Here is a 70,996-nt window from a genome sequence, read left to right on the forward strand (position 1 = left end):
GTACTGAATTCTCTGTGACGGACATACATTAAAATGAATTACCAATTAACCTTCATATGTATGTGAAATGATCTAGTATAAATGTAACTGCAGGGCATGCTGCGGAACAGACTCTTAATGAGATTTTACAGCGAATAAATAAGTCCTCTTTCAGTGAAATACAGTCCATTTAATTGCATTACTTATCAGCATGTCAAGTATTGGTAGCTGGATGTGTAAGTATCGAAGAATGTGTCCGCTATGGAAGAAATACCAGAGTTATACCCTTAACAGCTTTCAAATCCTCACTAATCATAGGGATCCTTTGTAATGCAAAGAAAGTGAGAAAGAGCGGAGAAAGGGGTTGTTAAAAGAAGCAGGAGAGAGATAGCACGTTTGCTGTGTGGAAAGAAAAGATTTGCAGCGAAGTTCATGTCGGTCAGGGATGTGCTGAATACGGTGTTGTCGTGGTTTACGTTTTCATTCTTTTTTGATCCAAAGCGGTATGCAAATGGTGCTTTAAGAAAGTTCAGCAAAAGTGTCTAACGAGTCTTTTCAGAGTCAAGGGATGGTCTGCGTTTCCTAGCTGCAGGGCAGAGTCACCGCATCTTAAAGGAAGGGAAGTCAGCATCATGGGTCGGAAAGGGTGTCCTTCTGGTCCAACATCCTCATGTCTGTTCCTGAATGGAGGACATTATTCATCTGAAACTGCCGAGTGCATGCAGAGGATCCTTGCAAAACGTTGCTTTGATCTTGAGTCCTCGTGAGCCGTGTCTTAAACGTTGTTTCGGTCAGAGTTTTGAAGCAGAGCAAACCAGAAGGGGGTAAAGGCTGTCTGATATCACTGCAACAAACAATACTGGACAGGAACACACAGCGACACAGCGACACTAAGCTGTGTGTGAAGGCTGCAGGCTCAGTGCGTAGGCCTCACTCTAACCACACACACCATATACACACTCAGACCCTTATTGAAGCAACCTTATTGAAAATAGTGGGATTTGATTTTGTCTATTGGACTGTAAAATGTACTCTTTTAGTTTGTGAGGCCACAGTGTCCTATGTACTTCTCCCTGTACTCTTTATAGAGGTCTTTCACAGATGTACGGTTTATGCATCCTTTTTTATGCCCCTAAGATAGACCATTTTCGATCATTGTGTGATGGACAATAAAGATTTCATGTATTGAATTGAATACCAAAGAAAAAGGATAGACCCAGCTCTGACGGACCCTGATCTGTACTGGCCTCGGGCCACCCTATAGTCACAACTCAGAGAGGTAGTGTTCTCCGTGTGGGATCCTTCACAAACGTCCGCCGCGGGGAAACGGCTTGAAGATATGGGTAAGTCCCCCAAACACATCAGGGAGAACAGTCTGTCCCTGCAAGCGCTGCAGACTCGAGGAGACGGTTGGACGGAGCCCTTGTTTACCGTGAGAGCCTTTTAACAGGAGCGCAGGGTTACGTCACCTCGTAACGCGTCCGACGTTCCAGGGTAGTTTTTGAACCCGCTGCGCATGCGTTTTCAAATCAAATCAAATCAAATTTATTTGTATAGCCCTTTTTACACGCAAGCATGTCACAGAGGGCTTCACATGCGCCCATAGAACTGCCCCTCAACCAACCTAAACCCTCAAGGAAGACAAGGAAAAACTCCCAGAAAAACTCCCACCGGGAGAAAAAATGGAAGAAACCTTGGGAGGAGCAATTCAGAGAGGGATCCCCTCCTCCAGAGACGGTTGGTAAGAGAGAGGAGCAGAACACAAGCTAAACATAGTCATACAGTGTCAATGGGTTTTGAAACACCAAAATCCATTGTTCGGCTTTATAGACGTTGGATGGGACCGGGAAACTCGCTGTTGGCCGTCATGGAGACTGGATTCCGGGTGACGACCTGGTTCAGCGTTGGCAGACCGACGACCAAGCAGGTCCTGACAGCTCAAACCCCCCACACCACAGGGAATGTGTGGGGGGGGGACAGAGAGGAGAGCAGGGATTAGAGAATGCCAGGAGCAGCTAACAGTTACAGTCAAAATAGAATGAGATCCCCACCGGTCAAGTGTGGACTAGTGCAGCAATTTAACAGAGCAAAAAGGGTATTTGATGCAGCCCCACACACCAAAACAACGACAGCCCCCCTCAGTTGGAACATGAAATCTGTTCCAGGGGAAAGAACTCTAAAGTAGGTTATACTTATACGAATAAGGATGAAAACAGCCAGTCCCCCGTTGTCTCCAACTAGTAATAAAAACTATAACAGTAACAATATACAGCAACGGAACTATAATAATAATAATACTAACAATATACAGTAACAGGTTTACTTTATTTGTAACATCTAGCTGGGCAATGTGAACATAAGCTATAATTAAAATTTAAAAGTTACATGTGATACACACATAGGCAAGCACACATCCCAGGTTTACATAGAAAGTACACACATACTTCCCTTTAACAATCATAGAATTGACTAAACAAGAACGTTTTTAATCTAGTTTTAAATGTCGAGACAGTATCAGCTTCCTTAATTGAGATGGGTAATTTGTTCCAAAGAAGAGGTGCTCTATATGAGAACGCCCTACCTCCAGCAGTTTTTTTCTTAACTTTGGGTATTACCAGATAGCCGGCATTTTGAGATCTTAGAGACCTTGCGGGGCAATAGGGTGCAAGGAGACCGGAGAGGTACAGTGGTGCCAATCCATGCAGAGATTTGTAAGTTAGTAGTAGAACTTTGAAATCAGCTCTGGCTTGGATAGGGAGCCAGTGTAAAGAGATAAGAGTCGATGTTATATGATCAAACTTTCTAGTTTTAGTCAATAGTCTAGCAGCAGCATTTTGCACCCGCTGTAAGTTTTTTAGGTAGGTAATTGGGAGGCCAGAGAACAACACATTGCAGTAGTCCAATCGGGACGTAACAAAAGCATGTATTAGTTTTTCAGCATCATCCTTTGAGAGGAATTTTCGTATTTTGGCAATATTACGTAGATGGAAAAATGCTGTTCTGGTGATTTGCTTAATATGGTACTCAAATGAAAGGTCTGGGTCCATTGTGACTCCCAGATTTTTTACCAGCTGGCTTTGAGATACTTTGACGCCGTCTAAGTCTAAGGTTAGATGGGATAAATTATTTCGGTGTTTTTTCGGACCAAAAATTTGAACCTCGGTTTTATCCGAATTAAGAAGAAGGAAATTTGCAGTCATCCAAGTTTTCAACCCGGAAACACAGGTTTCCATAGCATGTGGAAATTCTCCCGGCTTTATAGACATGTATAGCTGAGTATCATCTGCATAGCAGTGAAAATCTACCCCAAAACTTCTAATTATGTTTCCTAAAGGCAACATATAGAGTGAAAATAACAGAGGGCCTAAAACTGAACCCTGTGGTACTCCGTATTTTACAATGGAGCTCCTGGATGAGCAACCATCATAGTGGACATATTGTGATCTATCAGATAGATACGATCTGAACCACTAAAGTGAAGTACCAGAAATCCCAACATAGTTCTCCATACGTTCCAGGAGAATCTCATGATCTACAGTGTCAAAAGCTGCACTTAGGTCTAGAAGAACAAGGACAGAGCTAAAGCCCGCGTCAGAGGCTAATAATAGATCATTGACTACCTTGGCTAATGCAGTTTCAGTGCTGTGGTGAAGACGAAATCCAGACTGGAGAGGTTCATAGAGCTGATTTGAGGAGAGGTGCTCAGTGAGCTGTTTTGCCACAGCTTTTTCCAAAATTTTGGAGAGAGATGGCAAATTTGAAATGGGCCTGTAATTGCTAAGACAACCTGGATCCAGGTTTGGTTTTTTAAGAAGGGGCTTGATAATAGCTTGTTTGAAATCGTCAGGGACTTGTCCAGTTACAAGAGATTCATTAATAATACTAAGCATGGGCGGTCCAATAATATGGAGAAGTTCCCTACAAAGTTTGGCAGGGAGGGGATCGAGAAGGCAGCTAGTGGGTTTCGAGGAATCTATCAGCTTGATGAATGCTTCCATAGAAATAGGGTTAAAGTGAGTGAGAGTCTCAACATGCAGAATGCTGGGTACAGAGGGAAAATCAGTGTTGATGGCCACTCCTCCAGGACTAGTCTGTAGTTTGTCCCTTATTGCATAGATTTTTTGGTCAAAGAAATCTAAGAAATCATTGGGAGAGAGATCTGAACTAACACAGAGTGTACTTTTCTTAGTGAGTTTTGCAACAGTATCAAATAGGAACTTAGTGTTGTGTTTGTTCTTACTAATCAACTTAGAGAAATATTCTGATCTGGACCTGATGAGGACTTGCTTGTACTCTATTTGGCTGTCCTTCCAGGCCAGGCGGAAAACCTCCAATTTCCAATTTTTTTCCAGTTTTCCTGGATGTACTGTAACGTCTGTGCGTTGTGACTGTTCGGTATGTGTGTGTTCCGCATGTGTGTGTTCTGCGTCTGTTGGGTACATCGCGTGTGTGTTCTATGCGTGTGCGTTCCGTACGTCAGTGTTCTGTGTGTGTGCGTCTGGAATGTGTGTGTGAGCGTTCTGCATGTGTTTGTTCTGAATGTGTCTCATGTTAGTCATCCCATTGCAAAGAGAAGAACGAGCTAATGTGCTTCACGTCAGGCTCTCATATCTGCCAGTTTAGATGGCATGACTTAATGCTAAGTATTATGCAGTGCCTGCATACCTCTGTGTTCAGTTTCAACTGTGAGGTGAAGTTCAGCCACATCGACATGCTGACGGTTTGTTTTGAGACTGTGTGTAGGTGGGGGGCAGCCTGTATCCAACCGATGCTGCCACAGTTACCATGGGATTACTGATGTACTTCCTGAAAATAAACCGTTGTTGCAGCTCATAATAACCCTCAGAGCGCCTAGGGGAAGACCTGCTGGAGGCTCGAGGCCTTTTCTCTGGATGTGGGAGTTTGGTTAGTTTGACAAATGGACCTTTCTTGTTAGTCGTGAAAATGAAACGATCATCTTAGCGGAAGCCACTCAAGCTAAACACGGAGCTGGGTTTATGTATTCTTCTAATATCATGAATACATTTGTGTTCAAGTTTGTTCGATTTGGAGTGATAGGATCAATCAATTAAACCAAACTTTGGTGGTATTTGCGTATTTATGTGAGGGTGTGATACACTACGCAGGAAGCTACAAAACACAAAAAAACTGGAGCACTCATTAGACACCATGAGCAACGGTGGAGCCCTGCTTTACTATTGATTAAACTTCCTGCAGATTATTCACTTTGTCAGTATCTAACCAGGGTCATACAGACAAATAAAGTTATCACAGATTACAGGTTACTGCTTAACAGATGATAATATTGATTATATTTAGTCTTAGTAAGAGTATTACGTTACAATTGAACCAAGTATAAATATCTATATTTTGGTCAGACATGAGGCATACATCTCATCTTCAGGAAGAACACAGCCCCATCACCCTGAGTGACTCCCCAGTCAACACTGTGGAGTCCTTCCGCTTCCTGGGCACCATCCTCTCCCAGGACCTCAAGTGGGAACTGAACATCAGCTCCCTCACCAAAAAAGCACAACAGAGGATGTAATTCCTACGGCAGCTGAAGAAATTCAACCTGCCAAAGACAGTGATGGTGCACTTCTACACAGCCATCATTGAGTCCATCCTCACTTCTTCTATCACCATCTGCTACGCTGCTGCCTCTGCCAAGGACAAGAGCAGGCTGCAGCGTATCATCCGCACAGCGGAGAAGGTGATCGGCTGCAATCTGCCTTCCCTGGAGGATCTACACACCTCGAAGTCCCTGAGGCGAGCGAGGAAGACTGTGGCCGACCCCTCCCACCCTGGACACTCCCTGTTCCAGCTACTCCCCTCCGGCAGAAGGCAGCGGCTACTTATATTTTATATTTTATTTTTTGTTCTAAATCCCTTTAGTATTAGCTAGACTTTGCTGCTTTTGTATAGTTAGTCCACATATTTAAGTTTCAAGATTCCGTTATGTTTAATGTATGCACCTTCCTGCCAAAGTAAATTCCTTGTCTGTGCAAACTTTCATGGGGAATAAAACCCCTTTCTTCTCTGAAGGGGTCTACAGTAACTGTTCCCATGTTTAAAATACATCAAAACAAACTATGAAAACAAGACGAAAAAAAAACTCATCAGCTTATCAGATGAATTTAATCTTGATTTTATTACAACGATAGCCTGTCATCTTTGTTCAGATTCAGATGTGTCACACAACTGAGAGACCCATATCGTTTTCTAAAGACAGTGTGTTTTTTGTCAGATATATGTTGTTCCATGTCAGTTGTTCCGTGATATGCAAATAACCCAAAAAACTGTTTTTTGAAAGACAATGCTGATCTCTGAGGTCAATTGTATCACATTTCAGGTGCAGGTACCATTCCAAGCAAAGGTATGCCGTGATGGTACATGTTGCAGTGACGATTCCGTTCCTCTTCATTCTGGGAAAGTTCACGGAAGAATCATTTAAACAAAACTCTGAAGAAAATGGTAGGGACTGGACTATCTAGAACAGTGGTCTTCAACCCTCATACTCGAGCCCACTATACTGTGTTTTAGATGTTTCCCTGCTCCAACACACTTGATTTAAAAAAATTGTTGTTATCCAGCTTCTGCAGAACTTCAAAACAACATTAAAGATCCTGTAAAGCAAATTCCACAATTTGCTTCTCAGTACGTAATATACGTGTGAAATTACTTCCTGAAAGCATTGTATAAAGCGCGAAAACATTGTCACACTGAAATGTGGAGTTAGACCGTAGAACAGTTTCTCTTCCGCGTTCAGATCAGGTTTTAATAGGCGGAGCCCAAAAAATACCTATCTACGTCACTTTGACCTATCTACGTCAGATTACAGACAGTTGCATTCTGTTACTCAGCTGGTACGATGCAAAGACAAAGTCATTAATACATAAAACCCTCAGAGACAGGGGTCGGCCATTCCTACAGGCGACATAGGCAGCTGCCTAGGGCGGCATGAAGAGGGGGGAGGCATGTTTCCAAGTGCATCCAGAACCCTTCTGCTCTACCAGCAGCGTCATATGTCCATGTTTTGGTTGGGGGGGCGGCACCCCGATCTGTGCTCCGGGGGGGGGGGGGGGGGGGGGGTGGGGGTGATCAATCTTGCCTAAGGTGCCAAATGTGCTAGGACCGGTACTGCTCAGAGACCGCAGGTAGGTCTGTTCTGAATCTGCGATTGATTTAGCTCGTGTTGCTGAGGGGGCAGAGATTCAGCTCCTTCAGGCGACACGCCCCCCTAGTCTCAAGCAGAGAAGACCTCTGATTTTCTCATGATTTCAAAGCCTAATTTAACATGCTTGTCTGAGTTATTTTTTTCCATTCGAACTTGGATGGGTAATTAATAACACATTCTTCTGTGGTGTGATGAACTTAAAACAAATTATCAATTCCACTTTACAGGATCTTTAACATTTGAATCAGGTGTGTTAGAGTATGGAAACGTCTAATATACATGATCAGACCACACTACAACTCCCATCTGCCACTTTGTCTACACGCCATCTCCACCATCTGTCTACACACCATCTCAATGAAACAACTGATGCTCATCAGCCAAATGTCATCAAATGTATGACCAGTCTGAGTCTAGTCAGTAGCTTACTATAAATAGAATGATCTATGCCAGCCACTTGTACGTCTTTCACCCAACTTCCTCCCCTTTCTTGTCCTCTACTCTTGACCTCCCCTACTGCTTCCCAGGCACGTTGAGGTCAAAGGGGTTGGAGACCCTAAATCCCATCCACCTGGATCACTCTCACATCATTCATTCATTCCTGTTCATCATTTGGAGTGAAACCCCCCCAAAACATTTTCAGTTGATGGTGTGGTCTTGTGTATATGAATATTTCCAGGAGATTGTATAGCATGGTATAGCACCTGCTGGGAAGACCAAATCATGATGCCCCTTACCTTGTGTGCCAATTTTACGCGCAGACAGTTAATGTAGAAATCGCTGTCCTCTGCGTTCTTGCAAACAACACAGTTGAAACGTTTCTGCATGAGAGATGATGACAGGCAGGCACACAGGTTAATAGACAGAAATGTATGGCTTTAGGCTTATATATTTAAGAGTTAGGGTATGAGTTATTTAAAATCTTTTCTGAGATGCAGCACAAGATATCTGTTAGGATGATGTCAATTGGTGGCCGCAAAGCTGAACGACAATTACAAATGGTTGACTTGGTTTATTAGAACGAGCTTGGAATCATCTAACCAGTTAATATATATTTTTTGGACTCACCCCTCGGAACAGGCAATCTGGACGGTGTTCATATTTTAACGTTTGTGTGATCTTAGAACAGCTTGTTTCCTTCAAATACATTTTAAAGTTGGTGTACACTTCACTTATCTGTGTGAAAAAAAGTAGAAAAAATGAGTTTTGACAGAAATGTATGATTCTTCCACTAACAGACCTTCCACAAACTACATTCGACTCAACATTAATGATTTCAAATACGTTTTAAGGCTTTGAGGTGGGAGCTTAGACGTGTCTCAGAATAGTCATAAAATGAAGCATTACTTACATCTCTTGGAAAAAGTGTTTTTTCGAAATTTATGTGTCTAGTATTTTCCTTTTTGTTGATATGGTCGATTGCCCTGTCAACAATGGTCTTCTGTGTGCTGGTCAGTGAGTTGTATTCGTGTTGACCCTTCGTGTAGGGGAGCATGGAGACTGCAGACAGCAGTAGAACACTCAGAAAACTCTTCATCTTTCTCTCAGAGGTTTGTCACAGCAACTGTGAGCTTTGGTACACCAACCCTCACCTGTCTCATCAAACCAGAGGCTTTAATAATCCAAACTCTAAGGTCATTCAACTAGTGCTGTGTGGACATGTCAACTAAAGTGACGAGTTACAAAGTTAATGACCCACAGGATATGAATTCAATCCACAACCAATACTGTCTATTTCCCTGTTCAAGGACATTTTTTGTTGACTTTGCATCTTTGTTTTTGTATGTTTAGTCTAAACACAGCTATATGAATAAAGTCCAGTTGGACTGAAGCAAACACAGTTACGTTAACCGCATTGGTGTAGACTTCAAGTGTCCGAGAGCGCATTTTCATTTTCCACTCATTCACCGCACTCACCTGTCTCAAAATAAACAGAGGTTTAAACCTTCGGACTGCATCGGCCATTCAACTTAGGTGACCAGTCCTTGGCTCCAAAGTTCAGAAGGACAGGAGTACACCGATTCTCCGACTGCACAATGGTAACAAACCAGACAGGAAGATCCTTTTTCTTCTCTTTCTCCGGCTGTCTGCCTTTATTTCCTTGATTTAACTGACTTCCTTCCTTTTTTCCTAATAGTCTTTTTTCCCTTCCTTTTGATTGGACTGTACTTGATTGTTGGTTGCTGTCTGCTGAGGTGTCACTGATGATCATGTCCCTCTACAGGAAACCTTTTTTTTTTAACCAGCCAAAAAAGTGAAGTGTACGATCAAGAGTGACACACCAGCGATTGAATAATGATATGCTTTTATGGAAGCGGGGCTGGTAGCAGAGCCAAGCCCGAATTAGCGGTGGAGACTGGTAGCAGAGCCGAGCCTGGGGTCCAGGCATTGAACCCGGGGTGTAGCGGAGAGTTCTAGTGGGTCACGGCCGAGCAGCAGCTCAAGCAGATCCCTGGGAAGCCTGGATAGACGACAGGGAGAAGCAGAAAGGAAAGGGAAGGGTGGGAGGGTGACAATAACATGCTAGCACGAGGACCGGAGGAACAGAAGAGACTTCATACAGAACTCGTAACGGAAAACGGGGAGTTCGGTTCGGTCGCATTCCTCCGTGCTTTTACTGGGCTGATGCGTATGAGTTGATCGGAGTGAAGGAGGAGTCTTGGTGTGCCATCTTCCTCCCGAACGTAAGTTAATCTAACTGAATTTTGTATGTGTGTGTGTGATCCAATAGTTTTATAGCAACCATTAGAGCAGAAATGACATGCCTCCTCCTTCCTCACCCATCCTCCACCCACTCCAATCCTCCTTCTTCAGCTCAACTCGACTCTTCCTGGTCCACCCGACTCACACTTGGTGACTGCATGTGCAAACTCTGCAGCTGGGATCTAATCTCAGTCAGCCCACCGCCTTCTGGGAAATCACAGAGCAGAACATGAACCGCTGTAGCCCCTCCCCCCTCACAACCCCCCAGCCACTCTTGGACCTTTGTGGGTTTCTCATCTGATCTCTGTTGTTTCATTCCAAGTTAAAACCGCAACTCCCAGAGATCAGTGCGGGAAAGACTCTCCCCGGACCGATGTTCAACTCCTCACAACCCACACTCAAAGTTCCCCACCCTCCAACGCCCAGTGACTTTCTAACTTTAAAACCATTTTTGCCAGCCCTCTATCTCCCAGAATGCCTTTTGTGGTGTTATCTGGGGGCGTTAAAAAGCGGTTAACCCTGAACAGCGTCCCTCAGCGATGATTCTGCCCGCAACTCGTGTTCCAGTGAGCACAACAACAGGTGAAGCGGAGCGTGGCGATGCCATTGGTCTGCCATGGTCCACAAACAAACCGTCACAGGGTTGCAGAGGGGTGAGAGGAGCAGGGAGTGTGTGCCATGTGTGTGTGTGTGTGTGCGCCAAAATGGAGATGGAAAAATTAGATCTTTGTGAAATGTTCCTGGAACACACACATCACATGCATACAAACTTTACGTATGAACAAATCCACATTGTTTTCCACACAGTGTAGACATCTCTAACAGTCGTGTCTTACAGACTGGCAGATCCTTCATCTTCCTGTGTTCACACACACACATTTACATTACATTTACATTTAGTCATTTGGCAGACGCTCTTATCCAGAGCGACTTACAGTAAGTACAGGAACATTCCCCGAGGCAAGTGCCTTGCCCAAGGACACAACATCATTTGGCTCGGCCGGGAATCGAACTGGCGACCTTCAGATCACAAGCCCGATTCCCTAACCGCTCAGCCCCCTGACTCCCACACACACAGTTGTCTTAGCCTCGGGAGCACATTCCAAAGTAGTAGAAGGACGCAAAATAAATCCAAGTCCTGGAACACCAGAGAGAGTCCTTGAAGCGGAACGGAGGAGAGAGGAGCAGACCGCGGGTTCTGAGCTCCGCCTGAGAGGATGAGGACGAGGCTCATCCTGATCCCGGCTCTGGAGAGGCCGGGGCGGGCGGGGGGGGGGGGAACACTGGAGGACACACACACATTACACGACAAAGCAAGCCGAATCCTGTCCCAGTGTCTGGAAACCCATCTGCTCTGGAATGTTGGACCCTTGAATCTGCAAAGAGAGAGAGAGAGAGAGAGAGAGAGAGAGAGAGAGAGAGAGAGAGAGAGAGACACAAAGAGAGAGAGAGAGAGAGAGAGAGAGAGAGAGAGAGAGAGAGAAAGAGAGAGAGAAGGAGGGAGGGAGGGAGGGAGAGGGAGAGAGAGTAATAAAGAAAAATGATGGCTGTGTGTCCTCTTGTATCTCCCAGTGCCACATGGCTGTGATGCGCCGACACCCTTATCACAGCCAGCCCTGTGCCTGGCCCATGGCCCTGGAAGAAGCGGGTGATTTTCCAACACATTCTGACTCTCCTCCCAGACTCTGCTCTGCCTGGACTGACTCAACCTCTGTGCTGTGCGTGTGTGTGTGTCTGTGTGTGTGTGCATGTGTCCACTCGCGTGTGTGTGTGTAAGTGAGCGAGTGGGATGATATACAAGTGTGAACACATGAAGGTCTGGATGAGAATGGGTGTGGGGGCGTTTATTTAAGGACATGTGGGTGTGTTGGTCCCAAATAAAGGGGCAGTGATTATGTGGACTCAATGTTTGTTTTTGCAAGCCAGCAAAAAGCAGTTTACATTAGGGCTGTGAAATGATAAAAAATTGTAATCAAATTAATCACAGGTTTCTGTGGATTAATCACGATTAATTACATATTACCGATTTTCCGAATTGTTGTCATTAGTGTGCGTCTTTGATTTTGCGGTACTTTGATGCTCAAGTCACTCGTTGCCACTCGCAAAACTTTGGTGAACCCCTCGTCCTCAACAATATCAATCGGTCTACAGCTTTTTGCAATACATTTGGCAACTGTGCTAGTCACCTTGTCACAGGCAGACTTAGTGAGGGCCCTACGTTGTTCAGTGAGGGCGGTTTGGCGCATTCTACTTGAACTCCCCTCGCCGACCAACGCATGCTTCACGTTGAGGTGGTATAGGTTACTTTAGGCTGGTATTGCTTCGGTGAAACGATAACATTCAGTCATTTAGCATTCAGTCATTTAGCAGACGCTCTTATCCAGAGCGATAACGTCTTCCCGCAGAGTGTGAATATCACTTTGGTTTTATTGGATGTTGCATCTTAGTTTTTTTGGAACACAAACTTCTCATCCACAAGTTGCAGATGGGTGGAATTGTGTGTATATTACGTTAAATGCGTTAAACAAAAATAACGAATTAATCCTGTAATTTAATCATAACGCGTTAACGCGTTATTTTTCACAGCCCTAGTTTACATACAGGTTCACCCTTCTCTGTCATGCAGAATGGACACCTACTACAAGACCATTGGGCAGTGCACCTGAAGTTTCAGTGTAGCCTGGTTCCTAGCCTGGTCGTAGCCTGGGCTTAACCTGGTTCTGGCCTGATCTTAGCCTGGTTTAAACCTGGTCCTGGCCTGATCCTAACCAGGCTCCTTCTCCTCCACTGCAGAATGTTTGTATACAGCTCCATGCACAGTCCTGTTGTGTTTGTTTTGCCAGTGTCACTGTGGTAGGTAGGCCACTTCAAAGTACAGCTCAGAATGTCCACTTGACACTTGCTAAGTGAGTCTTCAAAGTGGTGCTGACGCAGTTGCTAAGGAGACATTTTCATGGAGAACCATCAGTCTCTGAAGCATGCAGAAAAAAACAACTCGTCTCATCGGTATGCAGAATAAACCAACTGCCCTCATTAGTATACAGAATAAACCAACTAGCCAGTGAAGCTTTAACTTCAGTTGATACATTTTTCATTTTACAATTATGGAACGCTTGTATCAGTATAACATACAGAGTAACCAACCAGGCACCTGATTCCATACACTGTATGTGTCTGAGTGTGCGATTGACTTTACGTGTGTGTGCGTGTGTGTGTGTGTGCGTGCATGTCCGTGTGAATGTGACCTTGTGTGAGTGTGTGTGTGTTCTCGTGCCACTTACCCACACACTCCTGTCAAGGTTAACTGGGAGCGCGGCCATGCCGAAGCCCGTCTGACTAACAGGCATTCAAGTTTGGCTTCTCACACACTTCACAGCGGCTGACTGGAGGAGCGGAGCTGTTGTTATCTCCATCAGCGAGGAACAAGTAGAGGACAGGAGGCGACGTCAAAGCCCTACCGACAAAGGCCCCCCCCCTGCCTCCCTCCTCCTCCACCCCCCTCCCCGTCTCCAGTGGATACGGAAATGAAATCATGTGAAGAGGACAGGAAGGAGTCCGTGTTTGGTCGTCTTCCTGTCACCTTGTCTTATCTGCCCGCCGCAGACTGAAACAGCCGGGAGACCGTGAGAGGAGGCCGCTCGGCCGGATACAAAAGGCCGGCTGCTTTAGAGGAGAGGGAGGAGACAGGGAAAAGAGAGGAGAGGAGAGACAGAGGAGAGACAGAGGAGAGGAGAGAAAGAGGAGGGAGGGAAACGAGAGGAGAGAAAGGAGGGACGACCGACGCCCTCTAGTTCCAGTCAGTCGAGGGAGAGAACGGAGAGAGAGAGAGAGAGAGAGAGAGAGAGAGGGAGGGAGGGAGGGAGGGAGGGAGAGAGAGAGAGAGAGAGAGAAAGAGAGAGAGAGAGAGAGAGAGAGGGGCGGGCAGAGAGATAGAGGAGGGGAGAGAGAGATGTCTGAGGGGAGAGGGGAGAGGAACTGCAGGACAACCTGTGCCACGTGAGTAGCAAGGGAGGAAACTGGCGGCGCGTTGACTGTGTCGTGGTAGTTTTTGCAGACAATCAATTGTTCAAGCTGAAGTTGGGTGAAGTATAGAGTTAATGTTTATTTGACGTAGATTTAAGCATAATAACGTTACCAACATAACATCATCAGCACACAAACATAAGACAATAACACAAAGACAATTCCATACAGCTCCATCTAGCATTCTAGAATGGAACCGAGAGAATCCAGCCCACCAGCACTACTCAGCTGATGGCCCTGAACCCCCCAGAACATTCTTCAACAGACCATTTTATAGATACAACAGTTCTCAAAAGCCATTGGTCCATCCTACAGACCTGAAGCTATAACAATTCTCTTCTGTCATTGGTTAAATCCTTAGAACAATACAGTTGAATCCACATTTTCTTCAGACCAACTGTCTCTTCCCCCCAGGTGACAAGAACCCTATCAGGTCACCCAGACTTCATGTCTCTTAGACTTCATGTCTCCTAGTTAGGTGTTATAAAACTACAGGTGGCATCTCTACCAAATGGAGTTGAATTAACATACATAGTATCAAGCTTCTTCCTGAAACACATTCATTGTACATATAGGCCCAAAACTTCTTTCACAACTGACAGAACCCTAATAAAGCCGTTTCAGCGCGTCCTGTAAGAAGGTGAGGTCACTGGGTATAAACCACCAGTACTGTCGTCAAATCGTTTTGAGTGATGACCATCATTTGGATTCTTCTTGCCTGCGTGTACGTTACATTAACACAGGCATACAAAACTTCACTCCAAACTGGACCTTTTGGACTCAAACTGTCGACCCAACACACACTCCCTATTCCATCCAGGCGCTGTCATACCACTGCCGCTCTCGACCCCACCCTCAAAAGCTGCTTTTCCCGGTTCGTGGTCTGTTGTGATGACAGAGCCGGCTGTTTGGCTAGCGCGGTGTGAACAGGTGATTTACACCTCCGCGGAGGAGCATTGATCCCTTTACATGCCCAGATGCAAGACGCAGGGCCCAGAGAGATCCTGACGAATGTGGCGTGGAATGGAGGATGACAGACGGAGCGGAGGAGAGACGAGCAGGGGGGAGAGACGAGCCAAGGAGAGATACCGTCGAACCGACCAATGACGTTGGAGTTGGTCTGTCGGCGGCGTTTCGCAGGACAGCGACTGGGAAGGACATCAATCTCTCCCCCCTCCCTCCGCCGTCATCAGCTCCCTCTTGCACTGCTCCCTCTCTCTCCCTCGCTTCTTCCGCCTCCCTCGCTTCCCTCCTCCATCTCCTGTTCCATCTCTCTGTGCCAACTGTCCCCCTCTCTCTTCCTTGGGGCCCTCTTTTCCACTTTTTCTCTCCCAGTTGCCATCATCCTCACAAGGATCCTTTGCGAGTCCTTAGGCCTATCTCTCTTTTGCTTGGCTCCATTTGAACCCCCTCCTCTCCTCCAAATCTCTCTCTTTCCTTTACCCTCCCTTCCTCCCACTCTCTGTCTACGTCCCCCCCCCCCCTCTCCCACTCTTTCCTCCCTCCCTCCGTTGCCTGAGTCAGTGCGTGAGTGATGATAACGGGCTACGCTTCCTGATGTCAACAAGACGCATAAAATCGGATTGGGTATTGTCTGATCACTATTTTCGCATTATTAACATGTGAATAAACAGCAGCGACAATGAACCACTCTGCAATTCTGTTGTCTCCCTCCCTCCCTCCCATTTCCTCCGAGACGCCACGCACACAAAGGGCCAGAGAGGAGGTCTATATTTCCCCTCTGACAGCGTGACACGAGCGTACGTGAAGGCTGTGGGGCTCTCGCTGAGCCCTGCCTCCTATCTGGGACTCGAACTGCCTCTGCCTCTTTACCTGTTTGTCTCTCACTGCCTCTGCCCCCTCTGGACTTCAACCCCCACCACCCACCCCCCTCCCCCGCCCCCCTCCCCACACCCCCCTCATTTCGCTCTCTCAGTTTCCCTTTCGTCCATTCACCGTCGTAGTCTGTCAGGAGGGAAGGACAGGTTGGGGGCTTGTGTGTGTATGTGTGTGTGTGGGGGGGGGGTGGCTTGTCCCACTTTGGTCTGAATGGGGTGCGGCAATCCAAGCAGCTTGGGCCCTCTCCCTGGTGCCAGCAAGGAGGGGGGCTGGCCTCCGGAGAGGGGAGGGGGGGGGGCGGTCAGATGTGTGGCCAGGGCAGCAGGCTCGTACTCTGGGCAGGAAGCCTCACAGCATCCCCTGGTGGGCTCCAGACTCCACCGTGGACGGGAGGGACGTCCAGCTTGGGAGAAGTGAGCCGGGACCCTCCGATTGGCCGGCGAATGGAAGCAAGGAAGCGTATTGTGTGAAGTGGGGGCCCTTGGCCTGACGCCAGAGCAGGGGGCTGCCAGCGAGAGGGCACATCTGTCCTGCAGCTGATAGCACCACACACACGCCAGTCAGCATGCTCGGCGTGGTCCGGAGGGACTGGCTACTGTCATGGAAACACAGGCGGCAGTGACGATGGGGTGGGCGGAGTCGGGGAGGCATTACGGGGCACTGTTGAGAAATGTCCCTCATAACAAGTGCAGGACCATTCTATTCCCTGGATCTTCATCTCTAGTCAGTCTCGTCGGGCAGGAATCCGAGCTAAAGACGGAATTGAGAATCCCCGCCGGATGAATGAATAAGGACGGAAGAAGTCATGGAGTCACGTCGAAGCGTTAGAAAGCGCCGATGGTGATGAGGAGCATGCCCTGTCTCCCCACTGTCTTCTGCTTCAACCCAGCGGGAACCCAATTAGGCCTGACGCTTCGGATAGGAAGAGGTTGGGTTGAGAAGCTCAGCTCGTTCCTGAGCTCCAGGTGCCATCTTGACGCGACATGGTCGTCACACATCTTCTCTGCGCGATGGGACACAACAGAGACAACCAGAGAGCTTTGTTGTCCTGGATAGTCCAGTCCCTGATGAAACGACACAATCCTCTTGGTTCATTCCACATCCGCCCCAAAAAAAGACACAAAAAGGCATTAGAATTCCATGACAGTCGTTTTTCGGTACAAAGTGCTGTCACACTCTTGAAAGAGAATCATTTCCGTGCATGAGGACTTCAAAGGCTCTCTGGTTGGCTGGTAATCCTTTCAACAAGAACAGGGGGGTGGGGAATGCCGGGTGATGGAGAAGGAACCTGGTCAACATCAGTCATCCAGACCATGCTACTACAGTCATCCAGAGATAGTCATCCAGAGATCCAGTCCTTCAGGACATGCTAATCTTGTCATGCAGATAGATACATTCATACAGACTATACTTTTAGTATTGTACTTAGTACGTATAGGACAGTGTGTTTGTTACTGCCTTGGGTGTCGGCGCTAAAGCGAACCACCAAGGAAAGGCTTTTCAAACACGCCTATGTTTGTGTTTTCACATCTCAAGCTGTGCGACTGGCTCGTAGCTATTTCCATCTCTAGGGCACTCTGGGGAGAGCTTAGCGACTCCCCCACTCTGGAAGTTATTAGAGTCGTTGTTGTGTATAGATCTGCAGGTTGAAGACGGCCGCAGTCTGACGCTTGTGTTCGACAGAGATGTACCAAAGTTCTGCATGGTCAATTATGGGTATGCAGAGAACGATATGTAGGCGTCAAAATAGAGAACGCTTCGTGGAATAGCAGTTCATTAGAGTTAGCGTTGAAGTGTTCTTTGGAAAGTCGGATGGAAACAATTGCGTCATAGGTGATTTAATTTATCATCCATTTTGCTAGTTCAGAATGTGTGTTCACATTGTAGAAGGTGTCTCCAAGTCCAAAAGCATGATAGCATAACGCTTCAAACGAAGAAAGGGCTGAACAGAGAGAAGCTCCGGACTAGCTCAGGCAGCACGTCTGCTGCAAAACATCCAACCATTAATCTTTATAAACGTGAACGAGAAACCCGGTCTAAATCCAACATTCAGCTCTTTCTAACCTGCAAGACAAACTGTGAACAATTAGCTTTCAAGGCTAAATGTTTATTCATAGTCCATTTGGGTGATTAGCTCTCCCTTTAAGAGCTGAGGGCGAGAGAAGAGATGGAAGAGTGATGACTCAGGAGTTTGTTCCCAATTGTCTGCCAGGGTTTTATTCGTTCTCCAGCTCTCCTGTGGGTGTCTCGCCCAGGATTGGGTGGAGGTGTTTTCACCTCCACCCAAGCTATGTGCTAGCTATGTGTTAGCTACAATGCTAACTCAGGCACTGTCTACCTGAACACGGAGAGGGGCCTGTGTCTCCCAATGTCCTTGTGAAAGACACCCGTCTCCTCCTGGCATACTTATGTCTGTTATCTAAGTTAGTTATGGGCCTTTTCTTCTTCGTCTGGATCAAAGAGCTGGGAAGGGCGAGACCAGTCCTCGTTCGATGTACACATACTTCTTCCAGACAAAGCTTAGCCTCAATAGCTTAATGCTCACAGCCAGCCAGAACCATTTATTATAATCAAACACATTTCATCTCCCCCCCCCCCCCCCAGAGCTGTAAATTCATTAAGCCCATATCGGAGGCATCTATGATTAATTTCCTGCTTGAGATGGAAAGTTATTGATTCAGCAGTGCGAGATGCTATCGGAGATACACATGAGCAACTACAGCTGAGCTCAGACTGGCCATGTCCTCTCCCTGGATAACTAACGACTGTTTTACCGGACGTGCAGAAATGTATAAATACACGTGTTTTTCCCAGGCTATGGTCTGCATCTCTCTCTGCATCAACAGCCGTCTCGGGAGGGATGGGACTCCCCGCCAAACTGCTCCTCCGGCCCGTCTGTTTTCCCGCCTCGTATCGATGATCGCGGTTAGACCCGTGATTAATATCTTCCCTGACACCCCACTCTCCCTCCACCCCCGACCTGGGCCCACTTCACTGCTTCACACAGCCTGGGACCCTCTTTGTTAGCAGGAGTCATGGCCACAGAGGGGACACGGAGGGCTGAGGGGGAGCGTGTGTGACTGTGGGGGGGTGGGTGTGGAGGGGTAGGGGTGGGGGGGGGTGGGGTGGGGGTGGTGGTCATTGGAAGCGCTCTGCCAGGAGAGCAGCCTCCCCCAGGGTAGAACTCAGTCACATTCGGGGATCCTGCGTATCCGAGGTACGCGGGATAATCAAGAGTTAGTGGGTCATAGTCTGTTTTGGAAGGGCTCATTTTTTGGGGAGATGATTTACAGGTCAGATCGTCTGTGAGACCAAACTGCTTTGGGGAGAATTGTCCTGCCGCTCTTAGGAAGATGACACAGTAACATTCACATTGAGTCATGTCCTCAACGTGCTGGAGTGGTTTGGGGCATGCTTAGTCATTTTGCCACGAAACGCATGCGTTTTTTGGAGTGTGAAATCGTTCGAATGAATACCCTCTCCTATGTTATTTCTGCTATATAATCATTCGATAATAGGCTTAAAGCTGGAGGCGGTGATGCTAATTTCACATCAATTAATGTCATTCAGGGAGAGCCTAGTAATTGATTTGCTGTTATGCGAATACGGCAGACCATATTGCTGTCATTTCAGTTCAATTAGACATCATAATTAAAGATCCTCTCATAAATCCTAATCAGGAAGCACACGTGTAAAAAGGAAGAGTGACAAAATTAGAGACGTGGAGCTTTTCCTGAAACAGCCACCGTGCTCCTTGAAAGAACAAATCGAGTTGAAATGCAACGAGTCAAATGAAGATGGATGACCTGAAAGAGCGTTCGGAGGAAGAACCAAATGGCATGAATGGTGCTCAAATGGAGCTGCAATTCCTGTAAAGTTTCCAGGGAGGGGCTCAGTGAATATGGCCTGTGCCACTCTGCTGCCCCCCTTTAAACGTCAGCCTCACGGGGTGACCCTGGTCCCCCACAGCCCAGCCACGCTGTGCATTTCTCCAAACAACCGGCCATTAGCACGAACTCTTGACAATCAACTTGTCAGAACTGGCACATCATCGCTACTATTTCCTTGACTTGAGGCATGCTGAAAACACTTGGTTGTTTGTCTTCTCTAGACAGCAGCATCAGTATGAAACGTCTTGAATTGTAACAGGTTTCTATTCAAAAAACGGATTCTGTTTGGAAAAGAAACCCACAGAGTGTCGAGGCCTCTCAGGAATCAGGTCTCGGAGGGAGCTGAGGTATTAAGTAAGGGTGGTGTGAAGGACAGAGGCCTCCTCCACCCCTCCTCTCCTCTACCCCTCCTCCCCTACATCCCTCTACCCTCCATCCCTCCCCCCCTCCTCCCTCCACCCCTCCACCCTCCTCTCCTCTACCCCTCCAGCCCTCCAGCCCTCCTCCCCTCCACCCCCCGACCCTCCTCCCCTCCACCCCTCCTACCCTCTACCCCTCCTCCCCTCCACCCCTCCACCCCTCCTCCCCTACATCCCTCTACCCTCCATCCCTCCTCCCTCCACCCCTCCACCCTCCTCTCCTCTACCCCTCCAGCCCTCCTCCCCTCCACCCCTCCTACCCTCTACCCCTCCTCCCCTCCTCCCCTCCATCCCTCCTCCCTCCACCCCTCCACCCTCCTCTCCTCTACCCCTCCAGCCCTCCACCCCTCCTCTCCTCTACCCCTCCTCCCCTCCTCCCCTACATCCCTCTACCCTCCATCCCTCCCCCCCTCCTCCCTCCACCCCTCCACCCTCCTCTCCTCTACCCCTCCAGCCCTCCTCCCCTCCACCCCCCGACCCTCCTCCCCTCCACCCCTCCTACCCTCTACCCCTCCTCCCCTCCACCCCTCCACCCCTCCTCCCCTACATCCCTCTACCCTCCATCCCTCCTCCCTCCACCCCTCCACCCTCCTCTCCTCTACCCCTCCAGCCCTCCAGCCCTCCTCCCCTCCACCCCCCGACCCTCCTCCCCTCCACCCCTCCTACCCTCCTCCCCTCCTCCCCTACATCCCTCCATCCCTCCTCCCTCCACCCCTCCACCCTCCTCTCCTCTACCCCTCCAGCCCTCCACCCCTCCTCCCCTCTACCCTCCACCCCCCGACCCTCCTCCCCTCTACCCCTCCTCCCTCCACCCTCCTCCCCTCTACCCCTCCTCCCTCCACCCTCCTCTCCTTTACCCCTCCAGCCCTCCACCCCTCCTCCCCTCTACCCTCCACCCCCCGACCCTCCTCCCCTCTACCCTCTACCCCTCCTCCCCTCCTCCCCTACATCCCTCCATCCCTCCTCCCTCCACCCCTCCACCCTCCTCTCCTCTACCCCTCCAGCCCTCCACCCCTCCTCCCCTCTACCCTCCTCCCCTCCTCCCCTCTACCCTCCACCCTCCTCCCCTCTACCCCCCGACCCTCCTCCCCTCTACCCCTCCTCCCTCCACCCTCCTCACAGCCCAGCCAGCCCCTGATAGATGGACGCGGCGGGCGGAGAGATGGAAAGCATGACAGATGGTCGTCTCTTAACGACAGCTGCTTGGACGGCTCCCACCTGCGGTCCCTTCTGACCCAGCGGACTCCTCGTCCCCCTCGCGTGACGACCCTCTTTCCTCCTCGTTGGTCCCCCCCCTGGGCCGCGCAGTCGCGGAGCTGCTATCTGGAACAGGGGTGCAGTTAGCGGAGGGGTGGTGAGGGTGCGAGCCCCGGGGCGCTCTCCACTGAGCCGGCTTTACGGATGAGCCGCCCTCTCCTCTGCCACCGCTATCTGATCGATAGCCAGCGTCGTTCGGTCTCGACGAACGCGCATTCGAGAGGAGGAGCGTGAAGGTGAGTTCCGGTGACAAAAAACACGGCCTTCGTCACATCATTTCATTTTTGCGTTCTCCCATTGAGACGTCATTGAAGACGGCGACCGTTGACTACTTCGTCGCCCGGGGGAGAACCGACAGGATCACAGAGCGCAGTACACACAGACAGGAGATGGCGGCGTCGATTGGGAGGGAGTCTTGTACAGCAGGCTGTTTCAACGTCAGAGGCAGAGACCCTGAAGGGCAGCCTCAGCACCTGGGAAAGAAATGAGTGCCTCCAAACGGTGGACTGACTGAGGGATGGTGAATTACTGCAGGGCAGTCTACCTTGAAATCAGGCTTCCCTTTAGCACACACGGACAGGGTGCCTCTTCCATCAAAACCCGCTGACCTCCAACTCTGCATAAGGGAAGAAGGAGATGGATGTCGGTCCACGCGTTTCATGGTTGCGGAAATAATATGTGTTAAACGGTGCGTGGCTTTATTTTGCGTGCGGCGTTGGATGCCAGGCATTTGTCTACTCGTGTTCCTACGCTCACACACGGCGCGACAGACACAGCTGAGACAGAGGGTGTGGACGCACGTGTTTACTGCCACCGCCGGACATCCCTCCGGTCAGGCATGGAGTTTATAACCGGTATGTGTTGCTCATCCTGAATAAGGGTGGTGAAAGATGCTGGTGTTACGTTGACAAATGTGTTCCAATGTCAGACACAAGGGCAGGACTTTCTGTCGGGTTTCCGACCATGAGCCCAGGAGAAGGAGTTGGGATGACCGAGCGATCAAACAGAGCTCCTTCAGATATCAGCAATCTTTGAATAATTGAAGCTTCCTGGGGAAGCCCTGGTAGAACTCTGGATATCCGTGTATCTCATGTAGGCTGAAGCTTTACCACAGAGGCCTGGGTTCGAATCTAACTTTGGCCCCTTGTTGCAAGTCTTCCCCTCTCTTTCTCCCTGCCTTTCATGTCACACGTCACTTACAAACGGTCTAATAAAGCATGGGGAATGCAAATTGAGAAAAAAGGATTTTCCTCTTGAAGAAGGGTCTTTTGAGCAGAGATGCAGTCTCATTCCAGCTGGGGCAGGACCCTGAAGAGACCTGAACAATGCCTGCACAGAACACGGAAGCTGAAGGTCAACATCAAATGTTAAAGAGAAGGAACTCAACATTCCAGCCTATCTGTCTCTATTCATTCTGTCTGATCACTTAATGAGTAGAAAGGTTCTGTAGTCTGTTACCAAAGTCCTTTGAGGATATCACTGTTTTGTTGAGAAAATATAGGAGAACCCGGAGGTCAGATAGTAGGAAGGACACTCGATTGCTTCTGTGGACTCAGCAGACTTTCTCTCCTTCCCCCCGTCATGGAACTGAACGACAGTAGGAACAGCAGATCTAAGACATCAACACCGGTAATCTCTCAATATAATGAAACTACTAAGATTGTTTAGTCACAGTCACTTCTGGCGGACTGGCGTACGGAATCGCAATAGGCAAGGTGAACGTATCCAGGGTGGATCACAGCAGAATCAATTCCAAACTTGCCACCCATCTCAGATGTTGTGTTTTGCTCCAGTGGCGTCCACAAACTCCTCCACTCTAAATGCTAATTTAATTGGACGTGTTTGAACCCAAGGAAGAACCTGGAGATGAGAGGACTGGGGAAGAAGGATGGAGAAAAGAGGTTTTGTTTACTAACTTATTGCTTTTTCATTGTCGCGAGTACTTTGAGCAATTAAACATGAAAGATATGTTAATATCAGACATGACTGCGACTGCTGCGATGCTGGAACTCCGCACATGACTTCATGGTGATTACCGACGAGTGTTTGTTTTTTGGGGCTCCTGAATGCTTGCGGCTGCAGGGCAGCTTTGGAACTCTGTGAAAAGTTCAACTTGGAATTCAGATCAATATGCAGTTTCATTTTCCAGCTAAAATGAAATAAGTGGTGCACGACTTTCTTTTACTTTTCAAAGAGATAGAGTGGACTTGTGGATTCAGAAACAAATTGGACTTTCATAGTTCGTCAAATCTCATATAAAAGATGGAGAGGATTATGGAGACATTAAAGCAGATTACTGCACAAATTGTTCATCCATTGTCTCAGATGTCAATAATTGCCTTCTTAAAAGTTTAGTTGGGGTGATGGAATGTCACATATGCATTGGAGAAAATTATAAAAGGAGAAAATCACTTCATTGATTTTTCTTCTTCGACGGAGGGAACAGGGCATAGATTTTCTACGTTGACAACAGCTGAAAAAAAGCCAGTTTGAAGGCAGCCGCGGTCGTCGTCCCAATTTTAATCGAAAATGGAGACCAGCAGAGTCAATCCAGGTTTATCTACTGATGTCCTTCTCAGTGACACTGCGGCTGGCTTCGGCCAACCAGAAGATGAACACCAGGACGACAGCAACAACATGGATATTATGAACACTAATACGACGTGCATGCATTTACTCAAGTCTGAAGCAATGAACGTCAAGTACGATATATGGTGCAGGAAAATGAAAACTGGCAGGGATCTTCCAATGTCTTTAATGATAGAGATGGGACTGCATCTCTAATGAATTCACCATGATGTCATTCATCATTGTCAAGATCAAGATATAGCAACTTAAAGTTGATGAAAATGCCAAAAGAAAAAATCTTTAAAGAAGATATTAGAAGATACATCAATGCTCTCTTTCTCATTATCTCTTTACACGACAAGCTTTACACGTGTGAACATGAGTTCACTTTCAATATGATACAGGGACTGTATCTGAGCTACTCTTTCATACTATTATAATCATTCCAAGGTATCTATACAGTACTGTAAAATCTCAAAATGTATTATGCTGAGACGTGAATGTGTATGAACATGATGAAATAGGACATAGGTCCCAAAGGGAATCTAATTGTCTAGTCCGCCTCTGGTAACGATGACCCCAGCTGAGCCTTTGAAAGACAGCCTGGAAGAATCTCCTTTCACGCTCCCTGCTCTCTGAGCCTCTCTTGTCGCCTTGTACTAAAAGTAAAAGCTTTTGCTGTGTCTTCCGCGCACACGGAAAGCACTGAGTGTCTTTATTCAGACTGAGAGCAGGTTGAGAGAGGAAAAGCTAACGTGCCACTGACTCATGGGCATGTCACTCTGGGAGCAGGCTTGGGGTGACGTTGGGCTCCTCTACATGTCACTCTGGGAGCAGGCCTGGGGTGACGTTGGGCTCCTCTACATGTCACTCTGGGAGCAGGCCTGGAGTGACGTTGGGCTCCTCTACATGTCACTCTGGGAGCAGGCCTGGGGTGACGTTGGGCTCGTCGACGTTCTGCTTCCCCTCTCTCCCGTACTGACGGGAGCATCATGGCAACCATCACCCAGAGGTGAGCAGACTCACTCTCCTGCATTCCCTCTTATTGTAGGCAAAAAAAAGAAAGAAAAAAAACGATTCAAGCCCTTTTCCCCCCGAAAAGAAATATAGGATTTCCTCTACCCAAAACAGCGATCCATGTTTCAAAGCCTGGTTTTTGGTTCCTGCCTGGTTGTCCAGTTGTGTTCCAGCTGCCATGCCTCCTCCCTGAGTCTCAGGGTAAACAAACAGGAGATGAAGGACGGGCTGGAAGACGCCTTTGTTGAAGCCGCTGCCGAAGAAAGTGCCATCCTCAATTAAATCTCGCGCCACCGTGGGGAAATTCCATTTGACATTAAGAAAGCTGCTCAGCGTCTCCATCAGCGCACACACCGCGCCGTGACTCACAGCCAGGCCCACAATGCATTGGGGCAGAGTCAGAGCGCTACCCCCTCCCCCCCCCCCCCACTTAAAAAGCAGTATCGTGTCCGGAGGCGACAGTAGGAACCCAGATTCACTAGATTTATCCAGCTGGAATATGTGCTCAGTCGATCCAGTCAGAGCTGCATGTTGGGCAGAGAAAAAAAGATATGAGGGTGGAGGGCACATACATTTTTCTGTCAAGGCGCTTTCTAGTCTCAATCTAGTATTTTTATCACATTTGTCCTTATTTAACATGTAAGCGTTCAAGTTGGTTTGTATCACTCTCGATACTAACATATTAATTTAGCAGTAGAGTACAGGGGGGTTTTGAACCTGCAACCTCTAGAAGTTGCAGTTAAGTGCTCCACTGAGCTATACCCTCCTTTCTTGCAATTTATTGGAGCATGTGACCATGTGAGCTGGAAATCGAATCGAAGCCAGTCATTATGAGAACAATTATCATGAAAATGAGCTGATGTGTGCTGTCAGAAAGCTAGCGGGAGGCCGTTTCCTTTGAGGCAGAATGACTGAGTCTGTGTGTTGTCTATCTCCTTGGGAAGAACTCTACCATCCATGTAGCACTGCAGGCCGATCAGAACATCACCTTGTGAGGACGGTGTGAGCTTCAAAGATCCAATGACGGTTAGAGGTCACAGCCACTTTTGTTGAGACCATGTTATACAAAGCTGTCCTGTTAGCAGAGTTGGGGGAAGGGACATTGATTTTTCAACCCAATTACCCAGGTAAACAAAACCAACTGTCACACCATTCCCTTCTTCCACGGCCCCCATCGATCTCTGCCACACAGCAACACGTGTCGGGCCTGTTCCATGCCTCTCTGACTGCAGAAGACGATGGCTGGAACCAAATCTGGTCCCATCCGCTCCGTGTCCGACTCCTCTCCATCATCCATCCTCCATCCCTCCATCCTCCATCTCCAGCCCTCCATCTCCACCCTTCACAAGGTTGCCCCCCCCCCCCCCCCCCCCCCCCCCCCCCGACCCCCATCATCTCATCGTTGAAAACATCCGCCCCGTGTTAGATTCGGTTGGCGCTGTTTTACGACCGAGCCACTGGTTGAAATTTGAAAGTGGATTCGTGTTTACGATCCTTTAGATGTGGTCTGAACGGTTACGGTCGCGTAACCCCAGAGCAACCTTGCCCAAAGGTGGCCTCTTGTGGCTCTATGGTTTTCAATAGGTAAGCAGGACATAAGGGGACATTTTGGGGGTTCTGGATGAGGTATTGATTCCTTTAGAGAACCATTGTACCATATAATAGACCCTGTGTTGTCCATAAGAACCACTCTTACTGTAAATGGATACATCCAGATACAAAAAGAACACAGATGTATTTTAAAGCCTCCACTTTCTTCCATGAAGATTGAAACCTCTCACCCTAATAGATGACATTTTGACAGTGAAGGTGGTGCTATTTAGAGACTTTTGAAACGCTGCTTGGGCCCCTTTTAAACCTCAATTTTCACGCTCAACTTCTCAAACTTTGCGTTATTATTTGTAACAGCTTTTTTTTCACTGACACTCCAGTGGACATGACAGCCAAAGTACATATCAGACACTTTCCCTACAAAATTGACAATCAAAAGCGCTCATTCTTTCTGTCTGTTCATTCACCTGAGAGGAAATTTCACAGGGGGTGACGGGAAAAAAACAAAACAACAAAAGCTTGTGAGTGGCTCTCACTTAGATGGAGAAAGTCTGAAGGAGCTTTCAGAAATGACAAGGACAAGATAAAAACCAAAGTGAGGCCTCTCTCGGCAACGTCAAGTTAAAACAGAATGTCATGCCGTTGCGTGACCTTAGTTCAACCAACTGCCAGCTATCTTGGAATCCTTTGTCTTGACGGCCCTTAGGTGTTCTCACTGATGCATTTTTTAAGTAGGAAAAACAATATAACTGCTTTCTGCAGTTTTCTAATCGATAAATGAGTCTAGACACAAATCCAGGAGCAGAATTTTAATACCTTGCCAGTCAGGAGCTCTCTGGTTTAAATGGTGGAATCAACTCCCCACCTCCATCAGAGACACGGACTGTCTCTCCACCTTCAAGAGAAGGCTCAAGACGCACTTGTTCCGGGAGTACAATGGTACTTAGGAATGGTTTGCTGAACCCAACGCTAGTTTCCTCAAGGTTCACAATGACTCTTGCTTAGACTGTTGCTCTTGTTGGTTAGTGGTAGCTGATTTTAACTGTTGTATTCTTTTTTTTTTAGTTAATCCTATTTTTATTGCTTTCCTACCGGTACACCTGCACTTAGAGATTAATGTTGTGTAATTTTAACTTGTTTAACTACATGCTCTTATGGTTTCTTCCCTTTAGCACTATTTTTTGGTTGTTCACAATATGTACTTCTTGTTTTTGACTACCCGCAATGATGTGGGGCTATCTTGTTGTTATTATCAGTGACCTATGCACTTTGTGAAGCTCTCTCTTGGAAGTCGCTTTGGATAAAAGCGTCTGCTAAATGAATAAATGTAATGTAAATGTAATGTAAATGATATAAAACCATCTTTTGTCAGTTGAACCCATAAGGCCTGACGCAGACTGACTGTTCTAACTACAGGCTGCCATTGGACTAACCACACCTCTAAACTGGGACCAGGGTCTTGGAAACCTCTGCTATTGGACCAGGAAAACTTTGTTTAGGACCAGGAAACCTCTGCTATAGGACCAGGAGAATTCTGTTTAACACCAGGAGAACTCCTGTCTAGGATCCATATAATTGATCTAGAGGACCAGGAAACAATTTCTCTTCTCCAGAATGTTGTTTTAGGATTAGTATTTGCATAATAATAAATTATATCAGGATTTGGCCTGGTCCTGTTACTGAAATCCTAGAAGACAACAGCCACATGAGCTAAAGGGAAGAGTGACTGTAATATATTCTAGCATGTTTCTTTAAAGATCACACATCATGACAAAATGGTGCATAAATGTCCTAGCTGTCAAATAAAGCGTGTGTGTATATGTGTTTGAGTGCGCATGCAAGTGTTTTTGTGTGTGTGTGTGTGTGTGCCTCCAGAGAAAGATAGAACGAAGGAGAGAGCCAGCTTACCTCAGGCTGAAGTCTTCTTTCTAATCCTTTCTGGAGGGGAGAATCCACTCATCTAGTTTAAGGGCAGAGCTGTCAATCACTGACAGGTCAAGGGCAAGTAGCTTCAGACTGTTCCCTCTGGGCTGGGGGAAGGAGGACAAGAGTGGTACTAGAAACTGGGCCCAGAACACAACTGGCCACAGGGCATGTCTGCCCTCAACCTCTTGTTGTAGGCCTACACTGGCAGGACAGCAGAGTGCTAACAAGAAGGAAGCCTCTGAATAGAAGTTTACAGAACTATGTCAAACCACAGAGAGATGTTGGAAAGTGCTGTTCAGAAAGAAGTTCTATAGGTACAGTATGAGGCATCTACCAATCTGATTAGGGTTGGGCATTAAAACCTTCATGCTGGTGGGTTTTTTCTACCTCCAAATAGACTTTCCACTCAGTAGTCTTGAGTTTGCGAGGACGTACATTCGTTGTATACAGTTTAGCTGTTTCAAGGCCTTGTGTCCTGCACCAGCCTCTGCTCAGAAGCAAAGTCGGCTAAACACGCGCTCTGTTCTGTTGAAATTCACAAAGAGGGAGCCAACCAATTCGTATTTCTGTGGCAATACTTCAAAGTTTTAGTCCTTATTTCTTTCTGTGAAAATGTTCAGGCTTTTTACACATTACAATGCCTCTGTCTAAACCATTGGAATTAGCTGAGCCTCTGTTTCACAGGCACAGCTGAGCCAGCCGCGTCTTCCTCAATGACTCATCGCTGACACAACGCGTCGAAGGTCGCTCCTCAAAAGCCGTTCTGTGCAGAGAGAAATATCAAAGAATTCTTCCTCGGCGTTATTGCATGAAGAATTCCTCGGCGTTTCCAACACACAGGAAGAGCTGAAAATGTTTCTTGTATCCGTGCTCTTTCATCTCTTTCTTCCCTCACCCTTTCCATGGTTCTTGACGTGTCATGCCAAAAAGAGACTTTCTGCCAAAATTCTGATTTCCATCCACGGAAAAAAAGCTCTAGAAATTAGCCAAGCATGCATATTTAAAAAATTCACTAAAAATCTACTTTTCATCTTACATTCAACTTTTTTTCAGATTTGTGTACTAAACATTCTCAAGAGTCTTCATATGAACGTGTGATTGTATCGCCAAGTTCATACACATCTTTAGTTTAGTTTATTATAATGGATATGCTGACCAAACCATAACCAGTACATCCTGGGTGTTTTGGGAGGGTCATGTGTACCGCTGTGTGCCCCCCCCTTCCCTGATTAACTCCACCCAAGACCCCACACACATCGATCAAGACTAACACACACCATACACACACTACCACACACACACATACACACAATAAGCCACATAGATCAATTCACACACGGTCACACGCATTGGGATAAACACGCTCAGTGGCACATCAAAGAACACAGGTGGATAAAGACACACACAGGCACAGGCAGCCACACACACAGGCACACGGAGGCACAATCGTAGACGTGTCGTGCAGGACGCGGACACGTCCGCCGCGGCTTCGTCCTTCGCCAATCAGGGGGATGAGACGGATCTCTTTTCAAATTGACAACATGCCCTACGCTCCCGTTCTCATCACCGCTAATGTGATTGGCTCGTCTCACACGTTCCACACCGTGGCATCGTGGGATTGGAACAGGGGAGCGGCGTGATGAAATGCATCCGACTCGTACGCCACGCATACACATCCCCCCCCCCCATTCGTTTTTGTCGAAATCTATAGGTCTGCCCGCCGGCTTTGAAGCCAGGTAACCCTGCATCCGCGCCCAGTCTCTTCGCACCCCTGGGGATTATGCACGTTGAATAATATCTGAATTCAACAAAGAAGAATCCATTGAGTAGGGGGGGTTCAGTGCTGTGTGTCTGGGAGTAGAAGGACGGTCGTACAGAATATGGCCCACTGCTCCGCTCCTGTTCTGTGGAAGGTCTCCGTCACAACAGCGCATCCCTTATTTACTCTCGCGATGGAGGTTTTCCGGTCGCTCTGTCTCTGTGGCCGGGCTGTGGGTCGTCTTTCATTCTGGCGGCTTCATTGAGCCGAGTTCATCCTTTTCCTGCCTCTACTCATGACCCTCTCAGGTGAACTCTCTGTGTGGGCCACGCAGCTGTCTCCATCAACCCTCTGATCCTGGACACACACACGCGCGCACGCCTGGATACACACACGTGACTAGGTCGACCCACGCACTGTCAGGGACACACACACTTGCCTTGAGACACACACTTTCAGGGACACACACACATGCCTAGATACACACTTACACTGCCAGTGGCACACACACACTCATCCAATCCCATCATCTAAAGCTCACATAGCCAGTGGGGGTCGTCCCAGCTCTGTAGACTGATGGAGGAATACCTGGCCATTACAGACAAAAGGGCCTGAAAGAGACAAGAAGATTCACTTATCTCAGAGAGCTGCATCTCAACCCAGGGAAACATGCTCTCCATCTGCAGTCGGCGCCTGAAGAACCACATCAGTTAGCGTCTCTTCCGAGGCCAAGCCAGGCCGCCTGTCTCCCCCCCCATCCAGGTTTGCTGGATTCACTGTGTGATGCATGAAAAATCACATTTTGGGATTATTTAACCGACTGGCTGAATATCAAAGCAGCGTCAGATGCAGCGAGCCGGTGGGGCAACATCTATAATCGTCTCGTCTTTTTTATAAACGCCAGACACTTTTCGGGGAGCTAGCGTCGCTGACCACGCGATTTGTTGACGAGTGGCACTGTCGTTGTGTTGTTTACTGTCACGCTCTCCGTCTCTGGTGCGGAGATAAAAGGCGCCTCTCCTCTCGGAGCTGAGCTCCCTCTCAACTCCCTGGAAACAAATCAAATTATAGAAGCTCTTACTTGCTGAGATGTTTGCTTTTTATCAGCTGATTAAAACTCCTGTTAGAAGTGCGTGAAGACGAAGCTGTGCTGCGGAGTGTGATAGCAGTTTCCTGATGATTTTAGCAGGGGGGGGGGGGGACTTCACAGAGCTGGGATTGATGTGCCTGCCCCAAAGGCCAGACAAGCAGTGTTTATGCCCGTACCTGATTGAAGCTTTTCATTGGAAGCAAGGCATGAAGGAACCAGACACCGTTTATCTAAAAACACATCTTCACAGCTGCAGGAAGTACACTGCATGCCACACTTTCTCTTTTGATTAACTCATTTGTCTTGAGAGTTGTCGACTGCAACGTGTGTATGTGTGTGTGTGTGTTCCATGGGCGTATCTAGCCCTATTTGGGGGGGCTGGAGCCCCCCCAAAAGTTTCATTAGCCCCCCCAATTTTTTTTAAATTATTATTATTTATTTATTTTTCATATTTTAAATCTAAATTTGTTAATTTCTCTTCCTAAAACCCACTAGAGGACACTATTTAGTAAAAGGATATTTTCAAAAAAGAATTCTGGGGGATAGTGTAAACAAGGCAAATATAATTCATACCTGTTCTCCATTCTAAAGGTTCTAATGATGGCAGCAACTGTGGAGCGGCTGATATTTGGTTGGACCCTCTGGCCAGCCTCCCTCATGCTCAAACCATGAGCACATGGTCAACCACGGTGGCCCGAATTTCATCAGAGATCACCGTTCTCCATCTTCCTTCTCTTTCTTCTTCTCCTCTTCCTCCTTCTTCTTGTCGTCCTCCTCTTCCTCCTCCTTATCCTCCTCCTCCTTGTCATCCTCTCCCTCCTCTTCCTTGTCCTCTTCCTTGTCCTCTTCCTTCTCTCATTCTTACCCCTCTCCTTCTCTGGTTGTTGTTATGTTCTAAGTTCTCCATTGTTCACCAAACAAAACTGAGGCTCAAGGCCCTTTTTATGCTGCAGTCCTGATCGCAAATTGCTCACCAGGACTGAGTGTTTAGAGATTTGAATAGTTGTGAGTTGTGGGTTGATGCTTTGAGACTTTACTTGAGAAGTGTGTGCAACAACTGAACATTGTGTGTAGTGTTTTGACAACAAGGTGATGTGTAATTGACATCAGTGTGTAAACAAGGAAAGTCAGAGTCTAATGCAGATAAGGGAGTGTGAAGTAGTGCCAAATTGGGTCGAGCAATTGGTACATGAAGTTAAGGTTGTGAAAATTGTGCCAAATTTGAAAACTTTAACGTATCTGTGTATGCTTTAGTCCAACTGGACTTTATTCATATAACTGTGCTTAGACTAAACATACAAAAACAAAGATGCAAAGTCAACAAAAAATGTCCTTGAACAGGGAAATAGTGTATGTTGTGGATTGAATTCACATCCTATGGACTTTGTAACTCGTCACTTTAGTTGAATGACCTAGAGTTTGGATTATTAAAGCCTCTGGTTTGATGAGACAGGTGAGGGTTGGTGTACCAAAGCTCACAGTTGCTGGGACAAACCTCTGAGAGAAAGATGTAGAGTTTTATGAGTGTTCTACTGCTGTCTGCAGTTTCCATGCTCCCCTACGCAAAGGGTCAACACGAATACAACTCACTGACCAGCACACAGAAGACCATTGTTGATATGGTAATCGACCATATCAACAAAAAGGAAAATACTAGACACATACATTTTGAAAAAACAATTTCTCCACCATATGTAAGTAATGCTTCGTTTTATGACTATTCTGAGAAATGTTTAAGCTTTCACTTCAAAGCCCTCAAACGTATTTGAAATCAATAATGTTAAGTCGAATGTCGTTTGTGGAAGGTTGTTAGTGGAAGAATTATAAGTTTCTCTTAAATCTTTTTTTGTTGTATTTTTTTTTACAGATAAGTGAATGGCAAACTTACTTCAAAATGTATTTGAAGGAGACAACTTGTTCTCAGATCAAACAGACGTTAAAATATGAACACCGTCCAGATTGCCAGTCCCGAGGGGTGAGTCAAAATATATTGACTGGTTAGATTATTCCGTTCCGACCTCGTTCTAATAAACCAAGTCAACCATTTGTAATTGTCGTTCAGCTCTCCGGCCACCGATTGACATCAGCCTAACAGATATCTTGTACTGCATCTCAGAAAAGATTTTAAATAACTCATACCCTAACTCTTAAATACATAAGACTAAAGCCATAAATGTCTGTCTATTTACCTGTCTGCTTGCTTGTCTGTCATCATCTCTCATGCAGAAACGTTTCAACTGTGTTGTTTGCAAGGTGGGCGGGTCCAGCAATTACTACATTAACTGTCTGCTCGCAAAATTGGCACGCATTGGCTCGCAAAATTGGCACGGTAAGGGACATCATGATTTGGTCTTCCCAGCTAAGGCAGACCACAGGGTCCAATGAACTTGAACAAAGATGAGAGCCAACAGCTTCATATCCCTCACAGAACCGTCTTATTTAGACCGTACATTATTTTCAAGTACACCATTATCAAAGTGGCCTACCAAGACCACCACCGCTATTGTTTCAAACATAGACATAATAAAGATTAGACGCCGCATCGACCGCTACTGCCTACTGGCGCTGACGAGCCGTGGGGCTGCCATCTTGGAATGGTCAACCGCTCCACTCAGTGTAATCTGTTTGGCTGGGGCAATGAGCTATCAGCACATTTAAATAATCATACCGAACTGAATACCAAACTGATTTTCACGCGGTTTGCTTTGCTGAAAAGGTCATACATGTAGCTATGATACAGGACATGGTTATTCTTTCACAAAATAAAACCAATAGTATGGTAATGTTACATTTTACCTGTGAAAAGTAATCCCCCAAACTCTGTTTGTGATTGTCCGCCAATTGGGGCAGGAATATGCTGCACAGTGCTGGTATCTTGTTTATTCTGATGCTAAGCAACTAGGAATTTTCCCTTTCCAAGATGGCGGCTGCATTTCTCGCGCCCAGCAGCCAATGCGGCGTCTACTCTTTATTATGTCTATGGTTTCAACCATAGATATATTATATATATCTATGGTTTCAACTGTCGCTGAGTAGAGTTAGCCAATCGCAAAGACAGCTACATTGACGGATTGACCATACAGAATGACCATTTGTTATAAGTTTATATAAGGCAGTGTGAATGTGATGTGCGGTACCACTCTTTCGAACAACGTTTAGTATACGTGTCCTTCGTTATGACGGGTACTCTGTATACTCATGTTTTGTGAAAACTAAATAAATTGTATTAGACCCCCATCTTGACTATTCAAACTACACAGCACCGTCAGAATTTTCCTCCACGCTTCTGACTAGAATACATTTGATTAGCTTATCAGTTGTGTAATTGAGATGGTGATCAGGTGTGTACACAAAGTGGCAGATGGGAGCTGTAGTGTGGTCTGGACATGTATATTAGACGTTTCCCTCTCCAACACACCTGATTCAAGTGTTAATGTTGTTTTTCAAAGTTCTGCAGAAGCCAGATAACAATTAATTTCAATAAGCTGTGTTGGAGCAGGGAAACATCTAAAACTTACAGTATAGTGGGACCAAGGATGAGTGTTGAAGACCACTGTTCTAGATAGTCCAAGCCCTACCTGTACAATTTTCTTCTGAATTTTGTTTAACTAAATCTTTTGTGAACCTTCCAAGAACGAAGTGGAACGAAATAATCACTGCCGCATTCACCATCATGGGGAAGGCAACGTTGCAGCTTTAGAATATTCGGATGTTAGTGCACGAAATGTGCACCAGTAGATGCTATTTCAAAAGAAATTCCTGCATTAAAATAATGTATCATGACAGTTTGTATGATTTGGTCATTTATTATCACAATAGCATTTAATTAGGCTATCACGGCAAACAATTACACTGCACTAAACTGTAAGTGCAAGGTTGCTGTCCTTGATTCTTAAAGGCTCTCTTCTGAATGAATCAAGGCTGAAGACAGTCAACAAATCAAAAACACAGGCCGACAATTCAACAACCAGATCCCGGAATTAGCTCACTGACAGCATTATGAAGTTCATTTCAACTCAAGCTTCAGATGTAAAAGCAGGTTTTGCCTGTACAGTCACCTTTCTGAGGCCAGAGCTGGTTTTCTCGTGAATCAAGACAAAGTGTCGTTTTAAGTTTTTTTCTACTGTCTACCTAACACTTTGTTTTACATGATTTTATTCATCTGTTATGAAAGATGTTGTCGCACTGATCTCCGGAAATGTCACAGCGTATCTGCAGTCGCTCCCTCAATGATAAGACAACTAATCAGTTAGATCCCATTACACATTCACCACCCACCCTCATCCCCAACCCTCGGGCTCTGCATTCTGGGTGATCTCCAAAGAGACAATTGTCCTTATCAGACATGAAAAGCTATTTGGCCTAATCATGTAATTCTTAATAGCATAATTTCAGTTATTATCACGCTGCTTCTGTGAAATGTTGATTAATCGTTGATTCTGTTGACTACAGTGTGATTTATTCCATGAGTGTACGCATATGTCTGTGTTGAGAATCTCAAAAACAGAGAATCGTATGTTTTATGTAAATGATCGATCTCTGCCAACACAACCACATCAAGTAGCGAGGTAAAAGATTCATGGTCATTGATCAACCTCCATGTCTAAACACGATTTAAGCTATCAAATCCTGAGTTAAATGGAAAAGAATTACTGCATTGTGCCTTAGCATTTGAATAAACATGTCTTTCTCTGACAATGTAAAATACTGCAGCAGCCATCTTCCTCTGCAATCTGCAGCCAGCAACACAGGTGCTCACGATAATGGTGTGTCTATGTTCTCGGGGATGAATGGCACAATAATGTGTTTCCTGTGAGGAGAGGGACCTTGGGACTCTGTTGTGCCATCCATCCTGCCAGCACTCAGACCTACTCACACTTCAGCCAACCACAGAACGGTGTGTATCCCAGAGCAGCTAGTCAGACAGACAGACAGACAGTAACCAGCCAGACAGACCAAAAACAACGAAGAAGTTAGGGAGGTGAATACACAGCTGTTTATTTGGCTGTCTCATAACGTCCAACCTTTACAAGTTTGTTTTGATGGGACTCTCATGTCTTCGCCTCTGTCGGAGCTGCAGGTCAGGAGCCAGTGGACCAGCCAGTACCAGAATCAGATGGAACCACAACAGAACAAAGAAGCACTCCCACACACACACTGCACTTCATTACAATATTTGTTGACTTTCTTGAAGACACAAAGTGAACCTTTCACACACACACACACACACACACCCGACAGGGATATTTCACCCCATAAACAGCCAACGCCTCTCACTGCATATAAACAGCATCGTTTCACAACCCTGCCAGCCACCATTGCACTGTCATTAACACAGCCTCAATCAACAGCGGCTTCCAGCAGCCCCAGTCTAAGTGGCATCGCACCAGCTTCCTGGAAGGACGATCTAACATGTTTACCCCTTGATTGGAACTTTTGTTTTCACCACTGTGCCGTACAGAGCGGAGGTGACACCTTGGGATGAACAGAGAGAGCAGACCAGACGTGTTCACCCGATGAAAGAGATGAAAGAACGGCCAGGTGGAGAGTGACCGTGAAGGTCAACACACCTCGCTCACGTATCTAGAGACACAGTCTCTCTGGGGTGGATGTCCAGAAGAGGACACCTTCCTTGCGTGTCCTATCACGCCCGGCTTCAATAGACGTGCATGTGTCCCCCCCATCCGTCAGTTCGAACACGGGCGGCTCTGTCCTTCCGTGAGCATTTCAGTTGTTTCCGATTCCAGCTAGCTCGAAAACAGAACAGCGCGTGCTGAGCGTTCCAAAATTCGTATGAGCCAGGAAGTGAGGTCATCAGTATGCGCCTCCCGTCTGCATGTGTTGGCTGACGCATAGGGAGAGAGTATAGCCGGGTAATCGCTCCTAATACTATGCGGCAAGACTGGGAAACTTTCACTGAGACCATCCTGATACAGGCCTCCTGCGGCTCTCATCAAAGGCTACGACTGATCCCCTGTCTAATGCAGTCATCTGTGAACAACGCTGGATAAAATACCACTGCTTGACAACCCAGGCAAAGTGCAAAACAAGTGCGCCCCCCCCCTCATCATTGTGAGTCACAGTGCCTTCTGAGCGCTCCCCGACAGTTGCATGCAGACTGACGGAAAACAATTTCCCTGACAAGCAGGACATACTTAAGGTGAGGAGGAGGGGGGTTGAAAAGAATGGAGAGCGTGGTTGGGGGGGACTAAGAATATCATTACATCATGCCACGTTGTCATGGAAACACTAATTGGAGGTAATTTCGCTCTCTGTTCTCATAATAGGGGAGAGAGAGGAGAGTGGTGCTCCCCCTGCTGCTCACTGCTCATTACCTTGTAACCATGGCAGTGGTGTTGGTGGTGGTGAGGGGTGGGGGATCTCAGTCCTAATAAAGAGGAACACAGAGACAGAGTGGAGTGTCAATTTGAGTCTGTTATGCAGTGGTGAAGGTGAGGCTGGATTTCTAGGAGGGTTAACTCCATAGGAAAGGAGGAAGCTAGGAAGAAAAGAAGCTAGGAAGCTCAGAATCGAGGAAGCTAGAGTGAGGGGACCCATCATCGTCCATTCAAACTCTCCAACGTTCCAGACCCCATTATCGTCCACGACCGTTTCTTCCTCTAAAGAAAGTAACTCACCGATACGTACACCTTACATTGCTGCATACCAAATTACAGCCTCTTACTTTGATATTGAAATATGTGAACAACAACAAAATCGTTTTTTGTTACTGTATTTTGGCAATTTTGGCTCAGACAATCATAAAAATGTCTTGGTAAAAAGAATAATTTTAACAAATGCTGATTGGTTAGTTAGGTGGTATAAAAGTCAAGGACAACAGTGAAAGAGGTGCGCTTCGAAATATCTGGACAGTTGACAGCCTCTTGGCACATCTGGTGGTTAGCTAGCTAAATTGTGTTTTGAGTCTTTGAGCTAAACATGGAAAAAGTCACTGCATTTGACATTTTTTGTTTTAAAATTCTAACGTTGAAAATGTTTTTGTTTTGCTCTTTGGGAGAGGGGGCCAGTTAGTGTTGGATTGTAGGCTGTTGCACGGAAGGAGCACACAGCTGTAGTAGCACGTGTCGCTAGCTTGCTCTGTTCACCTCGCTGGTTTTAGCGAATCAAAGTTTCTCTCAGATAGCACCAAATTGACTCTTTATACTGCTAAAAAGATTTTTTTTAATCTCAAAAGTGGGATTAAACCGGGCCTGTGTGTAACACTTGTCTTGTGCAGCAATGTCAAACTTGACATTTTTCTATTGAAAGTGGTTGGATGGATGATAATGGCCCACTGGCTAACTGCTAAAATTAAGAAAATAATATTTTTAGGCATATCCTACAAATAATAATTCGATTTTAAAACCGGAATGTTGTAATATAGGTTGGCATCTACATATTAAGGTACAATGCTGTGACGTAACGTTTATCATTTGTGTTGCATAGAAATGTTCGTAAGAGAGACAGCTAAGAAGCCAGGAAATGAGCAAGTGAGAAAGCGAGGACGGCACTTGAGATCGGCAGGGTGAGGGTAACAACTCAGTGGAGAGGGCGACAACAAAATGACATTTTGTCTTTGTCACGAGCCATAAAGAATCCTGAGGAAGGCTGTTGGAATCCATTAACGCCTCGGCGATGAGCCGAGAAGTTGTGTCGACAACCACTCAGGGCCCAGGACAAAAACAGCCCTCAGATGTCTCTCAATCAATGGGCTTTAATCACCCCAGTCCCCCACCCCTTTAGGCTGTGGATGAAGAGAATGGGTCTCTGTTCAATAGGCTCTAATGACATCTGGAGGGCGGGGAGAGGGGGGGGGGGTCGAGTTGCCCGTGGGGGAAGCGGGAGGGGAAGGGTCATTAGTTGGTGTCATCCTCCTTTTATCTGTAGTGTAGCTCTGAGAGAATGCGATCCCCTCTGCATGTCTCTTCTGGATCTTACTGATCCTCTCTGCATGTCTCTCTTGGTTCTTACTGATCCTCTCTGCATGTCTCTCCTGGTTCTTACTGATCCCCTCTGCATGTCTCTCCTGGTTCTTACTGATCCCCTCTGCATGTCTCTCCTGGTTCTTACTGATCCCCTCTGCATGTCTCTCCTGGTTCTTACTGATCCCCTCTGCATGTCTCTCCTGATTCTTACTGATCCCCTCTGCATGTCTCTCCTGATTCTTACTGATCCCCTCTGCATGTCTCTCCTGGTTCTTACTGATCCTGTCTGCATGTCTCTCCTGGTTCTTACTGATCCCCTCTGCATGTCTCTCCTGGTTCTACTGATCCCCTCTGCATGTCTCTCCTGGTTCTTACTGATCCTGTCTGCATGTCTCTCCTGGTTCTTACTGATCCCATCTGCATGTCTCTCCTGGTTCTTACTGATCCCCTCTGCATGTCTCTCCTGGTTCTTACTAATCCTCTCTGCATGTCTCTCTGCGATTCTCTCTGTCAGTTCTTCAGTAGCCATCGTGGGCTGTCCTCACAGCAGTGTTTGCATTCCTTGTCTGACTCAGACCCGTGATCCGACCGCTCATCCACTCTCCGTACTGTTCTTTCCTGAGGACTTAATGGCACAGGAGGACCACTGAATGGACTGTGTCACAGCTCCAAATGGTACACTCTTTACAGCTACAAGGAAGAGGCTGTGAACTGTACAAACACCAGGCCCTGTAGAGTCGTCAAATGCTGGCCTGGTGGACAAGAGAGGGAGCAGGGGAGCATCGATCCGCCGGCGATGATGTCATCCTTCAATTTGACGCGCAGAGAAAGAGAGAGATAAAGAGAGGAACGAGAGAGAGAGAAAGTAAAACGGCGCACCCAGGCCCCAGACAAGATTAGAAAACAACAAGATCTCTGCTTGACCCAAAAAAAAAAAAATACCATTTGTCACGAACAACATGCTGAAGTGGCACAGAGGTGCGCCCTCAATCAAGGTACTTCAGTCCTTGATTATCTGCTGCATTTACTCTGTACTACATTTCAAAGGCTTGTTATGGGAATAGCAGTCAAATGGAAATGTCATTCTCCTGTGCTGTTGTTCTGCACAAACACACACCACAAACCACACAAAGGTCCTCCCTTGAGCGCTGAACAACCATCCACAGCTCCCTGCGTCGGTCTCTCCTTCCACCACGCCCATCCCGGCAGGCAGTACCTGCTGCGACCCCGAGAATCCCCCACACGCGCCCCCCCCCCCTCCGGGAGGGGGGGGGGGGGCACCCGCTCCGTCGCACCCGCTCCGTCGCTCCATGGAGAGCAGCGGGGGCAGGGCTGCCATCGGGGCGGGGTGAAAGGGTACAGGTGACCCCCCGGGGGTTTGATTCTGTGCAGTTAAGCCGCACCCCCATTCGGTTGTGGGTGTGGATGAGGGGGCCCATTTTTGGAAGATGTTGACTTCCCTATCATAGCAGGCCTGAGCCAGGGTGCTATGGGGCAGGGAAGCCCTCTCTCCCTCATCTGTTTGGGTCCTCAACCAAGGAGACCGGCGCGAGTCCAGCAGTGGTGACTCAGCAGACCCAGAGAGGAGCAGCGCGGCAGTCGGCCGTCCTTCATGCCCCTTGACAGAGTCTCCCTCTCCCAGCCCTGCTGAATAAAACATGCGTTGAGGGGGAGAGGCTGCATGCGGAGGAGGAGAGGGCTGAGGAGGCGCTGGTAATACGAGGAGCCTAGGGAGTTGGTGTGAAGAAAGCTCTCCAGATATCGCGTCTTATCGCATCCAATCTTTAACTGCAAAATGGTGATCTCAGTTTCGGCCCCAAAGACATGGTCAAGGTTACTCGTTCCAGAATGTACTCATGGTGTTATGTTGGACCAACTGGCTACTGGGGTGTGGACCCAAATGCACGACTCCACTGAAGGTCAAGTTGACTGTTTTATTGAATTGAGGTGAAGGAGAGCGAAGGAGATCCGGTGTGGCAGGCAGGCTGATGAACCGGAGGATGTGGTCTGTAGCAGGCAGAGAGGAAACAAGGTTTTAGGATGGACTAGATATAGTACCATATACTAGGAGCCGATACTACCTTCTGGACGAAGCGTTGAACTGGCGATGAGTGACAGGAAAACCAGGGTTGAAATACTGTGGTGCTGATGAGGGGATGGGTTGCAGGTGTGTCAATTACACAGGAGGAATGGAGTATGGCATGAAACCTGGAGCGGCACATGGGTAAAACAGAGATCCCGGCCCGGATTAGGCCGGGGACATAACACATGGTGATAAAACGAATCATGTTTAAATTTAACAGACGCTTTTTTCTGTCTGGATGTGCGAGGATGGATTTGAGCATAATCATTTGATCTGCAGTCAAATGTTTTATCACTTAGCTGTGCCAATCCACTCCTAGTGTGGAGGAAGAGATGTCGTTTGAGTGGAATGTGAGTTTGGGGATTTTATGATTCTTTGTTGATGACTCAGAATATTCATCTGTCTCTGCCACTATACTGCTAACGCAATCTGTATTAGCTAGGCCGAAGTACTCCTAATGCTATCTGTTTGAAATGCTTCGACGTTGGAGAACACATTTGAAATGCTAACACATTAAACAGCAATGCTGAATTCCACCAGATCACAACCATTAGCTCTATTTTGGTTTCGACTCGCTGCGTGAATCCTGCCGAGTGAGCGTGTTAAATGTAAGTCTGGGAATAGACTGTGACAGGAGAAGGGAGAGGTGTGATTCTGGGAGAAAAGGCTTTCCGAGATTGAACTGCAGCAGAGTTTGTATCCGTTCCTGTAGACAGCACAGACCCATACTTTCTTCTTGAGAGTTCAGAAAAGCTTGTGAACACTGATACACATCAATAACAGAGAACCGAAACATTTAAATATACTGATCAGTACAGCGGGAGGTTGGCTATTTGTATTCAAAGGATTTCCATTATTGTTGTACACCTTGCTGTGATCCATGGGTTGAACAGATGTTCACAGGTAACCATTGGTATCTTGTCACCAATGTTGTCCTGCACACACACACACACGAGAGAGAGAGAGAGAGAGAGAGAGGGGGGGGGGGGGGGGAGAGAAGAGAGAGAGAGAGAGAGAGAAAGAGAGAGAGAGAGAGAGAGAGAGAGAGAGAGAGAGGAATCGTCATGTGAGAAGAAAATCATCCAGTGAAAAAAACTACTGAGGCAGTGATGATGGCAGTGCAGGGTACCATGTGCCACAATGTTCTTCACTCAGCAGTGTTGCGAGTCCAGACCAGAGCAGGCCTGCTGATCAACAGCACACATCATGGACTTCATTTACAAACAATAACACAACGCTCACTGTCGCCATTCCTCCTCAGTCTTCACTTTATTATACTGGAGCCAAGAGAGACATTCTTATATGTCAGTGATTGAATGAGGTGCATTAGGGGCGTAGGTTTCATTATACATGGAACATGTCCCATCTACTTTTTGAAAACAACAATTGTCACACCCCCCCCCCCCCGCCCCCATCCACATTTGAAAACAAACCTATGCATCCCCTGTATTGCAGTATTCATATGTTTGTATTTGTGCTAGGCTGAGGGAGGTTACTGTATAGAAATGAATGTATATAGAGAATGAATATAAACTCTCTATTCATTCTATATAGTTTGTGCCATGAGATACTGTCTTGGTATGTATCAGAAATCAATTGTTCTCTTCCACTGATTTGATAATATTCATAGATTTTCCTCATGTTTTTGAAATTGCTTTACATAAGGATTTATTCCATGACTCAGATGTAGAATTTGACAAATATAGGTCACCCAGTATGTGCTATTTGTCCTCTGTTCTCGCATGCAAACACAATCACAACAGCATAAATATTACAACTGGAATTGCTCAGCATGTTGACTGTTATTGTACGGAAGAAAACATTCCGTATTTTCACGGAAACACATAACGATCCCACACCAACTGTCCCTTATGGAAATGACCAAGCAGTTAATGCTATAATAAAAAGCATTAAGACTACTGCGTAGCGTTTCTATGGTATCTGCATTAGAGAGGGTTATATCTCTGACCGCTGTGCGTTATCGTTTACTTGCTACGTGTTAATATAAACGGCCTGCCACCTCAGCGACCCATCTCACATCCTGGCAGCGATCAGCCTATAGCCGCTAAACTGAACCCCCCAAACAGAGTTATTTGGCCTGCCAGAGACCGATAAAACTAGCTCTCCGAGTCCTTCCACCCGACACACAAACAGGCCACGGCGTCCAAACCTTCCCCCATCTAAACACCACCTCAGGCGAGTCTGAGTTGTCTCCAGCCCGCTCCGCTCCCTTCATACCACGTTGAGCAGAAATCTGCTCGCTGCCCGGAGTCATGTATTGATGCTCTCGCTGTTGGTGTTGCGAATGCTGGCTTTACCCAGAGGATGAAAGCAGGAGGCAGTGTGCAGAGTTGGGGCACTGAAAGAATGTTAGGGATTTTTATTGATGCCCTGGGTGACTTGCTCAAGCAACAAGCACACATCAAAACAGCACCAGGAAGTAGTTACAGTGCCCTCCAAAAGTATTGGAACAGTGAGGCGAATTCCTTTATTTTTGCTGTAGACTGAAAACATTTGGGCTTGACATCAAATAATGAACGTGAGACCAGAGATCAACGTTTCAGCTTTTATTTCCAGGTATTTACATCAGGATCTGATGCACAACTAAGAAAATATCACATTTTGTTTGAATCCACCCATTTGTCATGTGATCAAAAGTATTGGAACAGATATACTTAAAACATATTTAAGTGAATAAGACTTAATATTTAGTTGCAAATCCTTTGCTTTCAATAACTGCAGCAAGTCTGTGACCCATTGACGTCAAACTTTTGCATTCTTCCTTTTTGATGCTTTCCCAGGCTTTCACTGCAGCCTCTTTCAGTTGTTGTTTGTTTTGTGGGGTTCCTCCCTTCAGTCTCCTCTTAAGCAGGTAAAATGCATGCTCTATAGGGTTTAAGTCTGGAGATTGACTTGGCCAGTCTAATACCTTCCATTTCTTGCCCCTGATGAACTCCTTTGTTGTTTTGGCAGTGTGTTTTGGGTCGTTATCTTGCTGCATGATGAAGGCTCTGCCAATCAGTTTGGTTGCATCTTTCCTTAAATTGGCAGACAAAATGTTTCTGTAGACTTCCGAGTTCATTTTGCTGCTGCCATCATGTGTTACATCCTCAATGAAGATTAATGAGCCCGTCCCAGAAGAAGCCATGCAAGCCCAAGCCATGACATTACCTCCACCGTGTTTCACAGATGAGCTTGTGTGTTTGAGATCATGAGCAGTTCCTTTCTTTCTCCAAACTTTAGCCTTTCCATCACTTTGGTAAAAGTTAATCTTTGTCTCATCAGTCCATAAAACTTTGTCCCAGAATTTTTGAGGTTCATCTCTGTACTTTTTGGCAAATTCCAGCCTGGCCTTCCTATTCTTCTTGCTAATGAGTGGTTTGCATCTTCTGGTGTAGCCCTTGTACTTTTGTTCATGAAGTCTTCTGCAAACAGTAGATAGTGATACCTTCACTCCTGCCATCTGGAGGTTGTTGCTGATCTCACTAACAGTTGTTTTAGGGTCTTTCTTTACAGCTCTCACAATGTTTCTGTCATCAACTGCTGATGTTTTCCTTGGTCTACCTGTTCGACGTCTGTTACTTAGTACACCAGTAGTTTTCTTCTTCTTCAGGACATTCCAAATGGTTGTACTGGCTATGGCCAATGTTTCTGCAATGGCTCTGATTGATTTTCCATCTTCTCTAAGACTCACAATTGCTTGTTTTTCACCCAAAGACAGCGCTCTGGTTTTCATGTTGTTTTCACCTCTGAATACAGTCTGCATAGACAAAACCTATCTTACCCAATCTGAACCTGAGTGTAGACATTCAGTGGTATTTATTGATTGAATAATGTATGTAATAGGACACACCTGGGCAACAAAACACACCTGTCAGTCACATGTTCCAATACTTTTGCTCACGTGACAAATGGGTGGGTTCGAACAAAAAGGTGATATTTTCTAATTTGTGCATCAGATCCTGATGTAAATACCTGGAAATAAAAGCTGAAACGTTGATCTCTGGTTTCACATTCATCGTTTGATGTCAAGCCCAAATGTTTTCAGTCTACAGCAAAAATAAAGGAATTGGCCTCACTGTTCCAATACTTTTGGAGGGCACTGTATTTCATGAAATATGCTCTACTGGTTAGCTAGGTTAGGGTTAGCTTAGGGTAGACCTACATAAAGTGTACCAGGGGTAGGGATTTGAGATTTAAAGGGGGGGGGGGGGGGGGGGTTTGCAGATATTTGTGGACTCACTGTGTCCTCTATTGATGTGAAGCATTAGGGAGGGATCGATGGATTCATAAGCAGGAAAGACCGAAACCTCACATCTTTCTTTGCGTAGTCTTGCATTTTCTCTCTCGTGAGATCAGAACCGTTGAGTCGTTCAGCCAGCAGGAGGCCTGCAGATCTGATGTTTTAATCACGAGGAGCGACAAGACTTAGGCTACAGATGCTAACAGATGTGTTGGTGGAGAAGAGGGAGAGAGAGGGGAGAAGAGGGAAAGAGAATGAGGAGGAAGAAAGAAGAGGTAATGAGGAGGAAGTTGTTTGGTCCCATGCATCTTCAGATGGTTGAAAACATCCTTCATTCGGACCTGATGATCTTTGACCCCAGGACCACCCTGATCCTGACAACATCGACATTCATACCTCCACGCAGCATTTAAATGTGAATCTTGTTAACTCCCCCTTATAAACCGGCTTCTTACAACCAACGGTAGGCTATATCTGTAAATCCCAAAGACGAGTTATTGATCTGGGATCAATTAGAATGTCCTGGGAGAGCCGTCACTCACGCTGGTTAGCTATGTGAAGGATAACCTTAAAACCTGTTATTACAACATAAACAGCCTTTCGCTTGTCTTGTTTGAAGCACAATGCATTTGTTCGTGAAAGTTTTTGCCATGAGATACTGTCTTGGAATGTATCAGAAATCAATTGTTCTCCTACAATGATTTGAAATTATGAATACATTTTTCTCATGTTTTGAAATTGCTTGATTTATTCCATGATTCAGGTGTAGAATTTGAAAAATATAGGTCACCCAGTGCTACTTGTGTTCTGTTCACGCATGCAAACACAATCACAACAGCAAGAACATTTCTATTGGAATTGCTCAGTTATGTGAAGGATAACCGGAAACCTGTTGTTAGCATAGACAATATAAACAGCCTTTCGCTTGGGTAGCAAACGCGTGAAAACCAAGACAAGCAGACGAACCCCCATTATTTATTGGCTTGTTTGAAGCTCAAAGCAATTATGGACCTTGACTTGCAAAACTCTGAAAACGATTAGGCAAACGTACGGTGATCGCCTCCATTCGACGGTCGCGTGGTTAAGCGAGACAATGAGCTGTCAGCATTCTCAGCCCAGGGCTGACGAGAGACAGGAGAGTCATGATACTATGATGGATATTGTTCTTGGCAAGAGGAGACAAGTGTGCAACACCAATGTGTCTGTTTGTTTTGACATTAAGACAGCAGCAAATAGGAGTCCATCACCACCCACAAATGCTTGCCTTCTGTGGTTTGATCAATATGTTGAGTGTTTTAAGAAAAATGTTGATGATTCGTGGGTGAAAGATGTTTAATCTCCCTTAGAAATTAGAAACCATTGACAAAAGGCAGAAACATTTTTATTGAATGAAACGCACAATAAATCAATAAATGGTTAACTTTTGTTTGCCATGTGCAACACAGTTCAGATAATCCACAAAAGTAAACTAAACCCATGAACTGTCGGAACAGATACAAAGTTAAAACCTTAAAAAAAAAAGTTAAATGCAATACATTATATATTTTTTCCATAAGAAACAAAAGAGTTCAACACACACAAGTACAAAAAAAAAAAAACATTACCAGACCAACATATGACAGTTTGAAATACTGGATGACAGACACACTGGATGACAGACACACTGCATGACAGACACTGCATGACAGACACACTGGATGACGGGACACACTGGATGACGGGACACACTGGATGACAGACACACTGGATGATAGACACACTGGATGACGGGACACACTGGATGACGGGACACACTGGATGACAGACACACTGGACGACGGGACACACTGGACGACGGGACACACTGGACGACGGGACACACTGGACGACGGGACACACTGGATGATAGACACACTGGATGATGGGACACACTGGATGATGGGACACACTGGATGACAGACACACTGGATGACGGGACACACTGGATGACGGGACACACTGGATGAAACTCAGCAACGTGCTAAGAAACTACAGATCCAGGATAAGTGTACATAAAACTTCAGCCAAACCCAGTCCCAGCCTCTGCCTCCCAGGCACCGCTAGATGTCAAATTGTTTGATAGGAGTCAGCAAAATGGCTGGACGCATGTCGAAGATCTACCACACCTGTGGTTGCCTCAGAGCAGATAGATACACATGGTTTGGCAGGTCGGGACTGAGGTGTCATTTGGCATAGGTCACGGGAGAGCCCTGGACAAAAGCAGGTCAACACGCCACGAGAGGAACACGCACGCTTGACAAGCTGCAGCCACCTGTGCTAGCTGCTGGGCCAGGCTGAGGATGACGCCAATCCTCTGCTCCCGATGGGTGGACAAAACAGGAAGTGGTCGAGTGGCACACGTTTGGGGTGGGGGTGGGGGAAGGAGCCAGGAAGGTCAGACCCAGACTGATGAGATGGATGGATGAGTAGCTTGACAGGTAGATGGGGGGGTTGGGGAGAGGGGGGGGGGGGGGGGCCTCTACGCTGCCGACCTCCTGCGAATGACGAGGGCTCCCCTCTGTAACTGCCCCAGGTAGATACGCATCTTCGTACTGTCGCTCGTCTTCCTCACCCAGATCTACGGGGGAGCAACGCGTTCATTAGCCCGTCAACAAGTAGAAGCAACAAGGAGTTCACATACACCTAGTATGTATGACTCAGCAAAGCTTAGACCACATTCAAAATATACACATTAATAGTACATTACTGTAGAATCGCTTTTCAAGTGTTTTCGGTTCAATCGGATTCATTCAAAAGCACGAGTGTAAGCTAGGAGACAGGAAGTGAGGACATCGGGTGATGATGACATCGGGGCGCGGCTCACCTCATTGGTCCCCACAGAGCTGATGACACAGCTGATCTTGGTGTTCTCCTTGGTGTACTCCAGGTAGATGGCCTGGCTCTTGTGATACCTGGCCAGGGAACAGCAACGGGTTAGCTGGGAGTCAGCAGTCATACCCAGGACAGGCAGAGGGTCTCTCTGGCTAGGCTTGCTGCAGCTGTGTTGCGGATCACGTTCTCCATGGTTTAGCCTCATTCGTGGGACACACAGTCTGCAGGTGAGCATGGCTGCTTAGGTCTCTCTCCCTTTCTCTCCCTCTCTCCCTCCCGTCCTTCCTCCCTATCAGACTTCAGAGCCCACATGAAAGGCATGCAGCAGCAACGTATAGGAGGCCACATGAGTCAGAGGAATTTGTAATATCACACAGAAGCATATTATTGCCGTGTCCCTCTTCTTCAGGGGAATTATTCATGGTTCACCCTCTCCCCACAGAGCAAAGGGGTGGAGCCACCAGTCATCTGGTCTGCTCCACATCCAGATGCTGCGCTAGGTCCAGTGTTGACCGTTCAAACAAATGACACGTCCGTCCATGTCGGTTTACGCGGCTCATCTGTCGGCCATGTTGTAATCCCAATGCTGAGATTGAGAAAACCTACTGTGACTCTCTCGTTTGGAAACCTTCCTGGAAGCATGTTAAAGTCCACAAAGTCCTTTCAAAACATCCGAGCCATATCAGACAAAGACAAATAAATCCAAACATAAACTAATAATGATAGTTCCTGCTGAGGATTTCCGCGTATCTGGGGCCATCTAGTGGACGGTTTACGAACTGCAACACCTTTAATAAAACCGTATACTGATCTCTCATGGGGATTTTGACCAGTGCTATTGGTATGATGAAACCGCGTACCATCTTTTGTCGTAGTACAGTTTCCCCTCCTCGATGCGGGCCTCGTAGCGCTGTGAAGGGGTCTCCATGGGTGCGGTGGGCAGGTGCTCTGGAGTGGAGGGGGAAACTGGGGAGGAAAGCGAAACCTTCTAAACGCCTCTCACCTCAGCCGGAGACTTGAACAAGTGACAGCGAGAGAACATACCAGAAATAGAGGGTGTGCGGGGGGGGAGGGAACTGACGTACCTGGACGTTTAGGCGACTTCAGCTGTAAGCGAACAAATGTAGACCGGTTAAAAGACGTGCCGGTGAAATTACATTGTGTTAAAAAAAGAAAAGAAAAAAAAAGAGAAGAGAGTGAGAAGGAGGGTTCACCTTGTTGAGCGTTCGCAGGTCCTCCATGATCTGTTCGTCTGTCAGCAGGTAGTTTAACTGAGGTGTGGGGAGTTAAGGACAGCGCTGTTCTGCGGACCACCATACGCACCATCCGTATGCATCGACACGACGAGGCTTCTTTGTGACGTGTCCCCCCCCCCCCCCCCCCCCCCCCCGCTTGCTATGGATTCACCCCCACAATTCGTGTCTGAAAACAACATATGGATGAACGCGTGGTCGTTATGGCGCACAAAAGGATATCGGGCGCCGGCTTTCTCCGCTTGTCCGGAATGGGGAGGGGGTCGTTGGGTCGCCTCCTCAGCTTCCTGGTCATGATGGGCTTCACCTCCATGGAGTCTAGGAGAGGACGGGAGAGATGAGCTGTCTGACGGGCAGCTGACGGCCCCCTGGGGGCGCGGGCGAGCGCCATCGAGGGCTGCGACTGCGTCGCTACGTCCCCATTGGGATGGATGGAAACGAGGGAGGTGCAACCACTAGCATGACGCCATCTCGGTTCACATTGCTAACGCCGTTGACTGTGCCCGGGCGAGCTTCGTGAACAGAGCTGTGAGCGTAAACGTCGAACACCTCAGATGGGGAAGTCGGATTTAAAGATTCGGATGCATCTTAGAACCGGCCGTTTTAATTGGATCGTTGGTATATACTGAGATACACAGGGGAGCTTAGATGAAGTCCTCCTTCTATTTTCAACCCACCCCCCCACTCCTCCACTAAGCTGCAGATACAAGGAATCTTCCTCTTCTGAAGTTTATTTTTCTTTTCATTCCTGCTCTCCGTGAGAGATTTGCCCTGTGATCTTGCCCTTGGGCTCATACCTCCCGTCAGCTCCATGGTTAACTTCTCATTCTCGATCATCTTCTTCTTCTCCTCCAGCTCCGCGATTAAGTTCTCCTTCAGCTCCACCTTCTTATCGTCAAACTCTTTCACGGCTGCCTTCTTCTCTTTGACGTAGTTCCGCTCTACCTGATCTGTCTGTGACAGAGGGGCCGAGAAAGGGAAGAGGGCGAGAGAGGGTGGGAGGTGGAGGTTAAGAGAGAGAGAGAGGGAAGGACAGAGCAATATTTGAGAAGGACTGCAAAATGTGGATGTGCCCTTTAAGGACTTCCAGGGTACACTACCTTATAACACTTACCTCGAGTTGTAGGAAGAGATCTGTAGCAACAAAAACACAGTGTTATTCATTAATAATAACACTGGTTTCACCAATCGACAACAAATCACCTTTGATTAAATGTCATTTTAAACACCCAGTGCTATGATACAGAACGTGACCTTGACCTAGACTGACTAGTAGGTAAAGGTAGCATGGAAAACTTCCATTGACTAAGACAAAACATTCGTTTTGAAAACATGACACAGCATTCTTACCTGCGTTGCGGAGTCTCTCTTTGTACTGTTGGTCCAGCTTTTTCATTCTCTTCTGGTACTCCTGCAGTGTGCCTGAGGGAATACATTTTAGGACTATAACTCTGCAACTTCTACCAAAACCAATACCATGGAAGTTTCTAGCGACACAAGCAATAACAATTACTTTTTCTACCTTCTTGGAGTTGTTGTAATTGCCTTTTCAGGGAGGCCAATTTGTCTTGGTACATTCTGGGGTGGGGGGGGGGGAGCATTCAGATAATGGTGTTATCGCTAGACTGTAATATTTTGAACAATATTTCTTCAAATTCAGAGACGAACTAAGAATTGTGTCTATGTGATGTTCACATTATTTGTGATAACCATGACTGGCCTTGACGGTGAACACTCACTGTTCTTTGATTTCTACATAGTCATCCTCGTCATGCTTTGCAAGGTCTGTTTCACTGGCATCCTCCGTGTCTGGAAAAGGCAGAAAAGAAAGTTTCAGAAAAGGGCATGTAAAGACCACCACATTCAATGTGAGTAAACATACTTTCCCAAGCAGTTGGCAATAGTAGACGGTCACCAATTACATTTTTAAATCAACCAACAAAATAGTTAATACTACTGGCTAGAAGTAATTATATGACTGGGGGAGCCACGTAAGATCCCGTGACTTGCACACCGACACAAAGCTCTTTTTTCAGCAAGGTGACCAGCTAGCAAGTCATACCTAAATCGTGATAGAAAAGTTTGCCTTCATTCCATCACCAAGAATAATTACACAAGCCTGGCGAGCAAATAGATACCATAAGACACTAAGCAAGCCAATATATTGCTGTCTTTAGTTTGTAACAGATCTAGCTTGTTCTTAAAAACCTATTAACAATTTAATGATGCAGTCTTTACCTTGAGTGCCGTGCATTTGCCGCATGGTGACCAGCCACACTACTGTACTAGCTAGCTAGCAGCCAGCTGTCGAGCAGTTTAACCAACGTTAGCAGCTAGCGACTTAGCTTGCAAAAATAAAGATCCTCGAATACAACGCAGAAGAGACTTGGCAACCTAATTTCCAAATGGATCTAACCTTAAACCTTTGCTACCGTACCAACGTCAGTAAAACTCCCTTAGATAGACACTCGGCTCGTGGATTAAACCGGTTAAACAAACAAAAAACTGCAATGTTCCGTCGCCGGTGACCTGTCAGTAGCTAGCTAGCAAAGTATCCGAAATGCCCCGGCGTTAACCAACATGTCAGCTGAGATCAGAAGTCCTCTACCTATGTAAAAGTTGTAATACACGTTTGAAGACTAAGCTATCTAGCCGCCCTTAACACCAAGTGAAAAATTGCTGGTCAACTAGCTGCTAGCCCTAGCAAGTGACCTCGGCATTTGTGCAGTTTGTAAGAAACTAGGCTAGCCAACTTTCCTAATTGTGATCTAGACTAGTATAAATCAGATGTCTGATTTGGAATTAACAGCTGTAGTGTAGGACAGCAAATAAGACTTCGCCTAATGTGAACTTTCAATGACATTTGACTGTTCTTACCGACACTGCCCTGGCAAACGTAACTTCTATGTATAGCCTACATGACCTAACGATTACTAAACCTAGCTAGTTCTATATCAAACTTAAAACTCAACACGGCTGGCTAGTATATATTTGCACAAGATCACCAAGCAAGGACGATGTGATGGCTAGCCCCTCCACCAGTGACATCAAGCAAGCTGGCTAACGTTGTTAAAAAGTGACGATTATGCAAACAGTGAACTCCTCCCCTCTCGCGTATCGACAAGCAGGTACTAACTGAGTGAGTAGACTATTAGCTAGCATACTGAGCTCCCACGACGAGCCGTGTGTGTGCAACGGTAGAGCTTTTATTTGCGACTGAACCAAAGGTTCCCCAAGTAAAAAGTAATAGACACTCTGCTAGCATCAAAGTAGCACAACCACCACAACAACTCGATAGCACTACAGTACGTAGACTAGCTGGCTAGCTAAAGTAATAATTCGATGCATCAACATAGCTAGTAAGAAATGTAGCTAGTACTGCTGCACGCTTTTTAAACTCTAGCATCCGTGCAATTTCAGCATGTGTTGTCGTTTTTGTTGCACTCGTCATACTGTATTGAGTGGGAGCTAGTTGAACACTGGCGAACGTAATGACATGTTTCGTTCCATGAAATTGTCTGAAGACTGAAAACTAGGTTGCTATTCGTATTAGTGTTACAGTAGCAGCTAGCTCATAACGCTAATAACGTTAGTCTAGCCTACCTTCTTCGGAGTCTCTTCCCCTGAAGCTCCGATCATCATCGTCGTCCACACTATCGAGCTCCTCTTCATCGTTGTAATAATCTACCATTGGTGATAGTAAAGTAGAAGCCATTATATGGCTTGAAAATGTAAACAAACACTAAATAAACAATCGATATAGAATAGGCAGGTCGGAACAAAACAGCGCCTACAATTGTAAGGACCCACGGCTCTTACAGAAAAAGCAAATTATGCGCCTGACTAAAAAAGGGAATTAATACATTAGCAAAACTACTTTAGGAAACAATTTAAGAGCAAAACGCGACTACTTATAATGGTTACAATCGATATGTTACCGAATTCACAGACAATGACTGATAATGAGATATCATCACATTTTAGATTGTTTTTCCAAACAGGCATGCGTTGCAAGTCTAAAGGGAGCAGGACATATTTCGCGGTTTTGCTCACTTGTTTACTATTTCTGTCGAATGAGACTATCACAAATTCATAAAATGGACTGTGGGTTAGCGCTTTAAAGTTTGAAAATGTACATGTTTGTAAAGCCAAGCACGCTATGTAGTTTCATACGGTTGGTTTCTGTGAGTCTATAACCATAAGTATCCTGACAGTATTGCGCATTCTCTGTTTGCCGAATGTCGTTCTATCCACCTGGTCCATATTATTAACAATACGGTGCGGTGGGCAGACCTGCGTATGCGATAGGGTCTGCCTGCCACTCACCATTGTCACACTAAGACAATAATGTTGCGCAGTCCTGTCATTTCCAAGAAAAACACTAGGGCCCAGTCAAATTATGATGCATAATATTCGAAAGATTTGCCTCTCTTTCTAATCTGTCTTTGCCAGATTTGGAACTTGTTTGGGGCCATTTTATTTCGCTGTAGTCCTTTCACAATAGCCACAGGTGCCTTGCGTTGGTTATTGGTGGTGTAATACCCGGATAAAACACCAGAGGACAGGAGTGCTTTAGTTTAGATTATAAAGTATTTTTTGTCATGAGTTTACGTGCGCTGTGGCAAGAGAAGGCTGCCATTCATACCGTCATTGTGGTTGGGAGTAGGCTATTCTTATAGTCCACAAACACGTATGCTACATTTACTACAAAATAGACTTCCTGCTTGATAAGCACAACGGCTAAAGGAATATCAAGAGTACATGCATTTTTTTAAATAACGTATTCGTGCGTAAAAAATATAGGCTATGTAAAATAGAGAGTAGACAATTACGCTACATATAAAACTAGTTAACGATAGCCAATATATCCACAGATGTTAAAACACATAGGTTATTATGGCATATTTAAACATTTGCGGTTAAGCACAGACACTGTCACTTCTGTCCTTTTCCATCCTGCAACTGTAGATTCTCTGAATTGGTTTCCGCCTGCCGAAGGAGTCAGCGGCCAGGCGCTGTGCTGGTGCTGGGGTGAGGAGCGAAACCTCATCCAGGAAGTCCTGACAGACAACACTTCTGAAAGTCACACCGACATCTCCGGAGTTGGACTTAATGTCCACGGAAGAGTGGATTTCTCCAGCAATACGTTCAGTGGTCAGTGTTTCGTTAATAATAGCCTACTACTACAATATTGCTTTTGGGGTAGCCTAGTTGTGAAATGCTTGCTTCGTGATAGTGACTAATAGAAGCTGACTGATGTCGTCCAGCCATCGTCTCTCTTTAGTCCAAAGCTAGCAAGCGATGTTGATTGCACCATGTGTAATAATTTAGCGTTAATTATCGAGTTGCCATTAGTTCATTTTTCATTTTAGACATGGGGCCGGTTAAGTTGACTTGAACGCTTGTTGTCTCAACGTCACTCAGACGCGGCGAAAAGATAAATAAGTGCGTAGTAGAACTGAAGCTAAATAATTGTCCCGTTGGCTACACCTGCTCGCATTAATTCCTTCCATTGTTTTGTGTGGACTGGACTGACATTGTTCACACTTGCTATAAGTATTTGGATCGATGCGACCATTGCAAACCATAAGGACGTGTTTCAAAGGGACTGATCTTGTGGGTGAGTGGATTTTGAACAAACGTCTGTTTCTAATGTTGCGAAAAAAAATACTCGCTTGGTGAACGGAAGGCTAATGAATGTTTGTTGGACATCTACAGTGGCTCCGAATATACTAAATCCCGATTCAGTTGCTGACTGTTTTAATTTTGCTCCGAGAGATAACTCGGTAGAGTCCATCTGGAGCGTCATCGTAACCAGGATGTCTAGTTTGTGGGAGCTTGTAGTCTTGCTGCTTTCTTAGTGGATGATGCATTGTTGCGGGTGATATGAGACGCTTCGACCAACTGTCTTTTTAATGTGTGTCACATTAGTAAGGAACGTTTTTTCGCAAAGACACTGATTAGATTGCAAAAGGGTATTCTAGTTCAATGCAATTGTTGTAGATACTGACAACCATAGGAATAATCCTTATTGTTTCTGCGTTTGTTGAGCTCGGAGCTTCGGATCTATCTCACAGTGAATAATAATAATGCATTATAGCCTATTCGATTTTCCATTACATGTTCACAGCGATTTCTGGCAAAGGCTGTGCTTTGTTTCGTTTTACAAGCCGTGTCCGCTTGTAACGTCTGAGCGAGGCGGCGTGCAGATGGAGATAGCCAGCTGAACGGCACCAAAACCTAAATTGACCCAACATGATGTCATCACCATGTGTAAAGCGCATGAGTGAGAGCTGCGAGAGAGCTAGCTTTTGATCCATTTTCCTTCTTTTGTCACCGTTACCGTTTTATCCAGCCGTTGTACCAGTGTGAGCGTGCTGTTGGCTCCAGGCGTTGTAGAATGTGTGCGGTCCACGTTTTCAGCGTGCCTATACAAGAAGGTAACAGGTCTCTGCTAGGCACAGTGGTGACGGCATCAAGCTCTACACCTGCCCTGTCACACACCGAGAGCAGGATGTGGAACTGAAAGTGACATTAGAGCACTGCTCCATAAAACTGTCTGTCCTCCATCTTGCCTGTAATGCTGTTATGTAGGGCAATATGATGTCTATTGTATAAAGATAATGTTTAGCCTCATTCCACTGGGACAGTAGGCTGAAAAAGCACTGTGTGTGTGTGTGTGTGTGTGTGTGTGTGTGTGTGTGTGTGTGTGTGTGTGTGTGTGTGTGTGTGTGTGTGTGTGTGTGTGTGTGCGCGCGCGCAAGAGAGGGGGAGGGGTAGGAGTGGGTTGAAACTCAACTGAACACCTGCTGTACTGATTGTGTAGATGCCATGCCTACATCCTGTGTCGTTCTCCCCAGACTCTTCCTGCTCCCCCAGATGTGAGGTCACTAATGCGAGCTAAAAGCATGAGCCGGGGGTGTCTGGGTAATGCAGTAGGCTCTGTTGTACATGTGTAGGGATCAGTAAACAAACCGGACTGCTGGTCCAGCGTTTTCTTGCAGATGGAGCGTAAGGGCATCCAGCCCCTGATTGAGTGTGAGGCAGGGCAGCCTGGTGGAGTGAGGCAGGGCAGAGTGAGGGAGTGTGAGTGCTTTTGTGAGGTGGGACCACATCAGCTGCTCCTGACAAGTGGCAGTCAGAGGCAGCTGAGGCAGACAGGCCCATCTCAACCCCCCCCCCCCCCCCCATGGAGGCCAGAAAGTGAGGCAGCAGAAGCTCACAGGCTTGAGACTTCAGAGAGGAGGTTTAAATCCTGGCAACAGGCTTAATCACTACACACTGACTGCTCTGTAGAAAAGGCTTTGGATAATCTGAATGTGAAGAAAGTTTTCAGAAATCAGAGGAGAGAGGGGGAGCTCTCCTGCTGCTGCTGGGCCTCTCTCGCCCCACGCTGCCATGCTCCTCTCCCAAGGTCCTCTGTGTTGAGGAGTCAGGTGGCTGAGCGGTGAGGGAGTCGGGCTAGTAATCAGAATGTTACCGGATCGATTCCCCGCCGTGCCAAATGACGTTGTGTCCTTGGGCAAGGCACTTCACCCCACTTGCCTCGGGGGGAATGTCCCTGTACTTACTGTAAGTCGCTCTGGATAAGAGCGTCTGCTAAATGACTAAATGTAAATGTAAATGTAAATGTTAAGGATGTCAGCCATCGCGGGGCAGTAGGAAGAGGATGTGTTCTGTAGTGTCTGCTCCTACTGGCCCATAACCTCCCCCAGAGCTAGCAGTCCTGCCAGACACGTGTCGCCCTGGCCCAAGGACAAGGCACAAAGACCACACCATCGCTTGTAGTGGACCAGTGGTTGTCAACCCTGGTGTCCTCAGGGACCCCCTGTACCGCATGTCCTGGATGTTTCCGGATGTTTCCCGATTCCAATTTGGAGTCGTTTATTTCTCTCTCTCCTTTTCTTATCTCCTGCACGAGGCGCAGTAACGTAGGCATTCTCGTCCAGAGCGCCATCCCAAAACGAGCTCATTTGAATACACATTAAACGTAACAACAAATAGCAGAACAATTAACATTTTAATGGCGATCGGAGGGCGGGAAAGGCCAGGTCTCGTCTTGGTTAGACCCCATGTCTTTCTACTGAGCATCTCCGACTGTGGCTCTTGAGGATGGCTTCCTCCGTCCTGGATATCACCCGACACCCTCCCCCCCCCGTCCCCCCCGTCCCCTCTTCCACCTCCAATCTTCACCTTGGGTCTGGGCTACATGGAGAGGTCAACACAAATGAGTTTACCCGGTTGCAGCATCAGGGGCCCCGGTGACCCGGCACGTGGGGGTTGCAGTTCTGTGCGCGAAGAGACGCCTGCTAGGGTCGTTACAGCCCCGCCTCCCCGCAATGCCCTGCCGGGTTCCAGACGTGTGAATGGTCCACCAGCTGCTGCTGCCGCCGCCGCCATGCGTCCTCCACTCCCAGGGGCGAGCGGATCCTGGCTGGCTCTCGGGCGTCGGTGGCAGAGGGGGGCTAACCTGTGGAAGGTGTCTGAGCTGTCAGCCCTCCCTCCCTCCTTCCCCCCCCCACCAACACCCCCCTCTCCCCCCGACAGCTCCCCATGAGCGGAAACGCACTGAACTTCCCCTGTCCTCGTCTTCCCCCTCCCCCCGTCTCTCGCTTCCACGTGAGACGCTCAACTTCTGGTAAAAAAAACCTAGAAAAAAAACACATGAGATTGTCAGTTTAGCCGCGGCGCTGCCGCAGTTTGGCTGTTTATGCCACGGTAGCAAAGCGCATCAAATATTAAAGCACGGCTGTCAGGCTTCATGTTCTGCAGTGATCTGGTTTAGCATGTCTAATAGAAGAATGCCTTCTCGGATGACGAGGAGAAGTATGCCCTTTGCTGTTTTTTTTTTGTTTTTTTCTTCTTCCTCTCTTCTTCCTGTGTCTCTGGCGAGATGCAGTCATGTGTGCCGTTTTAATGCTGATCTCAGTGGACAGAAGGCTTCTGAGCCATTGCGAGGGGTTGGTCCTGTGAACCTGGTGAGAGAACCTTACCGCAGATGTTTCTCCTAACTGGATTACTGCACACAACAGCAGCAGCAGCAGCAGCAACCATATTTAATTAGCCTCATTGACCACATCCCCACCAAGCTGGCCCTGACAATAGACAGCTCTGTTCACATCGAGTGTCGCTCAGGGTCACCTCACTGCTGTCAATGCAGCGCTTGTGCTCAGACAACCGCTTCCTCGTCAGCCCAGTCAAAGGTGTGTGTGTGTGTGTGTTTGTGCGGAAAAACAGCAGGATGTTTTCAAAGCGTGTTTCATGCAATTCGCTGTACTTCGCGCTTCCTTAATGCAGTCTGCTGTTCCAGTGAGGCCTGAAGGCTGGGGCCGGGCTGACGAGGACGGCCTCCCCTGGTGTTCACCCTGGCCTCTCTGGCTTCTTCTGGTCTCCCGGACCTCTCCTGGCCTCCCCTGTTCTTCCTGGCCTCCCCTAGTCTCCCTGGCCTCCCCTGGCCTCCCTGTCTGCTCCTCCCTGTCTGGAGGAAGCTGGCCTCCTTCCACCCTGTACATGACTACGTAGGGAGTCATGGCACACATGGCCCACCAGCTGCACCAGGGTTGACTCACCGGGTCTCAAGTTCCACCAGGTTCATGTCTCCCAGAAGAGCACATGTCTGTGGCTAATGCCTTCCCAGTGAGTCTCTCTCTCTCCCCGCCCCCCCCCCCCCTTCCCTCAATCTCTCTCTCCTGGGGACTGCCCAGTTTAATCAGAAGACTTGGAGCTTTGAGATGGGGGGGGGGGGGCGGGTTGGGGGGGGGGTGTTCAGCAGGGTACAGCTGTCGGCAGCAGAGTGTCTTCAGCAGCCATGGTGGCTTCTCTCCCAGTCAGGCTGCAGACTTTGCCCATATGCTGACCCATTTGTGCCATTAGCTGACCTAATGAAGGTTTTTTTTCTTTTTTTTCCCCAACACCTGGTCTCCTGTCCCAGTCAAGGGGCTGTCTGGCTCCTCGCTGGTATCCCAGGATTCCACGTGACCAAAAGCGCACAGATCCAAAGTGTTGCTGGTGGAATCTCGCAGGCTTCTCGCCATGCTGTCTCCCAGTGTGTATGGCTGGCGGAGAGGGGGGGACTGTGACGGACAGGTTTGCTGATGCCAGTGTGTGGTGAGGTAATGCGCCGTGCCGCCACGGAGGGCTATTTTTGGCGCCCCCCACCCCCCCCCCCCCCTCTCGGCCCACCAGCAGCCTACCCCGGGCCCCCCCCGCGCTCCACATCGCTGGCTGTCAAAGAGCCGTCCCCCATGCCCGCTTTAACTGGCGTCGGTTCTTTAAAGTGTCCCTCCGATGCATAATTCACCAGTGGGATGTGCTGAGACGGAGGAGAGCACGCCACACGGAGCGCTGGGCCCTCTCGGAAGGCAGCTCCATCCTCCCTCTCTCTCTCTCTCTCTCTCTCTCTCTCTCTCTCTCTATAGCCTCTCTCTCTCGCTTTCCTCTCTCTCTATAGCCTCTCTCTCTCTCGCTTTCCTCTCTCTCTGTCCAGCTCCATCCTCGCTCTATCCTTTTCTCCCCGTCCAGCTCGACCCTTCTCTCTGTCTAACCAACTCTATCCAGCTCCATCCGCCTCTATCGCTCTCTCATCCAGGTCCATCTGTCTCTCTCCATCCTGCTCTTTCCATCGGCACCAGGAGTGGATGATGTCAGCTTCCTAATCTAGAGAGCGAGCGAGGAGCTAGCCATGGCCTGTAGGCTACGTGAGGCCTGACCTCAGCAAGCTGGAAGCTCTTTCATCTACCTCGGCGCGCGCGCGCGCGCGCACACACTCGCACACCCACTCACACACAGGCACACTCACGCACTCTCAGCCCAGAGTAGTGTCATGGTTCACCAGACCCCAGCCTGGGCTGGAAGCTGTCACTGGACAGCCTCCATTGGGTCAAGTGGAGATTTGCCTGTGACGAAGCACAGGGGGAGATTGGGCCGTGCTCTCGTTAGCCAGCAGTGAATCAGGCTAAACTCGATTTTTATTTAACTCTCTTTGCCGTCAGTGTTCGAGCTGTGTGTGAGCGAGAGAGATTTCATCTTTTTATGCATGACACCATCAAGGTTGACGTTTGAAGTGTGTGTGTGTGTGTGTGGTAGGAGTGGACAGTTGTAAGCCCTGCTTAGTGGACGGTCATGTTAACTTCTGGTGCTATCATGGTGACTGTTCTGGTCTTGTCATGTTGACGGGTCTGGTCCTGTCATGGTGACTGTTCTGGTCCTGTTGCGTACCATCTTTACTTCCATGACCTGAGTCTCTGGTTCTTCAGAGCTGTCTGTGCTGCCAGTGAATGAACATCCCGACGGTCCATAAGGAAACGGTGAAACGTGGATCCCACTCGGTGGTTCCTGGGTCCTTGTTCTTGCTTAATAGTGCGTGCTGCCTGGCTTTCTGTACGCCTCTATGAAGAGACAGCCTGGGGTCGAACTGAACAGTACTCCAATTAAACTGAGACTCGCTGAAAACTGTGCCATCCTTCCTCTACCCCCATCCTTCCCTGTCTGTCTCCCTCCCCCACTCTCTCTCTTAAGAAGGCCGAAACGTCACACACACACACACGTCAGTCTCAAACAGATGTGCAGCTCTGCTCGGATGAGACCTTAGCTGACCCAATGAAGGAGCCCTGACCTTTAGGGGGTCGAACCCTCACCGCAACGCGCCCTACTTCAGGTCCACATCCGTGTCCGGCACCACGGGCGACGGCCGCCCAGCCACCACTTCCTGTTGTGACGGGATGGTTGCCGTGGCAACGGGCCCGTATCCTCGGCACTGCCGGTGGTGAGTGCAGACCAAGTCACGCAGCAGACTACAGTACACGGAGTAATACACAGCGTACGATATAGTACACAGTACACAACACAGCACAGGAAGCCCCCGCTGTGAAGGAGTCACTAGATTCGATTCATATGGTGGAGATGAACATGAGCACGGCTCCTTTTGTCTCTGGCATTCTGTCTCCCTCCCCCCCTTTTCTACCTCTAGATGTATTTGTGCTCTGCGCACGCATTGTAAAGTGTTCGTGTTACTAATTTATGGGGGTGGTTTTTTTTCTTTCCTTTTTTTTTTCTTTTTTTCCAGTCAATGTTTGCCAGCCAAAATGATTTAGCCAGTAAATAATTGATGTCCAACATAAGAGATACGGAGATTAGAGACAGGGAGGCCATGACAGCAATGTCCTCCTGTACAATCAGTCAGCCAGCCGCCACAACGATGGCTCGTCACTGCCAGACGCTCATGATAGGGTCTACACACACACACACACACACACACTGGGCGATGACTCAGGGATGAGCGTCTAATACGAGTGTGTTCAGTCAGACTCCGAACCACCGCTGTACATTGGCCCCTCAGGCTGCAGACACACACACACACACACACATGGCATGCAGACGAATTACGATGCCACTCTGTGAGGTGACAAAGTGTCTGACTGCTGCCGAAGAGTGGCGAGGACTGGTCCATGTCCTGCTCTGGGTACAGTCGTATCAGTCAGACCACATAGTACTTGTGTAGGCGTGCGTGGCTGCTAATAATTGGAACATAATCTGTAAATAATTCATTGCCCGGGGCTTAAAGGTTGGATGCCGAGATAGCGTTCCGTTATTGGAGTGTATTGATTTCTTCATGTAATGGACCTCACCATAACAGGACAAGACATGAACCTCACAGGCTGGGATATCAGCTCACGCTATCATCAGCTCCGCCAGCCAGACCCAGCCCTGGCCACCTTATCAACACCACAGCACTCCAAGGTGTTACCTGGAAAACGGAACTAGGGAAATTGGTGGAAATATGTCCATTTCACACCACAAGCCTGGTAGTGATTTTATGATTTTTTTTTCTCCATTGGTTGGGGCCGGGGTCGAGGGGTGTTTAAATTGAGAGGATGAAACAGTTGTGTGTGTGGGAGAGAGGGAGAGTTCTGAGCCTGAATTAATTCCCAAATTAATTGCAGGCAGACCTTACAGGGATAAAACTGAAATCCCAGCCTAAACCCATGGGCCCTCAACGGTCCATGTAAACTCCAGTGATCATGTACATAATTTATGCTGTCAGTTCCTAATGTGGGAAAGAAAAAGAAACTGAATAAGGAAGAGAGATGCTCACGAGGGAAATGACTCAGTGGCCTAGATGCTGTTTCCTTTCTGGGGTTTTCTCTCCCTCTCTCTCTTTCTATCGTTTCTCTCTCATCTATTTCTCGCTCTCCTTCCTTCTCCAGCCCTCAGTCGCTCCATCTCCATCCTTCACGCCGTCGTTTTGTTTGAGGGAGTTGAAATCGAGTCGCCCTTTCCGAGGCGCTCTCTGGCGCCGAGCTCAAGTCAGGGCCTCCCCTGTGATTGGCTGGCTGGCTCGTGAACACGCTGTCACCCACAGCCTCCCCTCGAAGGGGCGGAGTCTGGCTGGATGGTGACATCACAGCCGCTGTTCCAAGAACCAGGGAAGAGGGGGGGGAGAGAGAGAGAGAGAGAGAGAGAGAAACTCGATCCCTCTGAGGCCACCACTGTCCCTCTGTCGGTCCGAAGGAATTAACGGGAATTACATTTGTGGTTGGCGCTGCACCCGTGTCGCGGGGAGCTAGACGAGACCATGGTTACAGCTAACCAGTCCACACATTAGGGAAGGTCAGAGGAAAGGAGTTCAGGATGGACTATTAACGACACACCCCAGGTCAGTTCCACATCTCCAACCCCAGCTCACGCAGCCGAAACTCGAGAATACGCAAGATCCCGTGTGTGTGTGTGTGTGTGTGGGGGGGGAATCCGGTAGAAGCAGGCGTGACTCCACACACCAGTCTAACGTGAGCCCGGGTGGTAATTTGCCCTTCTTTAATATTTGATGGCCAAACCGTCCCCTAGCCGGCGTTGCGTGTCCCGGACCAGACCGGCCCGTCTCTCTGCAGAACATGCGAGCGGAGCGCTAGTAATCTGCTGCTCTTGATTGGAAAATCCTGTCGGGCTTTGGAGCTGCTCCTTCCCCCTATCAGCTGTACACCCCCCCTTCCCTTCCCCCACTTCTTAACATGCACATACATGACTGGAAGTAGATCACTTAGTATGTGCTACCACTGTCAAAGTGTCTTAACATGTGTGTAGTGTAAGTGTGTGTGTGTGTTTGAACATGCATGCGTGCCCTGACCCTGAATTGATGACCGGTTCATAGTGGCACACACGCCACACTCAGGGGAAACACAGACACAAGAGTCATGCATATTGCATGGTCCAGGCAGGCTTACAGGCCCAGGGACACACCAAGCCAACAGAGACGGATCACCACAGACTGGGGTGTCAGGGACCTGTGTGCTCACACACACACACACACACCTATTAAAGGACACACAGAGCAATATACACTGCATACAGACACACACCCATACACATGCTTACACACACACACACACACACAAATATACAGACACAAAGGGCAACACACACACGCATGAACAGTGCATATGAGGGTTGTCCGAGCCTGCACAGAGATGTGCTGGCTGCAGCCTGACACAGTAGAGGCAGTAAATCAGAGTTAATCCACCCTGTCACGTGGGCTCATATCCTACTGCTGTCATCCCTCCCACCCGCCATGTAGACAGACTCCTCTTTGAAGTGTGTGTGTGTGTGAGCGTGTTTGACTGCCCAGTCAGAAATCGATGCTGCACTGAATTGATAGTCGTGGGCGAAGCCAGGAATATATTGTTCTGTCGATGAGGCTCAATCCAGACCTTCAGTCTGGTTCTACTGTTTAGCCTGGTTCCACTGTTTAGCCTGGTTCTACTGTTTAGCCTGGTTCCTCTGTTCAACCTGGTTCTACTATTTAGCCCCCAAAAAAACACGTTCGTTTTAAGGCTTTTCCCTCGAGGCGTTTTGAGCCTGTCTTGGTGTTTAAGCCTAAATTAGCCTGACCTGACCTGACCCATGAGCTCTCTAGACCTGCAAATCAGTGCTCATGTTCAGGCCAATCATCCGCAGATTAAACTCGGGTTAACCTCAGATTAACCAAATAACCGCCCTCCGTAACCTTATGACCACCATGGTGAGTCACACAGGAGATGTGCCTGACTAAACAGATTTGTTTTCAATTTTTTTCAAGAGGAGGATTTCTGATGCCTCATCTGAACTGAATAAACCTGGGCTGTGCGTGTGCGTGCGTACACGCGTGTGATCCCACTGTTGTGCCCCGATAACGTAGTGTAGGCTATCGAGTGACGATAGCGGATAAACAAATATGTTACCCAGAGTCCTGTGTGGCCTCGGTCCGGGAGAGGAGGCAGTGAGCATGGAACCAGTGTGGCATCGTCAGGGCGCGTTTGGCTGAGCGCCACGCCAGCGTGCAGAGCTGAAAGACGCCGTCACGACGAGCTTCATTCATGTTTGAGAAGTTTCCGGAAACCACGAGGAGGAGCGTCCACGTCCCAGACACCCGAGCAGGGGAGAAGGTCCACGAATAGCATGGTTTGGAGCGTTGGCTTGTTTCTTCCAGCTCAGTCAGCCTGTCTTTCTGTCTCTTTCTTTCTCTCGCTCTCTGTGCCTCCAGTCTTTTTCTGTTCATCGTTATAGTTCTGATTATGTTCACTCGGCCCTGAGGTTCCTTGTTGTTGACTGTGTGTGTGTGTGTGTGTGTGTGTGTGTGTGTGTGTGTGTGTGTGTGTGTGTGTGTGTGCGTGCACGCACGCGCACCCACAGACTGAGACAAGTATGTGAACAGATGAACTTTTGCCCTTTGCCTTTCTGTCATCCCAACACACACAGACAGGCACACACACAGACAAACTAAAAAGTAGGCTTGTTTTTGTCCAGTGTCTCTGCTTGCTAGCATGAGCTGAGGTAACATAGACATGCTAGCATGAACTGAGATAACATAGACAAGCTAGCATGAGCTGAGGTAACATAGACATGCTAGCATGAGCTGAGGTAACATAGACATGCTTGCTGATGCTAGCATGAGCTGAGGTAACATAGACATGCTAGCAGGAGCTGTGTTAACATAAAGACATGCTAGCTGATGCTAGCAGGAGCTGAGGTGACATAGAGGCCAGCCATAAGGAAGCAAGGACTCCCCCCAACTCTGTACAACCCCAGGTCTGCACACACACACAAGAGAACGCTATGTAAAATGTATTTAGCATATTCAAGTTAAAAAGTATCTAGGTTATCACAGGCCCTGGGGTGAATCCAGACTTTGCCTCCTCCCCTAGCTCTCTTCTCCTGGGGAAGATGAGTCATGAAATGCATCCCAGCTCCAGCTCTGAGTGTGTGAGCAGGAGGGCTGTGGTGTTTGTGTGAGGCCCCGGTCCACTATGGCAGTCCACTATGGCAGCCCTTGCAGAGATGGCCGTGGTAGGGAGATCTCTGGGTTACCTGTCGTCGTGTTTGTCTTCAACACGGGGGGGTCTGTTTGAGTCGCATCGCCAAACCCCTCAAAGCTCTCTTTCATCTTCTCTCTCTCACTCGTCTCTCTCTCTCTCAGCTCCTTTCACAGTGACCCACATCACAGCAGAGGTGTCATTATTCTTTTGACCATGTTTGTGTAATTATTTTTTTAAATGTATTCAATGAGCACTGCAATCCAGACGATGTTTGGACACGCACAACACAGTCACGCGCACACCGCAGCCTCTGCTAGTTTGGGTCGGAACTAAAGGGCTTTTCCTAAAAAAAGAAACGTAACGATTGCAGCCTTGTGAAAGTGGGACGTGTGTGTGTGTGTGTGTGTGTGTGGGAGAGAGGGAAGCCAAAACATTCTGCAGCCAAATGAGGTTACCCACTTACCCACTGCATGGATTCAACCTTGCTGTGTGTGTGTGTGTGTGTGTGTGTGTGTGTGTGTGTGTGTGTGTGTGTGTGTGTGTGTGTGTGTGTGTGTGTGTGTGTGTGTGTGTGTGTGTGTGTGTGGTGGAAGGCCTGCAGCAGTGCAGTAGCAGACTGAGCTGTAGCTTGGATCCCCAAGTGAACCCAGGCTCAGGCTGGACCTCTAACATATCCCCCCCCCACACTCAGAACAGACTCTTATCTCTAGTATAGGTTGTTTATTCGGATTTACAGGGTGTTGTTTAAAGCTGTTGCATTGAGATGATGACAGGTATAGCAGCGGGTCATGTCTTTACCCCCAGTATAGTATCGTCTCTCTCGTTGTCTCTGTCTCTCTCTCTCGTTGTATCTCTCTCTCTCTTGTTGTCTCCTTCTTTCTCTATCCGTCTCTCATGAACTTGACCAGTGTTGTGTGGTTACTTCAATTTAAGGGCCTCTGATTCCCTGTCCCTGAGTTACGCACACAGCCTTCCATGTGTCTGTCTCTCCCAATTGTTCTCCTTCTTTCTCGCCCCTCTCTTTTCTTGCTCTCTCTTTCCATCGCTGGTCCTCTCACAGTGAGCACTGTGACTTTAATACGCTCCCATTTCTGTCCAATTAATTTTCCCCAGACCGTCAGTGGAAATCGGATTAAAATGTGTCTCTAAAAAAAGACACCCAGGATTCTGAAAGTTGTCAAATGGATCACTGCTGACTGCCACTTCACCCCTCTCGCTATCTCTCTCTTCCTCCTTGTCTGTCTTTTTGTCCGTCTTTGTCCCTCTCTATCTTTTGTCTTTCTCTCCTTGTGCCCCCCCTCTCTTGTTGTGTGGCCTGTTGATCTGGGTACTTATTTCTCTGAGGGATGTCTCATGTCCTTGACTCCCAGGCGTTTACTGACCCAGCTCAGTCTCTCTCTCTCACTCACACACACACACACACACACTTGTATTTCTGTTCTTGTGGGGACTCGCAATCCAGTTTCATTCAAAGTCCTCATGTTTGGCCTTACCATCATATTCCCCCAAAACCTAACCTGAACCCTAATCCTAACCCCCAAAACCATCCCTAACGCCGAACCTAGAGAGGGACCAAGGAAATATTCCTGCAAGTTCAAACTAGTTTTTTACTGTTCTGGAGGGGGCTCCTGGCTAAAATGGGGCCTCTCACATCCCACCCTACCCCTTCCTCTCCGACCACATCACCCCTGCCTCTCCCCCACTTCTGAAGAAGGATTGGGAGGAGGAGAGGAGGAGAGGGGGATATGGAGAGGGTTAGGGTGGAGGAGTGTTGGTTTCCTGGGGCTCTTGTTGCTGTCAGCTTGACTTATAAATCATTCAGACTCACTCTGAGAAGCAACAATACAGTCATCCTCTTTCCTTAACATCGCTTCATTATTTAAAGTTTCTTTTTGAATCTGTGGCCTTGGGGGGGGGGGGGGAGAGAGGACAGAATGGGGAAGGTGGTGTCAAGAAAGGGGGGAGAGGGAGAAAGGGGAAGAGAGAAGAGGGGTATGGAGAGGAAGTCGAGGGAAGGGAGAGAGAGACGGTGACAGGAAGTAGCCCTACTTTGGCGGGGTCGTAGCAAGAGGAAGTGCTCCTCTCGGCTGAATGTCAAAGGTCAGCTGATGAATAATGGATCCCTTTATGTATTGTTTGGGTTCTCTGTGTGGTTGTTGACAAAAGTTGTTGACAAACTGTGTGTTGTTGCTGGTCCGCCTGACTGCTGAGTGCTTGTCCTGTATATGAATGTGTCCCGTATGTGTGTGTGTCTGTTTCCTAGTAGAAGTCTGTTTTGGGGGGGGTTTGCAGGGCATGGTTCAAAGCTGTTGCATGACGATGATGACGGGTATAGCAGCGGGTCCTGTCTGTACCCCCAGTCTCATATGTCTCTCCCCTCCTCCCCTCCTACTCCTCCTTCTGTCCGTGTCTGTCTCTAACTCCAGGTCATGAGGAGGAGGAGCAAGCTGTAGACTCTCACTGAGCCTGGAGAGAACAGCACACACACCTCACACACCGGCTGCGAGGTAGGCCGCTTCAACACACACACGCACGCACACAGTGTGTAAGGTAGGCAGCCGGAAGTGGGTGGTGTGGTGTGTTTTGTTGGGCTTGTCTGGTGCTGTGCTGTGTAGAGATGACGATGTCTGGATGAGGCAGCCAGTTGGAAGTGAGAAGGCCTGGGAGAAGCCAGCCTGCTCCAGTTGATCCTGCTGACACACACACTCACACACACACTCACGCACACAGTGCCTGGGGCAAAGCTTCCTGCTGAGTCACACACAGCCAGTTGGGGAGCCCACAAACAGCGATTGGGGGGGGGGGGGGGGGGGGGGGCTGTGTGTGTGTCTAAGTCTAACCTATATTCCAGCTCTCTTGGATCATATGTCTGTAACTTCCTTTCTGGAAGTGTAGCGGCATGTGCATGTGAGGGGTTCTCCCCCCCCCCCCCCCCCCCCCAAACCCCCCGGGGCCTGCCTGAGAACACTGTGTGTGTGTGTGTGTGACCAGGTCCATATGATCACCGAAGCAGTCTAGCAAAGTGACTGCTATCCCCCTCCCCCCTCCCCCACGCAGCTCCACGCCCACGCGCGCATGCACTCGCACACCCCCTTCCTGCCGACACAAATTCCCGCATGTGCCTGCCTACATCCCTATGCACTCTCCCTCGCTTTTACACGCCCCCTGAAAGCTCACACGCATGCACAGTCACACACACACACACACGCACACCATTAAGATTGAACCAACCACTAATCTGTCTAAGCTGCCTCCTTAATCACCTCCCTCAGTACAATGGCGTTCAGCTCACAATATTATCCCCCAAGCATGTGCTTGTCCGGTGTCTTATCTGCTGCTTCACTGTTTCAACCTGTTGTTGCCATGTTGCGTCACATGTGTGGACGCGGGGGGGGGGGAGGAGGAGGGAGGGTGGGAAAGGGATGGCGAAGATGGAAGGGTAGAGTCTCCAGGGTGATCACGTGACTGCTGCATGTGATCTATTTTCATCTCCGACCCCCGTCCCTCCATTCCTCCATTCTCTCCATCGCTCTCTCTCTCTATCACTCTATTTCTTCACTGTATCCCTCTTAACTCTGTTACTCTGTCATTCTTCACTGTATGGTGTTCACTGGGGGGGGGGGGGGGGGGGGGGGGGTGTTTGGTGTGTGTGTATGGTGTTGGGGGTGGGGGGGGGTTGTGTGTGTGTGTGTTTGAGGGGGGGGTGTGAGCTGTGAGTGTTTGGTGGGTGTGTGTATATTACATCAGGGTGAATTTCTGAGCTTCAGCTCAACAGGAGGGAAAGGAGACAGATGGGAGTGATGCAATAACGAGACACACACCGTCTCTCTCTCTCTCTCTCTCTCTCTCTCTCTCTCTCTCTCTCTCTCTCTCTCTCTCACACACCTTGTGTTTGTCCTCCTCTAGGTGTCTACGTAACGAGTAGCAGCACGTCATCCTGTATGATACAGAGAGGATGTTATTTCATATGACCCTAACCAACACACTTAATACGCTAACCAGCGCGCGCACACACGCGCGACGCACACTGTCACATGACCTAACCAGCACATGCATGTGGCGTGTCCCCCCCCCCCCTCCAGCTCCTGATGGTCCGTGCTGACCCCGGGGGGTGTGTGTGTGTGCGAGGAGGGCGTGTTCCGCGACCACAGGCTCCCCCTCTCCGCCACATGTCTAGCCAATGATGCCCTCGTCCACCAGGAAGGGGGCGGCGCCCAAGGAGTCGGAGCTGGCCGACCTGTTCTTCAAGGACGACCCCGCCGAGGTGTTCTGCGACCTGCACGAGATCGGCCATGGCAGCTTCGGGGCCGTGTACTTTGTGAGTAGACGGTGGAGGGGGGGGGGGGGGGGGGGGTCTTTTAAGAGGCGGTTAGGGTCGTGCTCTGCTGGCAGGCAGGCTGAGAGACAGACAGGCAGGCAGGCTGAGAGACAGGCAGGCAGGCTGAGAGACAGGCAGGCAGACTGAGAGACAGGCAGGCAGGCGGAGAGACAGGCAGGCAGGCAGGCAGGCTGAGAGACAGACAGGCAGGCAGGCTGAGAGACAGGCAGGCAGGCTGAGAGACAGACAGGCAGGCAGGCTGAGAGACAGGCCGGCAGGCTGAGAGACAGGCAGGCAGGCAGGCAGGCTGAGAGACAGGCAGGCAGGCAGGCAGAAAGGGAGACAAGCAGGCAGAGAGAGAGAGGCAGGCAGGCAGAGAGAGAGAGAGAGAGGCGGGCAGGCAGAGAGAGAGAGGCAGGCAGGCAGGCAGGCAGGCAGAGAGAGAGGCAGGCAGGCAGAGAGAGAGAGAGGCAGGCAGGCAGAGAGAGAGAGGCAGGCAGGCAGAGAGACAGGCAGGCAGGCAGGCAGAGAGACAGGCAGGCAGGCAGAGAGACAGGCAGGCAGGCAGAGAGAGACAGAGACAGCCAGCCAGACAGTCAGGCAGTCCTGACTAGCAGAGACCACTGAGCTTATGCAACCAGCTCCAGGAACCCCCCCCCCCCCCCCCCCCCCCCCCCCTGGCTGTGGAATACTCCTGGATGTCATGTGTGTTGATGATTACAGAGCTTTGCAATTATTGACACTACACGTTCTAACTCAATTATCCCTGACACACCACCAAGCTAGCTGCTACAGTAACATGCTGTGTGTGCTAATAATTAATGAATGCACAAATAATAT

The 70,996-nt window shown here is 47.9% G+C and overlaps 2 protein-coding genes and 2 long non-coding RNA genes across 6 annotated transcripts in view; 2 read left to right on the forward strand and 2 right to left on the reverse strand.

Moving 5' to 3' along the window:
* Positions 1 to 6,111: 6,111 nt before the first annotated feature.
* Positions 6,112 to 8,811, reverse strand: LOC124489568. The gene is made up of 4 exons (XR_006958782.1): positions 8,508 to 8,811; positions 8,225 to 8,332; positions 7,894 to 7,977; positions 6,112 to 6,404 (listed from the first exon to the last, which is right to left on the reverse strand). It is a non-coding gene; the product is annotated as an uncharacterized LOC124489568 (long non-coding RNA).
* A 23,839-nt stretch (positions 8,812 to 32,650) lies between these two features.
* Positions 32,651 to 34,983, forward strand: LOC124489570. The gene is made up of 4 exons (XR_006958783.1): positions 32,651 to 32,892; positions 33,066 to 33,173; positions 33,425 to 33,527; positions 34,832 to 34,983. It is a non-coding gene; the product is annotated as an uncharacterized LOC124489570 (long non-coding RNA).
* Positions 34,984 to 46,808: 11,825 nt separating this feature from the next.
* On the reverse strand, positions 46,809 to 53,359 carry suds3 (SDS3 homolog, SIN3A corepressor complex component). 3 transcript variants are annotated; one of them, XM_047052004.1, is made up of 12 exons: positions 53,156 to 53,359; positions 51,292 to 51,361; positions 51,075 to 51,130; positions 50,903 to 50,974; positions 50,667 to 50,686; positions 50,350 to 50,506; positions 49,775 to 49,870; positions 49,514 to 49,575; positions 49,385 to 49,406; positions 49,160 to 49,265; positions 48,292 to 48,379; positions 46,809 to 48,045 (listed from the first exon to the last, which is right to left on the reverse strand). In XM_047052004.1, the coding sequence occupies exons 1-12, from the start codon at positions 53,265 to 53,267 to the stop codon at positions 47,947 to 47,949; spliced, it is 960 nt and encodes a 319-aa protein (XP_046907960.1). In that variant the 5' UTR covers positions 53,268 to 53,359; the 3' UTR covers positions 46,809 to 47,946. The 3 variants fall into 3 exon arrangements, with proteins under 3 accessions (XP_046907960.1, XP_046907959.1, XP_046907961.1); XM_047052003.1 differs by having other exon boundaries at positions 51,066 to 51,130; XM_047052005.1 differs by lacking the exon at positions 53,156 to 53,359 and adding an exon at positions 51,791 to 52,631 and having other exon boundaries at positions 51,066 to 51,130.
* An 840-nt stretch (positions 53,360 to 54,199) lies between these two features.
* Positions 54,200 to 70,996, forward strand: part of LOC124489567 (serine/threonine-protein kinase TAO3-like) — an 18,929-nt gene continuing 2,132 nt past the window's right edge. Inside the window, exons 1-4 of the mRNA XM_047052009.1 lie at positions 54,200 to 54,309; positions 54,521 to 54,706; positions 68,265 to 68,345; positions 69,921 to 70,156. Of these exons, the coding sequence (XP_046907965.1) occupies positions 70,019 to 70,156 (138 nt within the window). The 5' untranslated portion in view covers positions 54,200 to 54,309; positions 54,521 to 54,706; positions 68,265 to 68,345; positions 69,921 to 70,018. The remainder of the gene's footprint in view (positions 54,310 to 54,520; positions 54,707 to 68,264; positions 68,346 to 69,920; positions 70,157 to 70,996) is intronic.

The sequence above is a fragment of the Hypomesus transpacificus genome, unplaced genomic scaffold, assembly GCF_021917145.1.
Source record: "Hypomesus transpacificus isolate Combined female unplaced genomic scaffold, fHypTra1 scaffold_192, whole genome shotgun sequence".
NCBI lineage: Eukaryota > Metazoa > Chordata > Actinopteri > Osmeriformes > Osmeridae > Hypomesus > Hypomesus transpacificus.

Excerpts from the sequence above, each read along its gene's own strand:
- suds3 (XM_047052003.1), bottom strand. The coding sequence starts at position 53,267 with ATGGCTTCTACTTTACTATCACCAATGGTAGATTATTACAACGATGAA. Across the intron at positions 50,975-51,065 it reads ACTCCAAGAAGGTAGAAAAA|GCACACTGCAGGAGTACCAG; the intron begins GTAATTGTTATT and ends GTATTCCCTCAG. Across the intron at positions 48,046-48,291 it reads GCTCTGTGGGGACCAATGAG|ATCTGGGTGAGGAAGACGAG; the intron begins GTGAGCCGCGCC and ends GCTCCCCCGTAG.